General features: G+C 43.6%; 3 pseudogenes; 1 reads left to right on the top strand and 2 right to left on the bottom strand.

The window, feature by feature from the left end:
- Positions 1 to 6,049: 6,049 nt before the first annotated feature.
- LOC133776510 (syncytin-1-like) lies at positions 6,050 to 7,821 on the bottom strand (annotated as a pseudogene).
- Positions 7,822 to 30,273: 22,452 nt separating this feature from the next.
- LOC133746928 (adenomatous polyposis coli protein 2-like) lies at positions 30,274 to 38,087 on the bottom strand (annotated as a pseudogene).
- An 83-nt stretch (positions 38,088 to 38,170) lies between these two features.
- LOC133746929 (GDNF family receptor alpha-2-like) lies at positions 38,171 to 42,195 on the top strand (annotated as a pseudogene).
- Positions 42,196 to 72,089: the final 29,894 nt, after the last annotated feature.

The following is a 72,089-nucleotide window of genomic DNA, read 5'->3' on the forward strand; positions in this document are numbered from 1 at the left end:
GGCCCAAGTCCTTGGGCCCCTGCACCCATATGGGAGACCCAGAAGAAACTCCTGGCTCCTGGCTCCTGACTTCAGATCAGACCAGTTCTGGCCATTGCAACCATTTGGGGAGTGAACCAGCAGATGGAAAACTTGTCTCTCTGCCTCTGCCTCTCTGTAATTCTGTCATTCAAATAACTAAATAAATCTTTTTTTAAAAAAAAGTAGAACAGCTGGGACTTAAAGTGGTGCCCATATGGGATCCTGGTGCTGCAGATGTTCACTTAAGCCACTGTGCCACAACACTGGCCTCCAGTAATTTAAAATCTTAAATATTAAAGTCCTTTCTGATGCTTGATTCAATGTATCATTCAAATATCTTGCATTGTTGGGACAGGTGTTATGGTATAGCAGGTAAAGTCATCACTAGGAATATCTGCAAACTATCTTTGAGTGCCTGGCGTCAAGTCCCACCTGTGCTTATGATCCAGCTTTCCACTAATGTGTATTCTGGAGACAGAAAGTGATGGATGAAGTAGTTGGATTGCTGACACCCATGTGGGAAGATCAGATGGAGTATTGGGCCCCGGGATTCAGACTGACCCAGTCCTGGTTGTTGCAGGCATTTGGGAGAGTGATCAAGTGGATGATAGTTCTTGCTCATTCTCTCTCACTCACCCTCTGTCACTCTGCCTTTCAAATAAATAATTTTAAAATAAATATATGTTAATAGAAGACAATGTGCCCTGGGCTTAAATATGTCCCCAGTTTCCTGCCAACAGCTTTCCTCTAAACATTCTTTTTTTTATTATTTTTTAGAGAGTTACACAGAGAGAGGAGATATAGACAGAGGTGGGGGCAAGGTCTTCCATCTGATGATTCACTCCCCAATAGACTGCAAGTGACAGAGCTGTGCTGATCCAAAGCCAGGAACCAGGAGCTTCTTCTGGGTCTCCCACTCAGGTACTGGGACCCCAGGACTTGGACCATCTTCTACTGCTTCTCAGGCAGTAGAGCTGGATTGGAAGTGGAGCAGCCAGGTCTCAAACTGGCATCTATATGGGATGCTGGTGCTTCAGGCCAGGGCGTTAACTGGCTGTGCCACAGCACCAGCCCCACAAGTTTAGAATCAATAACATGGGTCCTTTTACAGCTTTTGTAATTTTATTTCTACTCTTGTGTCTTAGGACTCTACCTGAGATTATGAAATGCCTATAAATTAATTTCAGTTTTTTTTTAATTGCTGTACCTCAATTCTGTATTTTTGGGAAAAAGACCACAGTAGTGTATCATTTTTATCATATCAAATCAATGGTAAATGCTACTGACATGACTTATCATATCATTGTAATGTCAACCATGATCCCCAGGCCATTGTATTGGTTTTCAAGTTCTTCACCATAGGATGTTTGTTTTCTCATTCTTTCACTACTCCATTCTTTGAAAACCAGTCACTAAGCATAATAAACCCTCAAGAGGGGGAGAAATTCACTTCCATGATGTTCAGGAGATTTTCTCCAGAAAAATCTAGTTTTACTAGCACTCAATATTGTCATATTTTGAACCTTGGTTATTTTAAGAGCTGTGTCAGGGCTGGCGCATTGGCTCACTTGGTTAATCCTCCATCTGCAGTGCCAGCATCCCATATGGGCACCAGGTTCTGGCCCCAGTTGCTCCTCTTTCAGTCCAACCCTCTGTTGTGGCCCAGGAAAACATTGGAGGATGGCCCAAGTGCTTGGGCACCTGCGCCCGCATGGGAGACCAGGGAGAAGGACTTGGCTCCTGGCTTCGGATCGGTGCAGCACTGGCAGTAGTGTCCATTTTGTGGGTGAACCAATGGAAGGATGACCTTTCTCTCTGTCACACTCTCTCACTATCTGTCATAAATTTTAAAAAAAGTGTTTAGAGTTTAAATCTATTTCTAATAATTTACTGAAAATTTGAATTTGGGAATCATTATTTGGTAGGGCTTTGGTCTGCAATTACTTTGTCATATTTAAAACAATTTTTTTACAAAAAGAAAATAAATATAAATAAATAATAATACATTTTGTTGACTTGCGTAATGGAACATATTAGTACCTCATCTGAAAATTCAGGTGAGCAGCATATTAACTGTGTGTAATGGCTCCAGTTCTTCAGCTCTCCTTTACTCACATGTACTGCCACAGAGCATTCTTGTGGCTTCCCACTCCTCTCTAGATACCAGCCACATTTCCTAGTTTGTACAGTGAGATGTGTGCAGGTAAGACAGAAGAAGAGATTTGGAAAATCATGTACATCTCCATCCATGCTCTTGATCTTTTATCATGGCCATAACCATATTCCTGAGCAAGCCTTCTAGAGTCTAAAAATCATGACTGCATTCTTGAAGTCTGTTTGTACGGAGGCAGATGTAGAACCAAGGTGTCCTAGTCAGGAAAGTTGAGGCCACCCTAGGTTAGCTGCCATCCAGACGAATTCCAGATATGTAAGTGAGCCCCAGCGAGACTAGTTGAGTCTAGCCCAAGTGAACTACACCTCACAAACACATACCCTAATTATGTATTTCTTGCTGTAGATCACTGAATGTTTAGTATTGTTAGAATATATACTGATATTATATCTTCATATTAATATCAAGAAAATGCAACTTCAAATTTCATTAGACTTCCCATGTGTTTGTGACATTTCAAATATAGTGAGCAGCTGGGACTTGAACCGGTGCCCATATGGGATGCTGGCACTATAGGTGGCAGCTTTACCTGCTATGCCATAGTGTTGGCCCTTTCCTATGCATTGAAAGCATGTACATCTTAGCTTTCTCACATTTATTTAGAAAATGACCTATAAGTGTTATTTAATTTTACTTATCCCAGCAAAGAACCAGTGTTAGCAAGTGGGCATTAAGACTTCTTCAAGGGCCGGCGCCGCGGCTCACTAGGCTAATCCTCCACCTTGTGGCGCTGGCACACCAGGTTCTAGTCCCGGTCGGGGCACCGATCCTGGCCCGGTTGCCCCTCTTCCAGGCCAGCTCTCTGCTGTGGCCAGGGAGTGCAGTGGAAGATGGCCCAAGTGCTTGGGCCCTGCACCCCATGGGAGACCAGGATAAGCACCTGGCTCCTGCCATTGGAACGGCACGGTGCACCGGCCGCAGAGCACCTACCGCGGTGGCCATTGGAGGGTGAACCAAGGGCAAAAAGGAAGACCTTTCTCTCTGTCTCCCTCTACTGTCCACTCTGCCTGTCAAAAATAAAAAAAAAAATAAAATAAAATAAAAAAAGACTTGTTCAAGTGGCCGGCACTGTGGCATAGAAGGTTAAGTCACCACATGCAGTGCCAGCATTCCACATGGGCAGCAATTTGTATCCGGCTGCTCCACTTTGCAGCCAGCTCTCTGCTAGTGCTCCTGGGAAAGCAGTGGAAGATGGTCCAATTCTTTTTGGGCCTCCTCTACCCACATGGGAAACCCAGATGAAGCTGCTGGCTACTAGCTTTGGCCCGGCCCAGCCCCGGCTGTTGCAGCCATTTGGGGAGTGAACAAGTGGATGGAGGTGTTTCTCTCTCTCGCTCGCTCGCTCGCTCTTTGTCTCCCTCCCTTCTTCCTCTTTTCCCTTTCTCCCCTCTAACTCTGCCTTTCAAATAAATGAATAAATCTCTTTTTTATTGAAGAGTTTTTCAGAATTTCCTGAACATTTCATTTTCTCAGGGAAAAAAATCACTAATCTCCCTTAACTCAAGATCAGGTTTCCTGAAAAGTTGCCAATTTTTACATTTCTTCATTTTACATGATATAGGATAAAGACTTTTGCTTATAAACATATTTAAAGTGACTTTTGTATTCTCCTTTCCCCCCTATAAATATTCATTTCATAAGGCCGCTATAGACCTTAGCCTGCTGAACTTCCTATAGCTCCCCACCTCTCTTCTGTGTTGGACCTTGGACGTGTGCCCTCCCTTTAAATTCTGTACTTTGATAAAATTCCATTTATAATCAATAGTTATGACTCCCAGTGCAATCATTTTGAGTCTTCAGATATTTTCTCTGCATATTTCCATTGAGAAAGTTTGTCATAGGATTCATAGATTGTCTCTCTCCTTAAAGTCAGTGAAAGAGCATTGAGCTATCATAATTTTAATTCTATTTCAAGATTCATTTCAAAATTTTAGAAAATCAGTTTATATCTTTCACCTTCCTTTCTGATTGATTTTCTAAAAATAAGTCATGGTCCTTTTGTAAATTATGTCATGATGTTTCCATGTTTGGAAAAAAGAAACCTTTTTCACAAGCGTTTTTCTTGGGAACCATTATGCTGAAAATGTATTTTTCTCTATGTAATTTTTAAAAGCTTTATTTGTTTGAAAGGCAGATTTACAGAGAGAGAAGTCTTCCAATCCACTGGTTCACTCCCCAGATGGCCACAATGGCCAGAGCTGCACTGATCTGAAGCCAAGATCTTCTTCCAGGTCTCCCATGAGGATGCAAGGCTCCAACCACCTGGGCCATTTTCTACTGCTTTTCCAGGCCATAGTAGAGAGCTGGATTGGAAGTGGAGCAGCTGGGACTTGAACTGGCACCCATATGGGATGCCAGCACTGCAATTGGCAGCTTTACCTGCTATGCCATAGTGCTGGCCCCTTCCTATGTATTGAAAGCATGTATTGTATTCTCATTTATACCAAACTTATACTGATATAACTCTTTAATTCTAAACAATTTCTTGTATCCTGTCATTTAATTTTGAAGTTTTTCAGCATGGAAAGGAATACAGAAAGCAAATTTTGATAAAAGTTATTTATTTATTTATTTATTTATATAATTTGTTTAGCACCAATGCTTATTTTAGGGAGATGGACTCCAGGGTGTGTCCAGTGGAGTCCCAGGGTCTCCTGTTTCTCACATGGCCTTCAGGTTAATGGAACTTTTTTTCAAGATTTATTTATTCAAAAGTAACAGTTACACACAGAGAGAGGAGAGGCAGGAGGGGGGTGGTCTTCCATGTGCTGGTTCATTGCCAGAGCTACACCAATCCAAAGTCAGGAGCTTCCTCCAGGTCTTCCCACATGGGTGCAGGGGCCCAAGGACTTGGACCACCTTCTGCTTTCCCAGCCCACAGCAGAGAGCTGGATTGGAATGGAGCAGCTGGGAATCAAACTGGTGCCCTTATGGGATGCCAGCACTGCAGGCAGTAGCTTTACCTCAATCCTCACGAGTTTTTTGTGTTTGGCCATATGCTCCAAGTGGCAGGGGTCACCAGTCTTGATGTGTCCTGTGAGAGCCCCACCATAAGGTAGGCAATGAATGTGTGCTGCATCTTCTCAGAGTGTGGCTCCGAGTCACCCCCCAGCCATTAAACTGAGCCGATTTATAGGCCTGGGTGGGTCAGTTACTGGACCAGTCTAGCTGTCCGTTGTCCCATCCCACGGGACGTCAACTAGGGCCAAGTACCTAGAATGGGGAATGAAAGGGACAGGAGACACAAAGATGACAACAAGACAACATGGCTGTTCAAGCTGTGTCTTTATTTTTTTTAACCACTCACTTATATATCATGAAGGCAGGATGTCGGGCGGGGGAAGGAGGGTAGTTTACCTTGCAGCTGCAATGCTTGTGCGAGCAGAGGGAGGTCACAAGGTTATCTTGCAGCTGCAATGCTTGTGCAGGTAGGGGAATGGTCATAAACTCTTAAGACACAGGGTGGTGTTATCAGTACTTCCCGGCCTGGGCTGCTTAGCTCTACTTCAGTGGTTTACCACTAAGAGGCCACATCTTGCATGGTCCCCAACATCTCCCCCTTTCTTATCAATTAAAGAGAAATGGCTACCGATTAGGCCAAGTGTGATGAACGAGCAGTGCCTGTCTTAGGAATTGACCCAGAGCTCCATCACCTCTTACCTGTCATTGGATATCCTTGCCAGTCCCCAAGGACTCCTGTCTTAGGTGGGTGAGGTTCCGGGAAGGTGCCCATCATTGGCTTACTGCTCATTTAATTGATAAGCCTGGGACCCTTCCTAGGCTCCCGACTGGGGCAGTGGCAGACTGAAGGGGAGAATCAGTTGTTGGAGGGACCGTGACTTCACCAGCCACACCTCACCTGCCAGAGAGAGACACAACGTTTTCCAGTGGATCTTTCATGGCCAGACTTTGGTAATGTATTTGAATCGGTCTGGCTGCTCAATTATCTACTTGCTGTCTGATAAAAGTCATCAGCTTATTGAAAAGACAAGGACCTACAGATAGTATAACAAGCAAACCAGCAATGGGGCCTAAAAGTGGTAGCAAATAGGGAAGCAGTCCATTCCATCCCATCCAAAAGGGATTTTCAGCCATGGCACATCGATGACGCTCCAGATCTTGAAGTGTCTTGATTTTATCGCAAACAATGCTGGACTTGTTAGCATAAAAACAGCATTTTTCCTGTAAAGCCAAGCAAATACCTCCCTGTTCAGTGGTAAGCAAGTCTAAGCCTCTACGATTTTGTAAAACCACTTCTGCTAGGGAATCAATTTGATCTTAAAGGTCCTGAATGATGGTGGATAGGGTTTGTACATCATTAATAAGTTGTTGGGACAATTCTCTATATTTTTGGACCACGATTCCCAGTCCTGTGGATCCTGTAACCACAGCTGTGGAAATTCCCAATGTGGCCAATAAAGGAATAAATTGAACAGCTGGCCTTTGCCTTCCTGCAATATTCAAAGGAGGGAATAGGGATAGGGGTATTTCCATCAATAATTTCTACATTGGGAAGAAGCATAGCATGCATGCAATTACCGGTCCAATTTGTTGGTAAAATGGTATAAGCTAAATTATCCCTACATACAAAAATGGTGGAATTGGGGGCATAAAGAGGGTAATCTACTGTTATACTATTTGTGCAGAAAGGAGCAAGGCCTACATCGATATTGAAGGAATTATTGTTAGATTTATAAAGGCAAGTGATATTTTCCATTGGGACAGGAAGAACAGGAAAAGGCTGTATAGGGGGGCAACCAAAGGAGATATTAAACCCAAGGGTATCATTAAGTGGCAGAAAAATGGCAAGAGGGAGGGGGGGTCCCTGGTGTAAACAGAGCCAGCAGCCTTTTCCCAGGTCTGTGGCAGAGAGATTAAGCAGTTTATGGGTGTTGGTAAGGATATTCATGGTATTGACATCCAAGTCTTCATTTTCTCTGGAATGAACTTTAGCCAGGGGGTGGTATTGAAGGGAAGGGTAAAGGCTCTCAAATAGGGTTTTGAGTGTTTTTTGTGTTTTTAATTGTGTAAGGGTATCCTGAGGGCCTCCACCATCAGACACTCCCACAGGGGCTATAGGATACCAGCAGGCCACGTGTCCCTTAGGGGGACAGGGAGGAGAGCTGAGGCATGAAGAAGACAAGTCTCCAAATGTTCCCCCATAATCCCCTCTTATAGTGGCAAACAATAAATGTTCATTCCCCTCAATACAGGTTTGATACTGAGTATAACAGGAGGAGTGCACGGGGTAATTGATAGTACTATTGCATTCTGATGGGCATTGATCCCCAGGGTGGGAAGAGTCTAGTTTAGGTTTGAGAATACAATGCCATTTGGAATCTGTGGCAGCCTGATATGCAGTTTTATCTCCGCAGTCATGTGTAAAATGCAGCTTACAATTGAGGATCCATAGGAGGTTGATGTTTGTGGGAGGTTTTCTATTATGCCCCTGGAGCAGATACAAGGGTCATGCTGTTGAAGGAGTTTTTGAATGGCCTGAGGGTTGTCCAACCCTGCAAAGACTAGTGGAGCCCAATGGATGGTGTAGATTGCCATTATCAGGAGAGCAAGGAAGAGGGCCATTTTATTAGGGCCCTTCAGAGTGGTTAATCAGTGAGCCCTCAGGAAATGTGGCGGGGGAGGAGAGAATAGAGAGAAGATAAGATACACAAATAGCAACAATGGCAACAATGCGGACAATAACAAGGAGTCCTGTAATGAGTCCCAGTAGAGTCCAGCCGGGTCTTTTCATTCCTGTAAACACAAGGGGAAAATATCCTCAGGGCCGGATGTAGGCCCTGGTGTAGGATTAATATTAGAAGAGTTTGACGAATTAACTTGTTTAATTAATCTTTCAGGCAGCCATCTTGGCATTGATTGTATTTGATCCAGAACGCAGGCTGACCCCTGTCCCCAAATAAGCACAGGATCATGGTCGTGCCATCCACTAGTGAGGGGGTCTCGCCACATCACCATAGGTGGGGCCGTTTCAGGGGAAGGATCTGTGGCTGAATGACTATTATTATCCAAGGTTAAGAAATTTAGTACAAAGAGCACATGATTCAATCGGTCGCGGGGAGAGACAAAGGATAAGGAAGCAGCTTCAAGCCAAGTGAGCCAGGTTTTCAGTGTTTGATGGGCTCTTTCGATAATTCCCTGACCCTGTGGATTGTAAGGGACTCCTGTAATGTGATTAATATGGAGCGCCTCCTACATTGTTTAAACTTAGTGCTGACATAAGCAGGACCATTATCTGTCTTAATTTTAACAGGTTTTCCCAGTACACAAAGAGCCCTGATAAGGTGCGAGATAGCATCCTTAGCAGCTTCTCCTATATGGGGGGAGGCAAAGACAAAGCCACTGTAGGTGTCTATGGAGACATGAAGATAATTGAGCTTGCCACATTTTGGGAAGTGTGTGACATCCATTTGCCACAGCTGATTAGGGAGAAGACCACGTGGATTGACTCCCAAATGCGGTACAGGTTGGCTTGTAATGCATGAGGGGCATTCTTTGACTATTTCAGGAGCCTGTTCTCATGAAATTTTACAAAACAAAGAGATTGAGCATTTAAGTGATGCAACCTATGCAAGTTTTGAGCTTCCTGCACTGATCCCACAATTATGGGGAAAGTGAGCCTTGTAGCAGCATCTGCCTGGACATTACCTTCTGAGTTTTGAGCTTCCTGCACTGTTCCCACAACTGTGGGGAAGACAAGCCTTGTAGCAGCATCTACCTGGGCATTGAAGGACCCTAAAATTGGTGTCCCACAGAGAGAGAGACCCCCAGAAGCACGGATTCCACTCCAATCGATGCAAAAGCAGAGGAAAGTTTATTTCATTTGCAAATGGGTCGCCTCAGTAACACTACAAAGCAGTGCAGAGAGAACGACCCCGACCATCAATTGCACAGAGTATTTAAGGCTTAAAACCACAACATTAACATATTTCCACAGCATGACAAAAAATCACAAGGTAAAGGGTTTTTCCAGGGTAAAGGAACAAAGTACTTGAGCAGGCACAAATACGGGGTCATCAGGACATAGGTTGGGTCAACTTCTGCTTTTATGGTTCCCAAAAACTTAACATAGCTTCTAAACTAATTATCACATGCTACAGGTTCAACTAAAGTTCAATTATCTCATGAAAGCATTTTGCAAGCCCAGCCATTTTGCACAGAAGCAGAACAGTATGCAGTTAGCTCACAAGCAACTCCATTTTAAACCTGTCCAATTTCTTTTACCCTTGTTAACATTATTTTAGGGTCTCACAGCCTTACCTTCTGAAAGTGATCCTGGTAGGCTTGTGTGTGCCCTAATATGTCCCAAATAGAAGGGCTGTTGTCTTTCTCGTATTAGCTTTTGAATTTGTATAAACAAGGGCATAGCGTTGGAAGTTGTTTTAAGAAAAACAGAAGTTTCAAGCAACGGAATGGAGTGAGCTACATATGCACTATCAGTATAAATACTTACAGCTTGACTGGAAAACTGTGTAAAGACTTGAAGTATGGCATACAGCTCAACCAACTGGGCCAACTGATAATATGTTTTAAAAACATGGGAACGGTTGTCTGCCACAAAGGCAGCCATCCCACTGGATGACCCATCTGTAAATACTGTAACAGCCTTTGGAATGGGATTGTTTTTTGTATTTTTTGGAAAGATAAAGGAATAGGATTGGACAAACTGTAACATGGGGTCATCAGGGAGGTGATTGTCAATGGTTCCCATAAATCCTGACATGGCTATTCCCCAGTCATCAGAAGTTTGAAGAAGGAACTGTGTCTGTTCTCGGGTATATGGCACTACTACAACATTGGGGTCTTTTTTGAAATATTGGCGGGAAAGGAAATGAGCCTTGATGATTATTGAAGCAACCTGAGACAAATATATTGCAATTACTTTGGATGAGGAAATGGGGATATGGACCCAGAAAAGAGGTTGACCTTTTTTATTGGGCATGAGGGATTTTTGCCAAAAAAACCCAGTGGCCGTTACTAAAAATCCGAATATCCGAGCCCATGTCTATCTGTTTTAGAGGGGGCTGTAATAGGTTGAGGTATGCCCTGTCTCATTTTTTCAAATCCTGTGCCAGGCACATAATCCATGTGCAGCATTTGTTGTGTGACCACAGCACTAGGGCTGCACAGGATAACTTCCATTTGGGAGAGAATGTCACATTCCCACAGGTTAACAGGGAGGCCTGGTAATACAAAAGAAGTCACAGTGCCCTGATTGCCTTCCTTATCTTTTCAATGTAATACCCTTGAACTGACTTGGGGGTTGTTGGACTGGCCTATACCTCACAAATCGGTGAGAGATGCAGTCAGCAGCCAATGGGCGGGCCAGTGATCTTGAGATATGACTGTGGCATCTGTCCCTGTATCCAAAATTCCCTTGAAATCCTTTCCTTCAATAGTAAGGGTTAACACAGGCCTATTTTTTGTAATTGGCTGGACCCAATAAGCATCCGAGGAGTCCAAAGGGGTAATGCCTCGTGGCCTGGAAGAAATTGAGGATGTATTTCCAGTAATTAAAGGCAGAAGAACCAGTTGTGCTAGACGGGTGCCCTGTGGAACGACAGCTACTCCATTAATAGTGGCTGTTAGGATTTTTATCTCCCCGGTAAAGTCACCATCAATAATACTGGGAAAAACTTGAATGCCTTTAAGGGTGGCTGATGCTTGGCCAAGAATAAAAGCACAGGTACCCGAAGGCAAGGGGCCCTGCACCCCTGTAGGGATAATTTGTGGGCCCTGGGTGGAATCTAATATTGTATCAGAGGTGGCACAGAGATCCAGTCCTGCGCTACCTGGGGTTGCTCATTGGAAGGAAATGATTGTTGAAGTATTTGCTGAGCCTGAGGCTGGGAGGGGGACAAACCGTATTGCCCAGGGTTTGTCCTTTGAGATACCAGGGCCAGGGGGCTGGCCCCTCTTCCAGTTTCCCGAACTTTGTTCTTTAATGAATTACCTTTTTTATTAGTTTTGGAGCCACATTTATTGGCCTAATGCCTTTTCCTTTTGCACTGGGGGCAAGTCCCAGGAGGAGTTTTATTTTGAATTTTAGCTTTTGGATGATTTTTGTACATGTCCCTACTGCCCATACTTATAGTACCCTTGTTTTGTTGAGCATAACCCTCCTTGTTGATTTTTGTAATGACATACCATGCAGAACAGCAGGTCCTGAATGTCCTGTTTTTAAGTGAATTTATTTTGTTAATCTCTCATGAAAGGGACTGTCACAGAACACCTCAGCCACAGTAGCTAATTAATCCATGCCCGTGTTGTACTTATGTTTGGTAGAATTTACAGTACTGTCGGCATCACTAGGCAATCTTTAATCCATACTGAGAATTAAACATTATCAGTAATCATCACAGGCATGTTTAACATTCAGCTTGACTGTGTGTTCCCCCAGGATGAAACAGCAGTAGCAGAGGCTTGTTCTGGCTCCCTCTTAAAGCCCCCAAGGACAAGGGTGGCTCATTGCCAAGATTTTAGGCAAGCAGTGAGTACCATCCCGGATCTTGGCCAGAGAGCCAAGACACAAAGCATGCCTACCTGTTATCAGAAACATTCATTTATCCTCCTCCCCAGGAACTGGCCAGGCTCCCAAGGAGCAGGAGAAGGTTATCTGGCAGACAAGTTGCTTGTTTATCAGAGCCAAACCTAGATACAAGCCTCTTAATTTTAGAAATTTGTCCTTACATTTGGCCCTAAGGTTGCATCGAGGTGTAGGCGTACTTAACACATCATCATAAGAATACAATACAAATTTTTCAAACAAGTATACATTTAGAAATCAAACACAATAATATTTAAGGTGTTTTAAGGATAAATTGAAACATATCTGAGGGGGAATTAGCTTCTTGGGCACCCATGTCAGGGACATAAAAAGCAGTACCGTAATTGTTACATTCTTGCAGGTTTGTGGAATCTTAACCATTTGTGGCATATTTGGATTTACATTTTTTTTGTAAAGCAAACCAAGCATAATCTGCCCGGACATTTCTATCAATAATCAGTGTAGAGTTAGTACATACTACAAAAAGAGAATGGGTAGTCCGGACACTTTGTCACCACAATTCCTCATTTTACATAGTAATATTAACTTTACAAAGGTAACATTTACTTCAACTGAAATCATGAAAATCCTTTAAACAATTTCCAACTCTTTGCCACTTGACCTTGTCAATATGTTCCCCAGGGACATAAATTTTCCACATACTCAAAAAATGCCTTTAGATCCTTTTTAACCCGAACTCCTCGTGTCTTGAGGGCCTCCCTGAGACCTGAAATGAACATTTCCCATGACGATAATGCCTGTCCCATGGCCGTCACTTACCTTGTGCCGTCTTCACTCCGCAGCGTCAACTGATGCTAATGATTTCGGGTGGGCAGTTCCGAGCTGGTCGCACAATCACTTGGATCCAAGTTTTCCTCCTGGAAGACAGCGTTCCTCCAATCTTATAGGCACCGGCGCCGCGGCTCACTAGCCTAATCCTCCGCCTTGCGGCGCTGGCACACTGGGTTCTAGTCCCGGTCGGGGAACCGATCCTGTCCCGGTTGCTCCTCTTCCAGGCCAGCTCTCTGCTGTGGCCAGGGAGTGCAGTGGAGGATGGCCCAAGTCCTTGGGCCCTGCACCCCATGGGAGACCAGGAGAAGCACCTGGCTCCTGCCATCAGATCAGCGCGGTGCGCCGGCCGCAGCACACTACTGTGGCGGCCATTGGAGGGTGAACCAACGGCAAAAGGAAGACCTTTCTCTCTGTCTCTCTCTCTCACTATCCACTCTGCCTGTCAAAAAAAAGAAAAAAGAAAAAAAAATCTTATAGGCACTCGAACCCCAAGGGCCGCACTCGAGCCCCACGTTGGGCACCAGTTGTCCCGTCCCATGGGACATCAACTAGGGCCAAGTACCTAGAATGGGGAATGAAAGGGACAGGAGACACAAAGATGACAACAAGACAACATGGCTGTTCAAGCTGTGTCTTTATTTTTTTTAACCACTCACTTATATATCGTGAAGGCAGGATGTCGGGCGGGGGAAGGAGGGTAGTTTACCTTGCAGCTGCAATGCTTGTGCAAGCAGAGGGAGGTCACAAGGTTATCTTGCAGCTGCAATGCTTGTGCAGGTGGGGGAATGGTCATAAACTCTTAAGACACAGGGTGGTGTTATCAGTACTTTCCGGCCTGGGCTGCTTAGCTCTACTTCAGTGGTTTACCACTAAGAGGCCACATCTTGCATGGTCCCCGACATCCTTCAGCAGCAGTACCGCTGCAGGCCTTCTTCTCCACAGCCTGGGCAGTCCTCATGGGGTTGTGACCATGAGGTCATCCTCCATAATCCAGATGTCGACCTCCAAAAGGAATGAGGGCTCAGTGGCCCAGTCATTCTGGTTAAAGGGGTCATCGATGGAGACCACAGGATAGTTCTTCTATTTAAAAAAATACTTATTTGAAAGGCAGCATGGGGGGGGGGAGAGAGAGAGTGAGTGAGTTAGTTAGAACCATCTGCTGATTTACTCACCAAATGGCCACAATGGCCAGAGGTGGGCCAATCTGAAGCCAGGAGTCCATCAACTGATAACTAATTAATGAAATTGTGAGATGCACACACATATATACACACACTCACAATGGACTGCTACTCAGTCATTAAAAAATGAAACCCTTCTTTTATTGCAAGAAACTAGATGCAACTGGAGACTATAGTGCTTACTGAAATAAGCCAGCCCCATAAAAATAAATAGCATATGTTTCTCTGATTTGTTGTGGATAATATACATAAATGTAGTGCACATGATCAAAATTGATATTTTTACATTTGACTTTTTTAGCCCTGGTCTATACTCTTGAGGAACAGTGGGGTTTTTTTGTTTGGTTGGTTGGTTGATTGGTTGACTTTTTTGTTTGTTTTTTACTGAATTACAGCTTGTTACTGGTTGAATTCTTTATTTAGTGGAGGGTTAAACTTCTGTATAAAGTAAATTAAAAGTATCTCATTGTAAAAATTAAGAGGAAAATAAAGGAAAGAGGAGGGAGGGAGAGAGAGAGGGTAGAACGGGAAGCATCATTATTCTCTTTTTTTTTATGAAAGCTATAATAACTCTTTTTTTTCTTTCTTTTTTTTTAAACTTTTATTTAATGAATATAAATTTCCAAAGTATAGCTTATGGGTTACAATGGCTTCCCCCCTCCCATAACTTCCCTCCCACCCGCAACCCTCCCCTTTCCCACTCCCTTTCCCCTTCCATTCATGTAAAGATTCATTTTCAATTCTCTTTGTATACAGAAGATCAGTTTAGTATATATTAGGTAAAGATTTCAACATTTTGCCCATATAGCAACATAAAGTGAAAAAACTACCATTGGATTACTAATTATAGCATTAAATAGCAATGTACAGCACATTAAAGACAGAGATCCTACATAATTTTTTTTTCAAATTAATTAATTTTCTATGCCATTTCCATTTTAACACCATGTTGTTTTTTTTTTCATTTCCAATTCTCTTTATATACAGAAGATCACTTCAGTATATAATTAGTAAAGACCTCATCAGTTTGTGCCCACACAGAAACGCAAAGTATAAAAATACTGTTTCAGTACTAGTTATAGCATCACTTGGCTTTAGACGACACATTAGGGACAGATCCCACATGGGGTGTAAGTACACAGTGACTCCTGTTGCTGATTTAACAATTTGACACTCCTGTTCATGGCGTCAGTAATCTCCCTAGGCTCTAGTCATGAGTTGCCAGGGCTATGGAAGCCTTTAGAGTTCGCTGACTTTGATCTTATTCCGATAGGGTCATAGTCAAAGTGGAAGTTCTCTCCTCCCTTCGGAGAAGGGTACCTCCTTCTTTGATGGCCCCATTCTTTCCACTGGGATCTCACTCACAGAGATCATTCATTTAGGTCTTTTTTTTTTTCGATGATATCTTGGCTTTCCATGCCTGCTATACTCTCATGGGCTCTTCAGCCAGATCTGAATGCCTTGAGGGCTGATTCTGAGGCCAGAGTGTTGTTTAGGACATCTGCCATCCTATGAGTCTGCTGTGTATCCCACTTCCCATGTTGGATCTTTCTCTCCCTTTTTGATTCTATCAGTTAGTATTAGCAGATACTTGTCTTGTTTGTGTGATCTCTTTGACTCTTAGACCTATCAGAGCTATCAATTGTGAGCTGAAATTGATCACTTGGACTAGTGTGATGGCATTGGTACATGCCATCTTGATGGGATTGTGTTGGAATCCCCTGGCACATTTCTAACTCCACCATTTGCGGCCAGTCAGATTGAGCATGTTCCAAATTGTTCATCTCCTCCCTCTCTTTTTCCACTCTTAGATTTAACAGGGATCACTTTTCAGTTAAAATTTAAACACCTAAGAATAATTGTGTGTTAATTACTGAGTTCAACCAATAGTACTAGAACCACAACAACATCAACAAATACTAAAAAGGATAAAGTATTACATTGTACATCTAAAGTCAGGACAGGAGCTGATCAGTTCATTGTTGCTTATAGTGTCCATTTCACTTAACAGGTTTCCCCTTTGGCGCTCAGTCGTCACCGATCAGGGAAAACAAATGATATTTGTCTCTTTGGGACTGGCTTAATTCACTGAGCATGATGTTTTCCAGATTGCTCCATCTTGTTGCAAATGACTGGGTTTCGTTGTTTCTTACTGCTGTATAGTATTCTATGGAGTACATGTCCCATAATTTCTTTATCCAGTCTACTGTTGATGGGCATTTGGGTTGGTTCCAGGTCTTAGCTATTGTGAATTGAGCTGCAATAAACATTAATGTGCAGATGGCTTTTTTATTTGCCAAATTAATTTCCTTTGGGTAAATTCCAAGGAGTGGGATGGCTGGGTTGTATGGTAGGGTTATGTTCAGGTTTCTGAGGAATCTCCAGACAGACTTCCATAGTGGCTTAACCAGTTTGCATTCCCACCAACAGTGGGTTAGTGTCCCTTTTTCCCCACATCCTCTCCAGCATCTGCTGTTGGTAGATTTCTGAATGTGAGCCATTCTCACCGGGGTGAGGTGAAACCTCATTGTGGTTTTGATTTGCATTTCTCTGATTGCTAGTGATCTTGAACATTTTTTCATGTGTCTGTTGGCCATTTGGATTTCCTCTTTCGAAAAATGTCTATTGAGGTCCTTGGCCCATCTCTTCAGTGGGTTGTTTGTTTTGTTGTTGTGGATTTTCTTGATTTCTTTGTAGATCCTGGTTATCAATCCTTTATCTGTAGTATAGTTTGCGAATATTTTTTCCCTTTCTGTTGGTTGCCTCTTCACTTTCCTGACTGTTTCTTTTGAAGTACAGAAACTTCTCAATTTGATGCAATCCCAAATGTTAATTTTGGTTTTGACTGCCTGTGCTGTTGGAGTATTTTCCAGGAAGTCTTTGCCTGTGCCTATATCTTGCAGGGTTTCTCCAATGCTCTCTAATAATTTGATGGTTTGGGGTCGTAGATTTAAGTCTTTAATCCATGTTGAGTGAATTTTTGTGTAAGGTGAAAGGTATGGGTCTTGCTTCAAGCTTCTGCATGTGGAAATCCAATTTTCCCAGCACCATTTATTGAATAGACTGTCCTTACTCCAGGGATTAGATTTGGATCTTTGGTCAAATATAAGTTGGCTGTAGATGTTTGGATTGATTTCTGGTGTTTCTATTCTGTTCCATTGGTCTATCCATCTGTTTCTGTACCAGTACCATGCTGTTTTGATAACAACTGCCCTGTAGTATGTCCTAAATTAAGGTATAGTGATGCCTCCGGCTTTGTTTTTGTTGTACAAGATTGCTTTGGCTATTCGAGGTCTTCTGTGTCTCCATATGAATTTCAGCATCATTTTTTCCAAATCTGAGAAGAAGGTCTTCGGGATCTTGATGGGTATTGCATTGAATGTATAAATTGCTTTTGGGAGAATAGACATTTTGATGATATTGATTCTTCCAAGCCATGAGCATGGAAGATTTCTCCATTTTTTGGTATCCTCTTCTATTTCTTTCTGTAAGGTTTTGTAGTTTTCATCGTAGAGATCTTTAACGTCTTTGGTTAAGTTTATTCCAAGGTATTTGATTGTTTTTGTAGCTATTGTGAATGGGATTGATTTTAGAAGTTCTTCCTCAGCCGTGGCATTGCCTGTGTATACAAAGGCTGTTGATTTTTGTGGATTGATTTTATATCCTGCTACTTTGCCAAACTCTTCGATGAGTTCCAGCAGTCTGTTAGTAGAGTTCTTTGGGTCCCCTAAATAAAGAATCATATCATCTGCAAAGAGGGATAGTTTGAGTTCATCCTTCCCGATTTGTATCCCTTTAATTTCTTTTTCTTGCCTAATAGCTCTGGCCAAAACTTCCAGAACTATATTGAATAGCAGTGGTGAGAGAGGGCATCCCTGTCTGGTACCAGATTTCAGTGGAAATGCTTCCAACTTTTCCCCATTCAATAGGATGTTGGCCGTGGGTTTTTCCTATATTGCTTTGATTGTATTAAGGAATGTTCCTTCCATACCCAGTTTGCTTAGAGTTTTCATCATGAAAGGGTGTTGTATTTTATCAAATGCTTTCTCTGCGTCTATTGAGAGAATCATATGGTTTTTCTTCTGCAGTCTGTTAATGTAGTGTATTACGTTGATTGTTTTGCGAATGTTGAACCATCCCTGCATACCGGGGATGAATCCCACTTGGTCTGGGTGGATGATCTTTCTGATGTGTTGTTGCATTCTATTGGCCAGAATTTTATTGAGGATTTTTGCATCTATGTTCATCAGGGATATTGGTCTGTAATTCTCTTTCAATGTTGCGTCTCTTTCTGGCTTAGGAATTAAGGTGATGGTGGCTTCATAGAAAGAATTTGGGAGGATTCCCTCTTTTTCGATTGCTCTGAATAGTTTGAGAAGAATTGGAGTTAGTTCTTCTCTAAATGTCTGGTAGAACTCAGCAGTGAATCCATCTGGCCCTGGGCTTTTCTTTGTTGGGAGGGCCTTTATTACTGTTTCAATTTCTGTGTCAGTTATTCGTCTGTTTAGGTTTTCTATGTCTTCCTGGCTCAATTTAGGGAGGTTGTATGTGTCCAAGAATCTGTCCATTTCTGATAGATTTCCCTGTTTGCTGGCATACAAGTCCTTGTAGTAATTTCTGATGATTCTTTTTATTTCTGTGGCGTCTGTTGTTACGTTTCCCTTTTCATCTCTGATCCTATTGATTTGGGTCTTTTCTCTTCTTTTTTTAGTTAGTTGGGCCAATGGGGTGTCAATTTTGTTTATTTTTTCAAAAAACCAGCTCCTCATTTGGCTGATTTTTTGTAATGTTTTTTTGGATTCAATCCTGTTGATTTCTTCTCTGATTTTAATTATTTCTCTTCTCCTACTGGGTTTGGGTTTGGTTTGCTGCAGATTTTCTAGATCCTTGAGATGACTTGAAATCTCTTCTATTTGGTGCCTTTCCAATTTCTTGATGTAGGCACCTATTGATATAAACTTTCCTCTTAACACTGCTTTTGTTGTATCCCATAGGTTTTGGTATGTTGTGCTGTTATCCTCATTTACTTCCAGAAAATTTTTGATTTCTCTTTTAATTTCTTCTATGACCCATTGTTCATTCAGGAGCATGTTGTTCAACCTCCATGTGTTTGCACGTGCTCTAGGGATTCCTGAGTTGCCAATTTCCAATTTCATTCCTTTGTGGTCTGAGAAGCTGCATGGTATGATTCTAGTTCTTTTGAATTTGCTGAGACTTGCTTTATGGCCTAGTATGTGGTCAATCCTAGAGAGGGTTCCATGTACTGCTGAGAAGAATGTAAAGTCCTTAGATGTAGGATGAAATGTTCTGTAGATATCTGTTAGATCCATTTTGGCTATAGTGTCATTTAAATCTACTGTCTCCTTGTTGATCTTCTGTCCTGTTGATCTGTCTATCTCTGAGAGTGGAGTATTGAAGTCCCCCAGTACTATTGTATTGGGGTCTAAGTCTCCCTTTAAGTCCCTTAACAAGTCTTTTAAATAGGCTGGTGCCCTGTAATTAGGTGCATATACGTTGATAATCGTTATATCTTCCTGTTGAATGGATCCCTTAATCATTATATAGTGCCCCTCTTTGTCTCTCCTAACAGTTTTTGTGGTAAAGTTTATGTTGTCCGATATTAAGATGGCTACGCCCGCTCTCTTTTCATTTCTGTTGGCGTGGTATATCTTTTTCCAGCCTTTCACTCTCAGCTTGTATGGATCATTGTTGGATAGATGGGTTTCTTGTAAGCAGCAAAAGGATGGGTTTTGTTCCTTAACCCAATCAGCCAAGCGGTGTCTTTTAACTGGACAGTTCAAGCCATTAACATTCAATGTGACTATTGAGAAGGAGTAATTTTGCCCTGCCATTAGCCAAAGATACTTTCTAATATATGGTTTGAGATTCCTGTGATCTTTTGGTGTGAGGTTTCCTACCTTTACCTTCTTTCATATTGGTGACCGTGTTTCTGTGTTTCTGTATGTAACACATCTTTAAGCATCTTTTGCAGGGCTGGACGAGTGGCGACAAATTCTTTCAATGTCTGTTTGCTGTGAAAGGTCTTTATTTCACCTTCATTCATAAATGAGAGCTTTGCAGGATATAATATTCTGGGCTGGCAGTTTTTCTCTCTTAGCACCTGGGCTATGTCTCGCCATTCTCTCCTAGCTTGCAGGGTTTCTGAAGAGAAGTCAGCTGTGAGTCTAATTGGAGATCCTCTGAGAGTAATCTGGCGTTTCTCTCTTGCACATTTTAGGATCTTTTCTTTGTGTTTCACTGTGGTGAGTTTGATTACGACGTGTCGTGGTGAGGATCTCTTTTGGTCATGTTTATTAGGGGTTCTATGAGCTTCCTGTATTAGGATGTCTCTGTCTTTCTCCTACCTGGGAAATTTTCTGCTAGTATCTCACTAAAAAGGCCTTCTAATCCTTTCTCTCTCTCCATGACTTCAGGTACTCCTAGAACCCGAATGTTGGGTTTTTTAAGAGTATCCTGTAGATTCCTGACAGTATTTTTTAGATTTCTGATTTCTTCTTCTTTTCTTTGATTTGATTGTTTCCTTTCCTGTTCTCTGTCTTCTAATTCCGATATTCTCTCTTCTGCTTCATCCATTCTGTTTTTAAGACTCTCTAATGTGTTTGTCATTTGATCTATTGAATTCTTCATTTCATTATGATTTCTCATCACTATCACCATTTCTTGTTCCACTAGTTGTTTCAATTCATTTTGATTCCTCCTTAATATTTCATTTTCACGAGAGAGATTTTCTATCTTGTCCATGAAGGATTTCTGTAGTTCAAGAATTTGTTTTTGAGAACTTCTTAATGTTCTTATCAATTTTTTGATATCTGCATCTTGCATTTCTTCAATCTCCTCATCTTCATAATCTTGAATTGGGGTGTCTTTTTCATTTGGGGGCATCATAGTGTCTTCCTTGTTCTTGTTACCTCGGTTTTTGCGTTTGTTTGGCATGTTGGAGATATTTGGTTTCTTCACTGTGGTGTTTTTTCTTGTTACACTATGGCTCTATATTAAGTGGACTGTCTGTTTTCAGTGGTGCCTTAGAGGCTTGAGATGAATGTGGACTAAGAGCTGTGTTTGGTTCCTCAGGGCTGAGGGTGTGTCAAAGATGAGACTCCCAGGTTAGGTGTGGTAAATCTCTCTCTTTTTTGATTCAAAAGGGAAGTAATTCCACACAGCTGAATGTAATTGGAGGTAGTTAGCAGGCAAATGATATACCCACAGGAGCCAGAGATCGGAAGCTCTTTCCCAAGGACCACACAGGGAATCTCTGCTGCCCTCAGTGTGGGTTCCAATTCTCCTGCAATCTCCCACTGGGTTGCCAAGTTAGATGCTAATCTCCTGTTATTTCACCCCTCCCCCCAGAGTCAGGTTTTTCTGCTAGGCTCAGAGCTGGCGCAGACCTGAGGTCGCCCTGCTTATGACGTATGTCCAAAATGGCGCCTGCTCTGTCTTGCTCGCCTTTGAGAGGTGAGCGGAGAGAGAGAAACTTGTGTCCGTATCGGTTGCTTTTTTTTATTTTTTTCCTCTCTCTCTTCTAGTTAGCCTGGTAAACTTTTCCCCACGAAGTTTCAAGCCTCATTCCCTCCAGCCTCCTCTTTCCGCTTGCCCGCTGGTGTCTCGGGCTATTGTGGTTCAGCTCACCTCGCGTTCCAGCGCTGGTGCGTTGAGTCTGCTGCTGGTGTCCCGAACTTGGGCTCCCACACTCTCCACACAGGTACACTGTGAATCTCTAGTTCCGGAAGAGTTTCCTCTGCTGTTTCATCCCCTACTCTTCCTTGACCCTGCAGTATCTCCACTTATATTAACCTGTCTCTCTCTCCGGACTGATTGTGTGCTCCCTGCCTATTCCGCCATTCTCTTAAAACCATATATGTGAAATACATTAAATTTGTTCCATTCATTTAGATTTTTTAAGATTTTTTAAATTTATTTCAAAGAAATACAGAGAGGCAGAGGCAGAGAGAGAGAGAGAGAGTGAGGAAGGTGTCTTGCACCCACTGGTTCACTCCCCAATGAGCCACAACAGTTGGCGCTTCTTCCAGGTCTCCTAGAAGGGTGCAGGGACCCAAGGACTTGGCTGATATTCTAATGCTTTCCCAGGCCACAGCAGGGGACTGGATCAGAAGTGGAACAGCCAGGTCTTAAACCAGCACCCACATGTGATGCCGGCACTGCAGGTGGCAGCGTTACCTGTTATGCCATAGTGCTGGGCCCTCCATCAATTTATATATAATTAACCTCAAGCTTAGTAATTCAATGTACACAAAGCAGTCTAATCTTAAAAATCATACATATGAATAATGAGTTATATGAGGAGTGTACTATAATTATTTATCATAGAAAATTATTAAAACTTAAGCTGTCAAAAGGAGAGGTTAATATTTTCAGCCAATTAAAATTACAAACTTTAAAGAGTAGTTAACAACATGAAGGGAAACTTACACACTGTTGAGTAAGAAAAATAGATGACAAAGTAGCATGTCTATTTTGGTCATGGTTTTGTTTGTAAAAGTGTACGTGTATATGCATGTATCTGTGTGTAAATGTTAAGTGGCTGAATATAGAAGGAGATTTGATCTCTTCCCATGGCCTATATGAAGTTTTCCAAATGTTCTGTGATGCACATATAATGCATACATGTAAACAGAGACACATTTTTAGAATGAAGTTAAGGAAAATATTCACCATATTTGTACACTTTAAAGGCAGTTATAGAGACAGTGAGGGAGAGAGAGCTCTTCCATCTGATGATCCACTCTCCAAATGGCCACAATGGCCAGGACTGGGCCATGCTGAAGCCAGGAGCCATGAACTCTATCCACTCTAATATATTAGAATATTTTTACATGAGAAGATAGGATTGTTTTCCAATCTACTAGATAAGAATGATAATCAAAATGATAGTATCTACAATGTCTCATTTTGTTTTAAATATTTGTCAAATTGCATATTTAAATATTTGTCACATAGGTAGTTTTTTTTTTTTTTTGACAGGCAGAGTTAGGCAGTGAGAGAGAGAGAGAGACAGAGGGAAAGGTCTTCCTTCCGTTGCTTCACCCCCCAAATGGCTTCTACAGCCAGTGCGCTGCGCTGATCTGAAGCCAGAAGCCAGGTGCTTCCTCCTGGTCTCCCATGTGCGTGCAGGCCCAAGCACTTGGGCCATGCTCCACTGCACTCCCAGGTCACAGTAGAGAGCTGGACTGCAAGAGGAGCAACTAGGACAGAATCCGGTGCCCCAACCAGGACTAGAACCGGGGGTGCCAGCGCCGTTAGGCAGAGGATTAGCCTAGTGAGCTGTGGCACCAGCCAAATCGGTAGTTTTTTAAACAGATGCAATATGATTTGTATACACAATTCTAAAAGCATAATGATATATCCTTCTTCTCTCTCTCCCACTCTTCTTCCTTGTATTTTTTCTTTAGTTTTTGAGATAACATTTTAAATACACTTTACAGTAAAAAAAAAGTCTTAATATTTCACCAAGAAAAAGTTTAACAAGTAAAATGCAAAAAGACCCTAGTTTAGTGGGAATATAGTGAATGGCTATAAAAATATTTAAAAATGAAGACATTAAATGAGAAACTAATATGTGTCCTAATTCCTTTACAAAAAGTCTCATGGGAAATCTTTCATTATTTACCAAATATCAGTGCAAAAACATCTATTTATACGATCTCTTAAAAAAAGGATTGTGTATAATAAAGCAGAATTTTTCTCAAGTTTTCTTGACAGTCTCACATAAAAACTGTTTAATAAATTTAAAATTTCAACCTTCTTGTAAATTTTAGAAATCATTAGGCATTCTAGACTGTTTCTAGTTAATAATTCCACATACTAAAACTAATGGGGTATTTCCTAGAAAGCTATGCAGAAAGGCCAGGTCCTGGAACTGAGACCCTGTTTCCTGCATGGGAAGAAAGGAGAACTGAGGACCCCATAGATGACAACTCCTCATGTGCATGAATCCCATACACACAGCACTGCTTTTCCCTAGTGAGCACCCTGACCCCACTGCACAATCGGGGAGATGCAGGGCTACTGCCACTCAGCTTGCCACAGATGGCTCTGGGGCTGAGACTTCTCTGCTAACAGGGAAGGGGCAGGGTGCCTGGGTCCTGGGCACCATTCCAGGCCCCACCTACTAGACCACAAGGAACCCAGGGAAGTGCTGTGCTGACAGCGAGATGAGGCCCAAGGTTCCAGAGATGCCCTCTGGGAGCCAGCGTCCTGCTAGCAGGTACCACCAGCTTCCCCTTCCCCCACTCTGGACACCTGGCCCCACACACTCACCACTCCCAGGCATCCAAGGTGGGCTGTGTTGTGGTGGACAAGGTCAGAGAACAGCAGATGCTGCACTAGCTCTGGAGTCTCCCAGCGCCAGAGACCCCTCCTTGGACCTCTCTCCTCCAGGAATTTGGAACTCTGTGGTGTCACAATCCAGTGTGATTATGTGGCAGTGACGTCACCGTGCCTGATTGGACAGCTCACATAGCCATCAGCATGCAGGACCCAGAAGTCACAGCAAATCAGCATCTTTACAGCAGGGACGCGAAACTCCAGGCCACTCCAGATAGGGAGAGAGGGGAGGCCTGGGTCAGGGGCCAAGGGCCTCCTCTAGGCTGCACTCTCTCACCAGTGGGATCCTGCCACCTGCTGGGACCCTCCTGCCTCCCTACAGGTCTTCCTGGGAGAATCCCACCTGGAGGCTGCAGTAACCTGCTTAGGTCAGTTAGAGAGAATTGGCTGTTTATTGGCTTTGGTCTTTTTCGTTTCCTTCATATTGCTGACTCATTTCTCTGTGGGGTTTTTAATATTAAGAATGTTTACAGATATTACAAATTCAATTCTTTTTTTCATCTCTCCTAGATATTTGTTTTCTAGTCTGCCTCTTGCCCTTTAATATTATTTTCTGTTTGTTTCTTGCTGGTACTTAGTAATCAGTGGATTTTATGCATTGATATTTCCAGTAATATTGTTAAATTTATGTATCAGTTGTATTTATTATTAGATTTTATGAATTATCTAGGTACTTATGTGTCATCCTATATAATTCTTTGTGTGTATATATATATATATATATATATATACATAATTTCATTCCTTACAAATTGAACTTTACACATTTTTTGCCTTTTTATTTCCCTGATTACCCTTACAATAGAAAGTTGAAAAGAAACAGTGGTGGCATCTGGGTGTAGGCTTACCTCCAGGGAAAAGCTTTCAATGATTCTGTATTAGTTGTGTTGGTTTTTGTAGGTTTCTTTTAATCTTGATCAGATTGAAGAAGTTACTTTCTGTTTGTTTTCACTGATAGTAAGGTTTTTTTCATTAGATGCTGAGTTTTATTAAATGTTTTCCACATGTAATCTAAACAATCACGTGATTGTCTTTTTACATTTTTCACCTATTTGGATGGCTATTTTGGGAACCTTGACAACTCTTGTATTTTTTATTATCTCTTGCTTGTAATTGACCTGTTATGTTTCCCTATATCATTTCATTTATTATAATAATACTTTGCGGTCCTGGTGAGTCATGTGCTGGCTGTTTGTCATTCGCTGGGACCCGGATGCCGGGGTGCAGTCACAGCCTGGCTCCCTGCGACCCCTTGCGGTCAGGGCAGGGCGGGCTCCCCAGGTGCGCATGGCCTTGCCAGGCAGTGACGGCGACTGGGACGCGCCTTGTGGCGGCCTTGTCTGCCACCTGCAGGCATGGGCTCCAAGGCCTAAAAGCGCCTGGTGCTGCCCACGACCCCCGACGCTGCCCATGGTGGAGCAGATCCTGGAGGACTGCACGCGGCGCCGGCCCCAGACCTTGTCTTCACCGTGCTGGCCCTGGAAGGTGGGGAGCTCAGGCTGGGGCAGGGCAGCGGGCTGCCCCAAAGCCCCAGGAATGGCAGCTGGTGCAGGACCTTGCGTCCTGTGCTGTGTGGGCCTGGGGCAGAGGAAGGCGTTGGCGCCATTAACGGAGGTGGAGCGTGCCTCGTTACAGGGGCCGTGGTGGGGGTAGCAGGGGTCCCCAGCCCGGCCCGGGGCAGAGCTAAGTGGGGTGTGCAAGGACAGGGTTCCATATGCAGGATCGGGGTGGACTCTGTGGTCTCCGCGAGGTACTCAACTGTGCTGAGCCCTGGGCCCAGAAGGACCCAGAGCACCACCTTGGGCCGAGGCCTGAGGATTCTATGGGAATCTACTGTTCTTTCTCTTTCTTTCTTTTTTGAAAAAGACATTAGGGACAGAGGGAGATCTGTCCACTGGTTTGCTCCCCAAATGGCTACAGTGGCCAGAGCTCGGCTGACCAGGAGCCAAGAGCTCCATCCGGGTCTCCCACATGGGTGCAGGGGCCCAAGCACTTAGGGATCCTCCACTGCTCTCCCAGGGCACAGCAAAGAGCTGGATCAGAAGTGCAGCAGCCGGGACTCAAACTGGCGCCCCTATGGGATTCCAGAGTCTCAGGCAGCAGTTTTACTGCTATGCCACAGCACCAGCCCCGGGAGCCTACTTTTTAGAATTAAATTATACTGGGGCCCTGCACCCACGTGGGTCCTGGAGGGAGCACCTGGCTTTGGCCTTGCCCAGCCCCAGCTGATGTGGCCATTTGGGGAGTGAACCACAGATAGAGGATCTCTCCCTCTCTCTATTCCTCTCTCTCTTTCCCTCCTTCCCTCCTTCCCTCCCTCCCTGTTCTCTCTCTCTCTCTCTCTCTCTCTCTCCCTCCCCTCCTGTCAGATGAATTAAACAACCCCAGCTGTACTACCACATTCTGTGCTGGGCTCTGTGTGACCCAGGGCTGCTCTGCGTTGCTGCAGGCCACTGCCATCAGCCAGAGGTTCTGTGGGACAGGGCGCCCGGCGGAGCCTGGGCTGAGCTGCTTTTCAGTTGCTGGCTGCCTTTTGTCTGTCACAAGTCACCTATAGTGAGCAGGCATCTGGCCAGGATTTGAGGCCAGGTTCCCGGCCATGGCCAGGGAGGGGGAGATCGTGGACCATGTCTGTGTTTGTGTGGGGTCGTGGGTCACATATGTGTGTGGTTCGTGACTGTGTGTGTGGGGGGTCCTGGACCGGGTGTTGGGGGGTGGTGGACCATGGCGGGGGGTGGTAGACCACGTGTGTGTGGGGGTAGGTCATGGACCGCATGTGTCAGCACACTGCCATCCCATTGCTGCCTCTGAGGGTCACGGCCACACTCCCTCACAACCCCCAATGTAGTCTCACTCAGGGTGTGAAGGACCCAAAGCTGGCGGGGTCCTTGGGTAGCACCCTGGGGACCCAGAAATTCAGACTCTCAGGTGAGGTCTGGGAGGAACTTGAAGAGGGCTCTTGCCAGAAGGCACGTCTGCCACCTCACCAGTCACTTTTACCAAAACACTCGAGCTTCCAGAGTAAGAGACGGGAGCGGCCGTCTGGCCAGGCTCTCCCGGAGACAAATACACACACACACACACACAACAGAAAATAGGCGCCTGGCTCACCGATCCTCCGATGGGTCCTGGAGCGCAGAAGTTCTGGGGCCGATCTCGGTGGAACCTCCAAATGAAGGACCCAAAGCTGGCAGGGTCCTTAGGTAGCACCCTGGGGACCCAGAAATTCAGACTCCGGACACCGGCGATGCAAACACAAGAGGCGGTTTATTTACATTTTGCGCAAAACGGACCCCTCCCTCCTGTGAGAGTGAGGTGCTGGACGAGGGTTACAGGCAGTATTTAAAGGCAAAAACCACAAAATTATCTTAAGCAAGTGAATACAAAGGGGAAGGGGATTTTTGTTTATCTTAGCACACAGCAATTTCACTTATCTTAGTACACATCAGTTTTACTTATCTTAACCATTACACAAGGGGGGTTTCCAAACTGGTATTCCCTGTTATCTGCTAAGTTGCAGTTTCCCAGAAACTGACCTTTCTTGAAACTTTCTAACTGACCTTTCTTGAAACTTCCTTGTTTTTCAGCAGGTTAGACTCACAATTTTCACAAGTCCTTCAGGTGCATCTGCCTAGGAAGTGCCACAGCCCATTTGGCAAAAACCAAATTGCATTCCACCACCTCAGGCTGACCTGGGCCTCTTTTCCCAAGCCTGGGTGCCAGCTGGGCTGTGTGGGTGCCCAGGACTGGCTCCCCCCCCCAGCAGGCCCTGTCCATCTCTCGGGGTCACCCTTGTCCCTGGCCCTCCTCCGAGACGGGGCTCTGAGAGGGGCCGGGGCTGTGGCATGGTGGGGGAAGCTGCTGCCTGCGATCTGGGCCACATGATGTCTGACCCGGCTCCCTGCTGGTGGCCAGGGAAGGCAGCGGCTGGCGGTCCCAGTGTGGGCCCTGTTTCCATCATTGCCAAGGAGAGCATTTCTAGAACAATGTGCGAGATGGGTACAGTGGAGACCTGGGAACCCAGAGCTTTGTGTGGGTGGCAGGGACCCCATTATTGAGACTGGTATGTACCAGCTGGCATGTGAGGTGCCAGGTCACACGTGGGCCCCTGAGAGTAACTATGGAGCACCCAGGCCACAGGGGTGAGGTCTGTAGGTGCCCGTGTCCCCAGGCTGGGCTCCCTCCTGCTGGGTGGCTCTGGTCTTGGGGGCTCCCTTCCGACTGATGCTCCCTCATGCTGTCCCAGACCCCCAGGAGACCCCAGGAAGAATGAGGACCCCAAGGCCCAGCGGGAGTGGCTGTACCAGCAGAGCTGGGCCTACAAGGCCACCAACACGCTCGGTGCTGCCCTGCACCTCGCCGCTGCCTCCTCTGATTGACCTGGGCCCTTCCCCATCCCAGGCCCTGGCTGGACCCTGTGTGGGTGCCTGGGACCACCTCCCCCCAGCAGACCCTGTGTGGGTGCCTGGGACCACCTCCCCCCAGCAGACTCTGCCCATCTCACAGGGCTACTCTGTGCTCCCTTGCCTGGTACACCACTCCCTGGCTAAGATTGGGAGCCGGCTGCCCTGGCAGGGCCCTGCGGGCCTCATGCTGCCACTCCTGGGCAGGAGCTGCCCCTTCATCACTGCGGGAGAGGCTGATGCAGCAGACAGCATAGCAGCCACTGGCCAGGCCCTGGACGCCCTCCCTGGGACAGAGGCCCCGCCGGCCCCTGGCTCCCTGCATCCCGGGGGGCAGGGCCGAGCCCCAGGGCCACAGGAGTTTCTCTTCTGCTGCCTGAGCCTCAGTACCCCAGCCACAGCTGCTCAGCTGGGGCAGAGACCCTCCCAGCCCACTGGGCACTGTTTGGTCTGATAGAGCCTGGGTCACAGCCAAGGACGGAGCTGGACAGAGACGCCCCAGTGGGACAGTCTTCCCGGGCCAGTGGGGACCCCTGGCCTCCCTGCTCATGGCTGGCATGTGAGGCCCACCCCCGCCCCTGCTCATGCAGCAGACGTGACTGGACAGTTGTGCAACATGGGTCAGGGGGTGTGGTCCTTCCACCAGCTGGCGGCTTTACATGGGGTGCTGGCAGGTGGCGCGCAAAGTACACATGGGACGGATGCTGCAGGGTGTGGGGAACAGGCGGGTGGGTGGAGGGAAGGCTGCCAAGTGGTCGCCGATCCTCAGTGGCCCTGGGAATGGCCGGGGGTGGCACTGGTGTCCAAGGGTCAGGGGCCGGGAAAGACCCAGTCCCCAGGACAGGGCCTGCAGCCCCGCCTCAGCTCCATTGTCCAAAGGTCACTCAGCTGTCTCTGAGCAGCCCCGGGCCTGGGGACACCCAGCAGTCTGGTTGTGCGGAGGCCTCGGACACTGCCTCACCCCTACTGCTGGTCATCCCCTGGTCCCCTGCTTGGCAGCCATGGCCTAGAATGAAGAGTGTGGCACCTGCGGTGCACCCCAGAGCTTGGGGGCCACCCCTGCTCCTCCTGGGCTGTGTCCTGCGGGGCACAGTGAGGCCTGAAGGGGGCGCCTGCTTAGGCTGCTGCCTGTGGCTGTCTGGCTGAGGCCCAAGGGTGTGGAGGACAGGACACAGCATGTGGAGCCCCCTCCCTGGGGATGGGGTGTGGGGTAGCCCTGCTGGGTGGCCACCCACAGGTTCCCTGCCCCCAGCTGGACTCTGCGGAAAGAGGTTGCTGGTTCTTTCTGCAGTGTGCTCCTCTGTGGAGGTGGGCAGGGCCGCGCAGCCCCCTCTCCTGCTGCATTCAGGCTCCTGGGGTGTGATGAGGCTCCAGTCCCCAGGCTGTGATGGCCCTGGAGTCCCATGGTCCTGGTGCTATCCACATGGTCCGTGCAGAGGAAGCTGGGAGGGAGGCACAGAGCCAGGTGCCCTACCCCACACCTGCCTTGCCCACCATGCCTTGGCCGGGCAGTGGCGTCCCAGGGGAGCAGGGTTAGCCCGACCACAGCATCCCCAGAGGAACCCATCCCTCTCACACCTGCTGGCTTCCAGCCTCCCCCACAGGGTGGGTGGGGGTCCAGTGTAGCTTGGCAGCCCCCTCACCTCCCTGGCCACCTTTCCCTCAGGCCCCCTGGGGCGCTGTCTGGGCTGCAGCCCACACTCCTGCTCCGCCAGCTGAGGCTGGGAGTGGAAACCAACTGACAAGCTCTCATTAAGGAGTTAGTAGGAGCAGTAATTACATGCTCCTGTGCTCAGTGGTGACAGCCTCAGCCCACCTCCAGAGCCTGCTCCCTCCTCTCGCCCGGTGAACCCTGGGGTTCCAGCAGTGGCTCCCCCGAGGTCGCCTCAAGGGGGCACTTGCACCCCATTCCCTTCTGAGACGAAGGCCTTGGCGAGGTGAGGTTTCGGTGAACTGGCCTGCTAGGCCCATCTGCACAGCATCCACCAGGCTGACCAGGGCATGGGGGCTGGCCCGGGCAGAGGCCAGGGCCTTCTCCACAGCGAGGTGAGGCTTGGGGGTGGGCTGGCCTGCTAGGCTCATCTGCACAGCATCCGCCAGGCTGACCAGGGCATGGAGGCCGGCCGGGGCAGGGGCCAGGGCCTTCTCCACAGCGAGTCCGTGGTGGCCATGGCCGCCGCCATGGGGGCTGGGCACGTAGTTGAAGGGTGGGACACGCACTGCATGGCTCGGGGAGCCGTGCAGGCTGGCAGGGAAACCCCCCACGGCGATACCCAAGCCCTCGTGGGCGAAAGGCGCGGGGCAGGGCCCTTGGCTGGGACCGGCCCATCCACTTCGCTGCCCAGGAGGGTGGCCAGGGCGCCGGTTGGGGCGGGGGGTTGCTCGCTGCACTCCAGGCTCACGCTGGCGTTGGTCTTGGGCTGGGCCACCTCTTCTGTCTGCACCATGGCGTCGCTGGTCTTCTGCGGCGGGGTCCGGCGGGGCTCTCCTCGGGCGAGGCACCCCAGAGCAACAAAGCCGAGGCGGGCAGGGTGCTGCGCAGGATGTGTGCGACGTCCTGGTCCCAGATGCGCCGCCACGTCGTGCCTGGCCGCGACCACCCTGGGCAGTGGCCGCGCCCCACCGTCGCTCCCGCGGCGCTGGGTTCCTGCGCTGGGGGGGCTCCTGGGGGCCGCGCCTTAGGGCCCTGAGGACCAAGCTGATGTGGGGCAGGGAGGAATAGCCCTTGACCGCCACCGGCCGCGCGTGGGGCACGCGCAGGGGCAGGCGCGATGGGCTCTCCGAGCTGGTGCGCCGGGGTGCGCGCGGGCCGGGGCCGGGACCGGACCCTGGCCGGGTCGGCCGCCCTCAGCTCGTCGCAACGCGAAGAGCAGAGGAAGATGGCGGGGAGCCCGGGCTGGCCGCGGCGGGGCGACGCGCCCTGGGAGGTGGAGGCGGGGGCGGCGGAGCTGGCAGTGGAGGACAGCTCCCTGCATCGGCGACGCAGCAAGCCGGGCGACTCCTTGATGATGGTCAGTTGGCGTCGGAAGCCCGAGCGGAAGCCCGCTGGAGCGGGCGGAGGCCACAGGCACTAGGCCCAGTCGGCCCCCACGCGCCCCCGTCGCCCTCTCGTGGCCTCTGGGGCTAGGCTCTGGGGCGGGTCTGGCCAGTGGCGGCGCCCCGCGCCTGGCCGGCCTCTGCTTGAACGGGATCTGGACGGGGGACTTCTGGGTCTTGTGCTGCTTGGCCAGCAGGGCCCGCGCCAGCGTCTTGGGCACGCCGGGGGGCTGCCGGGCCAGGCAGAGACCCTGCAGCTGGGGTGGAGGGGGGCGACTTGCTGGGCAGAAGCTGAAAGGCGGGCGAGGTCTGGGAGGAACTTGAAGAAGGCCTCTGGGCCAGAGGAGCAGGGGGGTGGCGCTCCTGGGGGAGGGGTGGCTCAGCGCCGCCAGCTCGGAGATCTTGCCTGGCTGGTGCAGGCTTCGAGAGCGCTGCTGCACGGGCGCTGGCTCCTTGTCTGCGGCTGCTGGCTATGCCGGGCTGGGGATCTCCCCTGCCTTCCTCGGTGTGGCCCGGGGGCCAGGGGCAGCTTTGGGCTGGGGCCGGGTGTCCGGGATGTGCACGTAAATCACTGTCCGCCCCCGGACAACGGCCGGCACCCCCGCCGCTACCTTGTGAGCCGCGCGCGGCTTCTCGGGGCCGCCAGGGGCGCGGGGGCTCGCGCCGATCTTGGCTGAGGCCAGGCTCCGGTTCTCTGGCGGCGGCCGGGCACTGCCCTCCCCGGCCCCGGCCCCGGGCTGGCGCCTGCTCCTGCGCTTGGATAACTGCAGGGAGGGGTCCATGGACAGAGCAGACCCCAGGGACAGGAGCGAGTGGGACTCGGAGGAGGCCTCGCGGGGCGCCGCCGCGGCCGCCTGGTGCAGCCCCGTGACGATGGAGTTGGCGCCCTCCTGGATGGCGCGCCACTCGACGATGTCCAGGTCGGAGGCCTGGTCTGAGCCGGCCGCCTCCTCGCCGCAGTCCCGGGGCGCCTCTGGCGACCGCTCGTCCTGCTCGGCAGCCCGGGCCTTGCGGCGCGGGGGGCCAGGGGCCGGGGCCCGGCCTCTGGGCATGGCTGAGCCGATGCAGCGGCTCAGGAGCTCCTCCTCGGAGCGCGGGCTGGGGGAGCTGTCGCGCCGGCCTCCTCGGCGCGGGGCCTGGGCAACCGTGGGCTCCGGGCCTCCCAGGTGGCTGGCCGGCTGCTCACAGGGCTCGGGCTCGCTGAGCGAGTCGGACTCGAGGGTGTCTCTCCGAGCAAAGTGGGGTCTCATCGGCGATCAGCAGGGGCTGGGCCGGGGGGGGGGGGGTGGCTGGGCATGAACGGCTACCTTGGCTGCGGTCTGGGCCTCCTTCCCGCCCCGCTTAGGGTCCGCGGGATGGCAGATGGTCGCCACGGGGGCCGCCCGGCCGAGGAGGGCGCCTCGTCATAGTGGTAGAAGCAGTCTCGGCCTCCTCGGTGGGCGTAGTAAGGCACAGGGACTGCCTCCCCCTTTACCCCCGTCCCTGGTCCGAGTGGGCACTTGGGGGCCGGCCAAGAGGCAGCTCCAGCCCGGCTCCTGCCTATGACCTGGACCTGCTCCGGGCTCAGGCCGGCGCCCCTGGCCTTGACCTGGCTGGTGGGCCCGCGAGGTAGCTATGGTGAATGAAACTGATCTTACAAATTCTTTCTCAGCTATGCCATTGTTTGTATATAAAAGCTTTTGAAATTTGTGTGTTGATTTTATATTCTGTAACTTTGCAAATTTCTCTTATGAATTCCAATAATCTCTTAGTGGATTCTTTTGGTTCCCCTATGTATCAGATCATATAATCTACAAACAAGATCATTTGATGTCCTCCTTTCCCAGTTTTACATCTTTTCTTTCTTTTTGTCTAATGGCTCTGGCTAAAACTTCCAGAATTGTATTGAATAGCAGTGATGAAAGAGAACATCCTTGTCTGGTTCTGATTCTCATTGAAAATGCTTCCAACTTTTTACCCAAATGTATCATGGTGACTGTTGATTTGTCATATATTATCTTGATTGTGTTGAAAAATGCTCCCTCTATGCAGTTTGCTTAAAATTTTATCATGAAAGGATTTTGTGTTTCATCAAATGCTTTCTCTGCATCTATTGAGATAATCATACATATGGTCTTCATTCTTCAATTTGCTAATATGATGTATCACATTTATTGATTTGTGCATGTTAAACAATCCCTGCATATGATGGATAAATCTCACTTGGTCTGGGTGAATGATCTTTCTGATGTGGTGATGGATTCTATTGGATAGTAATTTGTTGAGGATTTCTGCATCTATGCTCATCAGAGATATTGGTCTACAGTTCATTTTCTCTGTATCTTTTTCTGATTTTATAATTAAGATCATGCTGAGTTTGGGAGGAATCCAGTTCTTTCAGGTGGTTTAAATAATTAACATGAATTGGGATTAGTTTATTTATATGAGAGGCCAAGTTACAGAGAGAGGGAGAGACAGAGAGACAGTATTCCATCCACTGGTTCATTCCCCAAATCCAATCCAGCTGATGCTAATGCACGCAGGAAAGCATCAGAGGATGACACAAGTAGTTGAGACCCTTCACTTATATAGAAGACTATGATGAAACCCTTAGCTCCTGGCTTCTGACTGGCCCAGTCTCGTCCCAGATACTGCAGCCATTTGGGGGTGAACCAGAGAGTGTAAAATTCTCTCTCGCTCCCTCTCTCTCTCTCTGCAGCTCCATCTCTAAAATAAATAGGGGGAAGTGCTTGATACAGCGGGCTATGCCACCATCTGAAGTGCTTGCATTCCACATGGGTGCCTGTTTAATCCCATCCAGCTCCCTGGCAATGTACCTGGGAAAGTAGGGGAGAATGGTCTGAGTCCTTGGGCCTCTACCTCCATGTGGGAGAACTGAAAGAAACTCCTGGCTCCTGGCTTCAGCCTGGCCCAGACTCAGCTGTTGCAGCCATTTGGGGAGTGAACTATCACATAGAAGACCTTTCTCCCTCTGCCTCTCTCTCTCTCTCTCTAACTCTAACTCTAACTCTAACTCTGACTTACAAATAAATATTTTTGAAAGGTCACAAATGATTTTCACAATTTTTGATGTTGCTTTTCCTTTTTTGTTACCAATATATTTTATTTGAAAAGCATGTGAGAGAGAGTGAGAGAGAGAGAGATTGAAAGATCTTCCAGCTTCTGATTTATTGCCCCAAATGACCACAATGGCTTTGGTTGGCCCAGGCTGAAGCCAGGAAGCTGGAACCCAATCTGAGTCTCCCATTGGGGTGGCAGGAGCCCAAGTACTTGGGCCCTCTTCTATGCTGGAAGCATTAGAATTAATATTAGCAGGGAGCTGGATTAGGAGTGAGGCTTTAGGCACCCAAACCAGCTCCAATAGAGGAGGTTGTAGCTTAACCAACAGTGCCACAATGCCTATGCTTGATGTTGTGTATTCTTAACTGGAATCACTTTGTATCATTTTCTGTATGGACCTCCATAATTTTTCTATGTTTTTGTTTTATTGAATAGGAAACTATATTGTATTAATTCAGAAATTATTATTTTAAAGTCTTAAAAAGCAGTTTTTATATTGTACATTATAATCATTATTATATTCCTTAAAATGAACTTCAGAAACAAATCTAACCTTTACAAACAATACTTTGTGGTTATTTACATTTGAAGCATCCTGTTAGTAAAACTTCCCATTATCCTGTGATTAACAGTTTTCACAGAATACAAATTCATTATCCTATCATGTTTAGAGCTTTTGCCTTATAAGCCACTTTTCCTAATTGATAGTTTATATTTTTAAGGAGAATTCATGCATCCTACTGCTTTTGCCATTTATCTTAAAATGAAAACTATGGAGAACAGTTACTGAAAAGGTTGTGAACGGATGAGAGGTGGCTTGTGTTTGGGGATTTAAGACATGGAAATGGCCTCATGAATAACTAACAGCCATACTGTATCAATTGACTTAAAATATGTTCCAAAATCTGAATATATGAAATACATGAAGCTTGCATACCTTAAATATAATTTTAAAAAAACAGATTTTGGGTCCAGCCCCATGGCTCACTTGGTTCATCCTCCACCTGCGGTGCTGGCATCCCATATGGGCACTGGATTCTAGTCCCAGTTGTTCCTCTTCCAGTCCAGCTCTCTGTTGTGGCCCTGGAGGGTAGTGGATGATGGCCTGAGTGCTTGGGCCCCTGCACACTTATGGGAGACCAGGAGGAAGCTCCTGGCTCCTGGCTTCAGATAGGCATAGCTCCAGCCGTAATGGCTATTTGGGGGATGAACCAATGGAAGGAAGACCTTTTCTTTCTGTCTCTCTCCCTTACTATCTAACTCTATCAAATAAATAAATAAAATTAAACAAGACCACATATTTTTTCCAGAAGAACTAAAATTATTTAGCCTAGGTTCCTGCTTCAGCAATAGGGATCTTTTAAATTGAAAGTAGTTTAATAAAAATTACACCTAAATTACCAGAATGTGTCCTTGTACCTAAATACCATTATTTCTAGGGTGCCTTTCAGGGCACTGACATTTTAAGAAATATGACACCCATCTCTCTAATAATATGCTATGAATTTTTGGATCTGGATAATCTGAAAGATAAATATTTTTCTATTGTAGAATTTCATAGATAGAAAATCATTGAATGATCCAGATGTAAAATTAAAATAATCTGGAGCTGGTGTTGTGTTCTACTGGCTTAAGCCACTGCATGCCATGCAGGCATTGTGTATCTAAGTGCCCATTTGAATCCTAGATTCTCTGTTTCCAGTATAACTCCCCAGCAGTGTGTCTGGGATGGTAGCAGGTGGTCCATGTGGTTGGGCTTCTGCCAGCCATGTGGGAACCCTGGGTGGAGTTGCACATTTCTGGTTTTGACCTGGAGCAGTGCTGGCCATTGTGGCCATTTGGGTAGTCAACTAGCAGGTGGGAGATAAATCTTTCTCTGTCTTCTTTTCTGTCTCTTCTCTGTCTCTTTCTCTCTCTCAATAAATAAAAAATTAAATTAATCCTAATCCTTAAGAACTTTGTGTCCTTGATACCATGTTAAACACATGGCTTTTAGCTTACAGAAAAAATTAATAAAATTCATAAGTGCCTTTGTCAAGTGGAAGTTTTAAGAAGATTCTTAGTAGGCACATCTGTGTAAGAGGAGTTTTATGGTTTCACATTTCTCTTTCTGTAGTTTCAGATCATTTGAAACTCTTTGTTACTATTCATTTTCCTCATCAGTGCCTAGCTGTCTAGATAACCATAGTATTTTCATTTGCTTTATATGTTCAGTAATTTTGTAAGAACATGTCTAAGTTTAGAATGTTATGGGGTGATTTTCTTAAACACATTTACACTGTATAAACATACATGTTCAAGTATATTTTGCACTTAGAGTGTTTTAACTCTAGATTTTCAGTATGTGTGTTTTTGTTTTTTTGTTTTTTTGTTTTTTTGTTTTTTTTTTTTTTTTTTTTGCAGGCAGAGTTAGAGAGAGAGAGACAGAGTGAAAGGTCTTCTTTCCATTGGTTCACCTCCCAAAATGACCACTACTGCTGGCATGCTGCACTGATCCCAAGCCAGGAGCCAGGTGCTTCCTCCTGGACTCCCATGTGGGTGCAGGGCCCAAGCATTTGGGCCATCCTCCACTGCCTTCCCGGGCCACAGTAGAGAGCTGGACTGGAAGAGGAGCAACCAGGACAGAATCCGGCACCCTGACCGGGACTAGAACCCGGGGTGCCAGTGCCGCAGGTGGAGGATTATTCTAGTGAGCCGTGGTGCTGGCCATCAGCATGTATTCTGGTCCATTGCTTCAGCTTGCTTCTGTGTTGTCACTGTTGCTGAATTATCTTCTCTATGTACAACCTTTGTATCCTCTCAAATCTGTTTTCTTTTTTTTTTAAAGTATTTATTTATTGGTAATTTTCTCTGTTAATAATGTCTTTTTGTTTTATTCTGATCAACCTAACTAGATAGGGTAGATGTTAATTATCTTCATTAGTTTCCACACAGAGTTTTGTTACATTGATTTTTTTCCTATATTTTTCAAATTCTATTGACTTTTTTCGCATCTCACAGTGAAACTGGCTATGCACTGGCTCATGTGCGAATGTGGGGACAGACAGGCACGATTGCATGGGTTGTGTGGCTGCGCGGCACTGGTGAAGAATCTTCATGGCAATGCCCTGCTCACTGACAGACTGTGCGCTGCACAGTGCAGTGCTGTGGGACGTCCTTGGCTGTGTCTGAGGTGAATTCTCAGCAGCCAGGGGATGACCTGAGAAATGCGTAGGGCAGAGGCCTCAAAGCGAGCACTGTACAGGTAGCAATGAGATGCTGTGTGGCCATCAAAAGCAGTTCATTCTCTCACCATAGGACAATTGATGCAGGGGCTCAAGGGCACCACAGACTTCCTGTCTCTGTTTTATACTCTGCAGTGCACAAGCCCCATAAGACACGATCACTAGGGGGGCGTCCTTTCCACAGGCACTGGAGCCACCCAGGGCCAGGCTGCAGTCCCCGCGGGGCTGACCTTGTTCTCCCCGCTGGGGGTGCCTCTTCCGGGACTGCATCCTTGAATTTATTGTTGATGCTGCAGTTTGCTTGGACTGCTCTGGAGAGCTATTATGGCCCTAGTAGTTTATAAACCACAGAAATGGACTCACAGCAGATGCAGAAGTGGGGGTCACAGATGATGGGCCTGGCAAGTTGGGGTGCATCAGAGATCTAGTGTCTGGTGTCTGGACATTCCCAGAATCTTCAAGGGGATAAATGAAAAGATGCACACTGGATCTATTTTGTGAGGTTGCTGAACACACCTGGCCATCTAACAGCCTCACCCGGTGATAACCGCATCCCTCTTGATCACCTGTCAGCATTTAGTGCTCTGATCAGACCACAGCAGACGTTCATCTTCATGTTTTACCTGTTGTTTGGGGTTTAATTTGCTCCTTTTCTAGTTCCCTTAGGTGGAAATCAAGGTAATTGATTTGAGGCAATTCTTATATGAGGGGGCTTCAAAAATTTCAGAGAAAATTCAGTTCTCTCTTCAATGTGCTTTTTGTTAAGATTTATTTACTTATGTGAAAGAGTTACGTGGAGAGAGAAGGCAGAGGCAGAGAGAGAGAGAGAGAGAGAGAGAGAAGTCTTCTAACTACTGGTTCATGTCCCAGTTGGCTGCAACAGCCGGAGCTGTGCTGATCAGAATCGAGAAGCCAGGAGCTTCTTCAGAGTCTCCCACATGGGTGCGGGGCCCAAGCACCTGGACACAGCAGAAAGATGGATGGGAAGTGGAGCAGCAGGGACTTGAACCGACACCCATAGGGGATGCTGGCACTGCATGCTGCAGCTTTACCCGCTACGCCACAGCGCCAGCCCCAGCCCCAAGGTGTGTTTTTATAATGAACTACTGAAAATCCTTTACAGGCATTTACTGCTATTTTTTCTTTAATGTCTCTAAAGATACATTACACAGATTCTCTAATGTTGTATTTTCATTCAGCATTTATGCCTTCTAATGTCTTCATTAACTCTTGCACTCAGTTTTACAGAAATGTGTCCCACTGAGTTGCTACGAACTTCAGTGTTTTCCTGACACTTCAGTGTGATAGCTCTTTTGGATTTGGTTTGTGGTCATAGAATATAATTTGCATACTATCTTTTTTATATTATCCTGTAATTAATATTTGTTTTATGGCCTACATCTATTTTGGTAAATCTTCTATGGATACTTGAGAGTGGTGGTTTCACCTGTATGTTCTTGGAGATTTTCTTCTGACTCATTCTGTTATTTGCTGAATAAAATGTACTGGGATAACAGATGATTCTTGCAATTTTTTTCTTTTTAAATACTCTATCTTATTTTACAAGATGCATTTTGGGTGCAAAAATTTTAGGATTATTGCATTGTCTTGATTAATTGAACTGCTTGTAAATATGAAATGACATTTTTATTCCTCATGGTAGTTTTGGTTATTAATTACACCTTGCAAAAGCTCATATTCCTCAGTTTTGATTTGTCAAATGTTAGTGTGGCAAATATTTTCCATTTTAAATGAATTTGTGTTTTTACATTTAATGTATATATCTGATAGGGAGTATATAATTCATCTTATTTTCTCTGTACTGTCTAATCATTTGACTTTTAATTGAGATTTTAGACCACTTCCTTTTAAAATGATTGTTATGTAATTCAACTTATCTGTCATAATATTGCTTTCTTTTAATTCCATATTTTGTTACACCATTCTGCTTTATTTTAGATTACTATTTTATTATTTTTTATCTATTTGAAAGACAGTTAGAGTCAGGTAGATACAGAGAGAGGGCTTCCACCTACTGGTTCACTCCCCAAATGCTCACACCAGCCAGAACTTGCTATGCCAAAACACTAGCTCCTAGAGATACTCTTTAAAATGTAATAATGGAAGGCACTGTTATATAGAACTGAGGAATAAACAAACATATGTAGCCAGTAATGAGAACATTGTTCCATTAGGCTATGCAGGTTCTGAGAAATGTGTGTAATTCAGTGGCTAGGAGAGAGTGTCAGTGGTCTCACAATTAAAATTGAGCAAGATGTCCTGAGGGGCACAGTGGGAGGAGTGGCTGGCAAAATATAGATGATGTGCACATCTGTTGGAAATAAATTAAAAGATAAACCTAAAAACACAAAAGGGCTGCAGTTGTTTATATATTGTTTATTGTAAGTAAAAACTCAATTTATAGGTGGAAGAATTGAGAAACTGACAACAGTTATGATGACCACTTGGAGAAAAACTTCACTACATTTGCATTAAAATTCAAGGGAAAACAGAAATGAATGAAACATAAAGTGAAATTTTGCAGAATATCCAATAAATCTTGAAGGAAGCATACTTGTAAGCAGCACTACATCACTGAGTTCATAACAATAGGATAATTTGTGGGTTATCAGAACTAAAGAAAGATTTAAAAATATACCACCTGGAATGTGAAAATGATTATACTGGACAAGATTTTAAAAACTGGGCCCTTAAAATTGTTAACAAAATTAAAATTTTCATGTCGTTGATGATATATTGTTGTAATTGGCTGTCCCTAGGATATTGATGATTCACACAAGTGATAACAGTAAATTAAAACAAAATAGAACAAAATGAAGGCAGCTGCCCTCCGCGGGGTCGGGTGGGGACAGGGAGGAGGAGGAGGAGGAGGAGGAGGAGGTTGTGGAGGCTCTGTGGGTGGATTTGTGTCCCAGCAGGGTGCTGGGGAGCCAGTGAGTTTCCCGCCCAGGACTAGGGAGAAAGCCAAAAAAAAAAATAAAACAAAAAAAACTGTGGGATTTATTTAACGTGATCTTGGCAAATGCCTTCTGCCTCTGCTTAGCCGAGACCCTCCACTCTTCAGCCAGCCCTTCCTCCCTGCAGGGCCCGAGCTCCATGGCTGGCACCCCATGACTGTCTGGGCCAATGAGCTGTGCAAGGAGGAATCTGACTGCAGCTCTGGCTACCGCACGCTGCGGCGGTGCCTGGCGGACCGCGACCGCAACCCCGGGCTGGCCCATAAGGAGTGCCAGGCGGCCCGGAGGTGCTGCAGGAGAGCCCGCTGTGTGATGGCCTCTGCAAGTGGACCATGAAGGAGCTGCAGTGCCTGCAGATCTACAGGAGCCTCCACCCGGGGCTGACCGAGGGGGAGGAGTTTTAGGAGGCCTCTCCCTGCGAGCCGGTCACCTCCCGCCTCTCTGATGTTTTCAGGCTTGCCTCCATCTTCTCAGGGACAGGGGCAGACCCGGTGGTCAGTGCCAAGAGCAACCAGTGCCTGCACGTGGCCAAGGCCTGCGACCTGAATGGCAACTGCAAGAAGCTGCACTCCTTATCTCCATCCTCAACCTGGGAACTCGCATACGGAGTGCTGCAGCTGTCGCCAGTGCCACAAGGCCCTGCACCAGGTCTTCGACAGAGTGCCCAGTGGGTACCCCTACCGCATGCTCCTCTGCTCCTGCGGAGACCAGGCGTGCGCGAGCGCCGCCCGCCACCAGACCATCCTGCCTAGCTGCTCCTACGAGGACAAGGAGCACCACCTGCCTGGATCTGCGTGCCCTGAGCTGCACCGACCACCTGTGCCGGTCCAGGCTGGCCGACTTCCATGGCAACTGTCGTGCCTCCTACCGCACACTCACCTGCTGCCCAGGGGACAGTGACCAAGCGTGTCTGGGCTCCTACACGGGCATGGTCGGCTAAGACATGACACCCCACTGCGTGGACTCCAGCCCCACCAGCGTGGTGCAGCTGTCGCAGCAGGGGAACATAGAGGAGGAGTGTGAGAGGTTCCTGAGGGACTTCACCGAGAACCCGCACCTCTGGAACACCATGCAGGCCTTTGGCAACCGCACAGATGTGAGCGTGTCCCCAAAGGGCCCCTTGTTCCTGGCCACGTAGGCCCCTCGGGTGGAGAAGACACCTTGTCTGCCAGATGACCTGGGTGACAACACTGGCCTGGGCACAAGTGCCATGACCACCTGTCCAGGAGCAGGGGCTGAAGGACAACAGCTCCAGAGTTGAGCCTGTGCTTCACGGAGCTGACGACAGACATCATCTCAGGAAGCAGCAAGGTGATCAAACCAACTCAGGCCTCAGCCAAGCCAGGCCGTCAGCTGCCTTGGCTGCACTCCCCCTCCTCATGCTCACCTGGGCCTTGTAGACCCCACCCCGGGGAACTGACACGACAAGAACTCCCACCTGACACAGCAGACACACACAGAGACACACACGAGACAACCACACACACCTTGCAAACAAAACAAGACAAAAGTGAGTCTTCTCCCACCTTGTCTCTGAGCCTGTCTCCTCCCAGGTTTCTTCTCTGGAGAAGTTTTTCTAAGCCGGACAGACAAGCAGGGGGCCAGCCTCCATCCTCGGCTGGAGTTTTCTTCTCTGGACCCCTTTGAAGCAAGAGACCAAGACCCCTACTGCCAAGGGGACGTGTGACTGTGCCTGCTGCAGGCTGAGGCAGGGTGTCGGGGCCAGTGGCCCTGGCCCGACATGAGATGCAGCAGGCTGAGGCTGTCCCTTATCTAATCCTGTTTCCTGTGCTTATTGTCCTGAAGGATGAAGGCACAAGGTTTTTCATCCCACATTCCTGCAGGCAGGATGTGACTTCTGATGAAGGTTTATGATGTTCTTTGCTCTATCTGCAGAGCTTGTACCCTGATCATTGCTACTTTGTAAACTTGCTCTGTTCCTGTGCTATGCATGATTGCACACAATGAATGTTATCTGTATGGGGTCTGGGGTATATATCCTTGTCTTTCTGTGTGCTCGGGGCTGGAGACTGAAGGGTTTCTTTAAGGAGACTGCCTCCAGTCCCTCATTGCCGGGCCCCCTACTTTGGCTTGGAACGCTACGAGGCAATAAATGTGGTGATGAATTGACTGAGTGCTGCGTGTCTCCGTGTGGTTTGTTGGGTGGCCTCCGACAGCAGGGCAGCCCATGCTGGACACCTGCCGGGGGCTGATGAGGGCAGCAGGCACCGGGAACCTGTAGGCCCCATCTGCCCCTTCTCTTAGCTGCAGGAGTGTTGACTGCTTCTGTGCCCTCAGCGGGCTGGTGGGCCAGAGTCTGGCATGGGTGGGAGACACCTGCAGAAGGGGTGAGGTACCCTGAGCTCCCTGGGAGGCATGGATGGCAGAGAGCCCAGCCCAGGCCACCTGGGGCACCAGCTCCAGGGTGGAGGTGGGGGCTTCTGCCTCCTTGGTGGCAAGAGTTTTAGGGTCAGAGAGAAATGAGGCTTTGTTGGTGCTGGGTGGGTGGGTGTGGTCTCGCTGGAGAGGGGCAGCAGGATCTGGCAGTGGGCACACATCTGCAGCAGTTGTCTGCATGCCCCTCTCATGCCCATGCCCTCCTCCATCTCTGAGACCTAAGTCAGCTCTACATACAGTCTTTCCAAATGTGTGTATATGCACATCACATCCGTGTGTCCTGTGGTTCCCTGTTCTTTCATTTTTTTAAGAAATGGACCTATCGAAATAATACCCCTTCCACTCATCCCTCCCAAGATGATGAAAAGGTGTTATTCTAAAGTTTATTTTTTATTAACATTATCTACAATGGGAACAGATGGCTCCTGGCCCCTCCACTCCCTCTGTGTGCCTGGCTGCTGTAAGCCCAGCTGGGGCTGGGGCTGGGGCCCCTGGTCCACATTCATGGTTATTTTTTTTTTTTGACAGGCAGAGTGATAGTGAGAGAGACAGAGAGAAAGGTCTTTCTTTTTGCCACTGGTTCACCCTCCAATGGCCGCTGCAGCCGGCGCATCTTGCTGATCCAAAGGCAGGAGCCAGGTGCTTCTCCTGGTCTCCCATGCAGGTGCAGGACCCAAGGACTTGGGCCATCCTCCACTGCCTTCCCGGGCCATAGCAGAAAGCTGGCCTGGAAGAAGGGCAACCGGGATAGCATCCGGCGCCCCAACCGGGACTAGAACCCGGTGTGCCGGTGCCACAAGGTGGAGGATTAGCCTGTTAAGCCATGGAGCCGGCCCGCATTCATGGTTAATTAAGCAAAATCCACCAATAAAAAAAGAATACATCTGTTACAATTATATGCTAATTACTGTAAGTAGTACAGGAGCAATGGTAGAGTAAGAGCCAATAAAAGCAATTTGTTACATAATGTTCCATTACAATTAAATAATAATTAGATAATTACAAAAAGGCTAAAAAAGTTAAATCAAGTAAACATCATGGCAGTTAATATCTGCGGGATAATTATCCAGGATAATATCTGCAGTATTCTCTTGTGTTGACTGATGCTACCAAAAATCTCAGTACTAGTGATAAATTTGGTGTTCCCTAAAACCATAAAATAGTTTTAAAATCTGTGATTCTCATAGCATGAACAAATACTTTGGTGCTAACCCATTCAGAGATACTGTGTACATGAAGGATTCCAAGACAACTTAGACATTTTTCAGAGTGCTAATAATCTTACAATGAGAAAGCCAATGAAGCTATCTATGGGATCTTGATGCAAGATCTAGATACACTAAGAAAATGAAATTATAGAAATTATATGTAGGTAATATCTTTGAATTCAAAGACAAAAATGGATGGGTATAATTTTTATAATAAAATGATGTTGTGATAACCGTGAGTGAATAAAGTATTTTGGCAGAAACAATGAATGCCTAGAAATATGATCAAAATCATATAAAAATTTGCAGGAACTAAAATCCAGAACAGGTCTTGCCCTTTCCAGAGTGATCTCAAAGGAACAACATGAGCACTATTAAATTTCAACATCAATAGGAAAGTAATCCCATAAAAAATCCAAAAAGGGTGAAAAGCATCCTTGAAACAAAGAGTACTCTGGCCTAGATGTCTCTGAGAAGTTTTGAAGATAGAAATTGCTTGTTCCAGAATTGTGAGTGAATTGACAGCACAACGAAAAAGCTAGCAAACATGGTTACATGCTCAGGGTGCTAGCACTGGTATGCACTATGATTTGATGATATAATTGTGAAATATTCAGAAACTCAAATACAGGGCCAGTGCCATGGCTGACTAGGCTAATCCTTCGCCTGCAGCACCGGCACCCCACATTCTAGTCCTGGTTGGGGCACTGGATTCTGTCCTGGTTGTTCCTCTTCCAGTCCAACTCTCTGCTGTGGCCCAGGAGTGCAGTGGAGGATGGCCCAGATCCTTGGGCCCTGCACCCACATGGGAGACCAGGAAGAAGCACCTGGCTCCTGGCTTTGGATCGGCAGAGTGGACTGGCCTTAGCAGCCACTTGGGGGTTGAACCAAAGGAAAAAGAAGACCTTTCTCTCTGTCTCTCCCTCTCTCTCTCTCACTGTCTAACTCTGCCTGTAAAAAAAATAAAAAATAAATAAATAATAAACTCAAATACAAAGTAAACTTAAAAACCTTGTGCTTATTAGAGTATAAATTACATTAGAGTATAAATTACTGAGGGTAGAAATGTTATTTTGTAGGAGTAATAATAAAGTGATAAACACATAAAAGTGAATTTGTTAAAAAAATAGTTCATTCAATTACCTTTAAAGTGGAAAATAAGGGAAAAAGTGAATGGAAATAAAGCAAAGATCTTGGAAATTATCAGGAGCATCATAGAGAACAATATTCGTATTTACAGGTACACTTTGAGCATTCAACATGGCAGTTTCAGTTACAATCCTCTAGAATTTCAGCCAAACTAAAATAATATATCCTCTGGGAACTAAGAAATATTGAATGGGTCAAGATGACTCTAAGAATCTGGGGACATGAAATAGTTGCAAAGACACTTTAGATTATTTCCATCAAGTCCATGTCACAAATAGAAAGCCCCCCAAGAAGGCCTGGGATTAATAATAGCAGTTCTGATTCACAATCAGATACTAATGATAAAAATAGGTCACACAAGTGCATTAAAAACAATGATAAATAAAATAATGCATATTTAATAACATATAGGTTAAATAATAGTATGATCAGCAGATATGAAGATACTTGTGGATTGAGAGTCTCATAAATTATTTTACTCCCAGAAAATTATTAAAATCATGGATTTTTGAAAATTTAAGTTTTCATGAAATTGATTAAGCCACAATAAAATTTTGCCATGATTTTCTACAGTTATACTACACATCATTGATATATACATATTATAGAAATAAAAGTGATCTTTCTACTTTTTGCTTGTTAAAACTTATGATAGTGGTGCATTATACTTGTAATTATACAGTAAATTGAAAGTATTTTATTGCAAAAGTTAAAGAAAAAAGGAAAAGAAAGAGAGAGGATTAAGGGAGGGAGGGTGAAGTATGGTGGTCTTCTTAGAACCGTATCTATGAAATACATTAAATCTATTTTTAAGGATTTATTTATTTATTTGAAAGTCAGAGTTACACAGAGAGAGGAGAGGCAGAGAGAGAGAGAGAGATATAGAGAGAGAGAGAGAGGTCTCCCACCTGACGGTTCACTCCCCAGTTGGCCACAACTGCCAGACCTGTGCCAATCTGAAGCCAGGAGCCAGGAGCTTCCTCTGGGTTTCCCATGTGGGTGCAGGGGCCCAAGGACTTGCGCCAGCGGATAATCTTTGGTTAATATGCAATTTTCTTGTTTGTTTCTTTTTTTGCAATTGTTTGTTGCCCTATGTCTTTCTTTCGGTTTTTATTCAAACCAAAGGAAAAAAATAACCAACAGTATTGACGTAGTATCCATTATGATATACAAGCACACTGCAAACTGGGCTATTATGAATAAAAATTTAGGGGCAACACTGCCAAGGATGATGTTTGTGTTGAGAAGAGGAATGTTAAGCCTTTGATAGGACAGAAGGATTTTTGTTTTCTGCAAAACGAGTTTGCTTGTGATTTTCCGGTTACAAACATTCAGAATTGCTCGGGAATTTCGCCATTGATCATGGCTCAAATGAGATAAATCGTGGTCTCATGTGGCTTATTCGATATCACATCTTGCAGCAGCCGCTTGCTTTGGGCTCTCTAGCATATATTTCATGAATTGCACTATTTTTAATGAAGTTAAGATGTTGCATTGTGTTTCACGCTGGGTAACGGAATTCAGGTAACTGGATGAATGATCTTTTTAAATCAGGGCACAGGATTTGGTTTTCTGGAATTCCAGGTGGGTTTCATAGCTTTGGGCGCATCAGCCAGTAATTCCGTTGTCCATCTGCAATTCCCTCATTTGTTTCTCATTTTGAATGTATTTGTTGACATGTCTCTTTCATTCGTTTTTATTATGAACAACAACAACAAAAAAACTACAATGTTGACATCGTACACATTTTGATATTTAAGCATACAACAAACTGGAGTTTTATAGATCAAAATCTACAGGCAACACTGACCAAGATGACGTTTGTGTTTGTGAAGATGAAAGTTAAGCCTTTCATAGAACAGAAGCATTTTAGTACTCTGCAAAACGAGTCTTCTCATTTACCTGCATACAATCACTCGGAATTCCTCTGCAATTTCGCTAGCTATGGGTGGAAGGAAGAGAAAAAGCCAGTTCTCGTGTGCTAACTCAATATTGGTTCTCACAGCAGCCTCTTCCCTTTGGGCTTTCTTGCATATATTTCGTGTATTTTACTGTTTTTACTGAATTTCATGATGTCACATTGTGTTTCATGCTGGATAAAGGAATTCAGGTACCTGAATGAATGGTCTTTTTAAATCAGGGCACAGCAGTGGGATTTCTGGGATTCAAGGTTGGCTTAATGGTTTTGGGCGCATTGGCCGATATTCCCATTGCTTCTCTGCAATTCCAACGGTTTCTTCTTGTTCAATTTGTTTATTGCTGTATCTCTTTCATTCGTTTTTTATTCTGACTAAAACCACTAACGCTTTTGTTGTAGTGTCCATTTTGATATACAAGCACTCTAGAAACTGGAGTATTATGGTTCAACATCTACTGACAACACTGACAAAGACGATGTTTGTGTTTGTGAAGATGAATGGTAAGCCTTTCCTAGAACAGAAGGACTTTAGTTTTCTGCAAAACGAATTTGCCTGCGATTTTCTGGTTACACTCAAATGGAATTCCTTCACAATTTGGCCAGGGATGGGTGGATGAAATGAGAAAAATCTGGTTCTCCTGTGGCTACCTCAGTCTCAGATCTTGCAACAGCCTCTTTCCTTTGGGTTTTCCTGAGGAGTTTTTGTGCATTTCACTATATTTCATGAATTTTATGATGTTACATTTTGTTTCATGCTGGATAAAGTACTTCAGGTAACTGGATGAATAGTCTTTTTAAATCAGGGCACAGGATTGGGCTTTCTGGAATTCCAGGTGGGTTTCATAGCTTTGGGCGCTTCAGCCGGTAATTCCATTGTCCATCTTCAATTCCCTCATTTTTTTTCTCATTTTGAATGTGTTTGTTGCCATTTCTCTTTCATTTGTTTTTTATTCGCCCAAAACAACTAAGTTTTGATGTAGTATCCATTTTGGTAAACACTCTAAAACCTGGAGTATTATGGTTGGAAGTCTCCTGGCAACTCTGACAAAGACGATGCTTGTGTTGTGAAGATGATCGGTTATGCTTTCTTATAATGGAGGCATTTTACTTCTTGCTAAAACGAGTTTGCCTGCAATTTTCTCATTGCTCTCAGTAGAATGTCTCTGGAATTTGGCCATTGATGGGTGGAGGAAATGGGAACAATCCTTTTCTCCTGTGGCTAACTCAATATCGGATGTTGCAACAGCCTCTTTGCTTTCTGTTTTCTTGAATGTTTTTGTGCATTTCACTATATTTCATGAATTTTATGATGTTACAATGTGTTTTATGCTGGAAAATGGAATACATGTAACTGAATGAATTATCTTTTTATATTAGGGCACAGGAATGGGTTTTCTGGAATTTTGTTTTGGTTTTATAGATTTGGGTGCATCCGTGGATAATTCCATTGTCCATCTGCAATTTCCTTGTTTTTTTCTGATTTTGAATTTGTTTGTTGCTGTATCTCCTTCTATTGGTTTTTATTCAAAACAGAAAAAAACAATCAAATAAACAGAAAATCAACAGATATGAGGTAGTATCAGTTATGGTATCCAAGCACTCTGCACATTAGGGTATTATGGTTCAAAATCTACAGGCTACACTTACCAAGATGATGTTTGTATTTTTAGTTAGTTGTGCCAATGGGGTGTCAATGTTGGTTATTTTTTCAAAAAACAAGCTCCTCATTTGGCTTATTTTTTGTAATGTATTTATTATTCAATCCTGTTGATTTCATCTCTGATTTTAATTATTTCTCTTCTAGATTTGGGTGTGGTTTGCTGTAGATTTTCTAGATCCTTGAGATGAAGTGAAAGCTCTTTTATTTGGTGCCTTTCAAATTTCTTGATGTAGGCACCTATTGATATAAACTTTACTCTTAACACTGCTTTTGCTGTATCCCATAAGTTGTGTTTTGTTGTGTTGTTATCCTCGTTTACTTCCAGAAACTCACTGTGGTGAGTTTGATTACAACGTGTTGTGGTGAGGATCTCTTTTGGTTAAGTTTACTAGGGGTTCTATGAGCTTCCTGTACTAGGATGTCTCTGTCCTTCTCCAAACTCGGGAAGTTCTCTGCTAGTATCTCAATAAAAATGCCTTCTAATCCTTTCACTCTCTCCATGCCTTCAGGAACTCCTAGAACCCGAATGTTGGGTTTTTATATAGTATCTTGTAGATTCCCAACAATATTTTCTAGATTTATAATTTCCTCTTCTTTAAAAGATGCAGCATTGAAAGAGAATTACAAGATGGCGTAATAGGAAGGGAGCACATTGATAGTTCAGCAAGACACACAGGTTAATAACAGTGGAGATACTGCAGGGTCAAGGAAGAGTAGGGGATGAAACAGCATAGGAAACTCTTCCAGAACTAGTGATTCACAGTGGACCTGCGTGGAGAGCGTGGAAGCCCAAGTTCGGGACACCAGCAGCAGACTCAATGCACCAGCGCTGGAACGCGAGGTGAGCCGAACCTCAATAGCCTGAGACACCAGCAGGCAAGCGGAAAGAGGAGACTAGAGGGAACAAGGCTTGAAACTCCGTGGGGAAAATCTCACCAGGCTAACTAGAAGAGAGAGAGGAAAAAAAAAAAGTGACCGATACGGACACGAGTTTCTCTCTCTCCACTCACCCCTCAAAGGCGAGCAAGACAAAGAGCAGGCGCCGTTTTGGACATACGTCATAAGCAGGGCGACCTCAGGTCTGCACCGGCCCTGAGCCTAGCAGAAAAACCTGACTCTGGGGGGAGGGGTGAAATAACAGGAGATTAGCATCTAACTTGGCAACCCAGTGGGAGACTGCAGGAGAATTGGAGCCCACACTGAGGGCAGCACAGATTCCCTGTGTGGTCCTTGGGAAAGAGCTTCCGATCTCTGGCTCCTGTGGGTATATCATTCGCCTGCTAACTACCTCCAATTACGTTCAGCTGTGCGGAATTACTTCCCTTTGAATCAAAAAAAAAAAAAGAAAGAGAGATTTACCACGCCTAACCTGGGAGTGTCATCTTTGACACACCCTCAACCCTGAGGAACCAAACACAGCTCTCAGGCCACACTTATCTCAAGCCTCTAAGGCTCCACTGAAAGCAGACAGTCCACTTAATATAGAGCCATAGTGTAACAAGAAAAAACACCACAGTGAAGAAACCAAATATCTCCAACATGCCATACAACAAACGCAAAAACCGAGGTAACAAGAACAAGGAAGACACCATGATGCCCCCAAATGAAAAAGACACCCCAATTCAAGATTATGAAGATGATGAGATTGAAGAAATGCAAGAAGCAGACCTCAAAAATTTGATAAGAATATTAAGAAGTTCTCAAAAACAAATTCTTGAACTACAGAAATCCTTAATTGACAAGATAGAAAAATCTCTCTCGTGAAAATGAAATATTAAGGAGGAATCAAAATGAAATGAAACAACTAGTAGAACATGAAACTGTGATAGTGACAAAAAAACACAATGAAATGAAGAATTCAATAGATCAAATGACAAGCACATTAGAGAGCCTTAAAAACAGAATGGGCAAAGCAGAAGAGAGAATATAAGACTTAGAAGACAGAGAACAGGAAAGGAAACAGGCAAACCAAAGAAAAGAAGAAGAAATTAGAAATCTAAAAAATATTGTCGGGAATCTATAGGATACTCTTAAGAAACCCAACATTCGGGTTCTAGGAGTTTCTGAAGGCATGGAGAGGGAGAAAGGATTAGAAGGCATTTTCAGTGAGATACTAGCAGAAAATTCCCCAGGTTTGGAGAAGGACAGAGGCATCTTAGTACAGGAAGCTTATAGAACCCCTAATAAACATGACCAAAAGAGATCCTCACCACGACACATTGTAATCAAACTCACCACAGTGAAACATAAAGAAAAGATTCTAAAAGGTGCAAGAGAGAAACGTCAGATTACTCTCAGAGGATCTCCAATTAGACTCACAGCAGACTTCTCATCAGAAACCCTACAAGCTAGAAGGGAATGGCGAGATATAGCCCAGGTACTAAGAGAGAAAAACTGCCAGCCCAGAATATTATATCCTGCAAAGCTCTCATTTGTGAATGAAGGTGAAATTAAGACTTTTCATAGCAAACAGAAACTGAAAGAATTTGTTGCCACTCATCCTGCCCTGCAAAAGATGCTTAAAGATGTCTTACACACAGAAACACAGAAACATGGTCACCAATATGAAAGAAGTTAAAGGAAGGAAACCTCACAGCAAAAGATCACAGGAAGCTCAATTTCTCTTTGACATAGAATTACACTCTGATGCTCTGTTAAAGCAATGTGTTAAAGTAATCTAAAAACAAAAAGCAATTCAAATCAATTGGCAATCTACAAAAAGAGTTAAAGATTTTAAAAGCTATTATTAAAATTGCTATATTGGTCTATTATGCTATGTTATATGTGTGTACATATTGTATGTCCACATGGGGAAATTTTATTAAGAGTTTTATTTTAAATGGCTTATAGATAAGATTGTCCATAAATTTCAGCTGCTAAAATCAATCAAAGCTACATTTTAATTTGTGTGACCTGAATCTGTGTATCATATGTTTTAAACTTGTTGGTAGAAAGAAACTAAAAACATTTTACATGGTTGTGCTTAAGTTTACTGGTTAAACAAACTACACCATGTTAGATATTTAAGAGGTGTTTTCAAATACATCATTCTTAAAATTTATAGAAGGCATTGGACCTTCTGGTAAATGTTTTCTTAAGTTGTTATCTAATGGTTGAAATGGTTTGCTAAGTATTCATGTAATATTGCTATTGTCAGCAAGCGATCTAGGACTTGCTCCCTCATTTCTCTATTCTAAGCACAACTTGTTCTTTCATTTCTCTATTCTCTTCAAGGTAGGAAACTAATTCTACTATAAAGGAATCTGTAGGATGCACAATTTAATCTTTAGACCTTATAAAAGAGATGGCTAACATTTTTCTGTAATAGCATAGCCAAAATAAGAACTTAAATAATAATCTCATAGCTAGATTCACTTCGCCATCAGCAAAGTATACAGTAAGTAGAAAAAACCTCCCTTTCAGACCAAAGGGAAAGAAAGTTTTAAAGTGAGAATATAATTTTCCTCATGGGCATTGTCTACCTTAGAAAAACTACTACAGAACATGCCTGTGACTATAGACTTGTAGTTCAGGCCACCGAAGATTAGAGATGGGATATGGGCACTCCCTTGACTTGCATCCTCTGGTCTGCTTGAACACAAACCAGGAGGAAAAGAAAGCTTGGCATCAGAAGCAATGGGTGGCAGGCCTATTAATGGCTGATCTGTACAGTGACCTGCCCTCAAGGAGACCCAACAGGCCAGTCCACTGCAGTGGCTTTCAATGTGGTAAGCCTGGGCTTCAGCAGAAGTCAGCTTGTGAAGAGCCCTGGCAGCTCTGCCAAGAGCTGGATCACTGGAAATGGACCTGCCCTGGAGTCAAAGGATACCCAGGTCAGAGCCACAGATCTTATTGGCTCTAAGCTGAAAAGCCCTTCACTCAGCCCAACTTCCAAAGGGACCACAGCAGCTGAGGGGATGGTCAAGTAGGGTCAGCAACATTGCAGGCAGAACTGTAAATTTCCTGTTAGAGATGCCACCAGCCTTTACCTGGCCAGCTCTCCTCCCAGGCCAGCCAAGTCATGAAAGTCAACAGAGTGCCTTCCCCTAGGAGGTTCACACCTCCCTTAGGATATACCCCATGTGAAGAGATAGATAGGTCTGGGCCTCTGAATTTACAAGGCCTAAAGCCCACCAGATTATTATCAAGCCCCTTCTATCAGGTTCTATTTGCCTCTCAATCAGAAAACTTAATTGTAGCTTAGACAGCACCTTTCTTAGCACATCTAATAATGACTCTGTCCTTTGTTCTAGACCCTGTCTAGCACACTTGGGCCTCATTCCTTTGTAATCATAACCTCTACTCTACCACCAATGGCTCTACTCCCAACCTGTGTGTACTGATGGTCCTCTTCCCCACTTAATGCTGTATAATTGTTCAAACCTGGTAAATGCCACTCTTAGGATCATTGGTTACTATCCTCACTCTGTCTTTTATGAACTTGTCTAAATATGATCAGAGTCGGCAAACTTGGAAGGCTTCCATAGCCTTGGCAACTCATGATGACAGCCTAGGATGGTTACTGGCGCCATAAACTAGAGTGTCAATTTGTTGGGTCAACAACAAGAGCCACTGTGCACTTGCTCCTCATGTGGGATCTCTGTCCTTAATGTGCTGTACATTTTGATTTAATGCTATAACTAGTACTCAAACAGTATGTTTCACTTTGTGTTTCTATGTGGGTGCAAACTGTTGAAATCTTTATACTAAATTGATCTTCTGTATATAAAGAGAATTGAAAATGAATCTTGATGTGAATGGAAGGGGAGAGGGAGCGGGAGAGGGGAGGGTTGTGGGTGGCAGGGAAGTTATGGGAGGGGGAAGCCATTGTAATCCATAAGCTGTACACTGGAAATTTATATTCATTAAATAAAAGTTAAAAATAAAAAAAAGAAAGAGAATTACAGACCAATATCACTGGTGAACATAGATGCAAAAATACTCAATAAAATTCTGGCCAATAGAATGCAACAATACATCAGATAGATCATCCACACAGACCAAGTAGGATTAATCCCTGGTATGCAGGGGTGGTTCAAGGTTCGCAAAACAATCAACGTGATACACCACATTAACAGACTGCAGAAGAAAAACCATATGATTCTCTCAATAGACTCAGAGAAAGCATTTGATAAAATACAACACCCTTTCATGGTGAAAACTCTAAGCCAACTGCATATGGAAGGAACATTCCACAATACAATCAAAGCAATTTATGAAAAACCCATGGCCAGCATCCTATTGAATGGGGAAAATTTGGAAGCATTTCCACTGTGATCTGGTACCAGACAGGGATGCCCACTATCACCACTGCTATTCAATATAGTTCTGGAAGTTTTAGCCAGAGCTATTAGGCAAGAAAAAGAAATTAAAGGGATACAAATTGCGAAGGAAGAACTCAAACTATCCCTCTTTCTTTATTTAGGGGATCCAAAGAACTTTTCTATGAGTACCAATAGTCTCTTAGTAAAGTTTGGCAAAGCAGCAAGATATAAAATGAATGCACAAAAATCAATAGCCTTTGTATACACAGGCAGTGCCATGGCTGAGCAAGAACTTCTAAGATCAATCCCATTCACAATAGCCACAATAACAATCAAATACCTTGGAATAAACTTAATCAAGGATATTAAAGATCTCTACGATGAAAATTAAAAAACCTTAAAGAAAGAAATATAAGAGGATACCAAAAAAATGGGAAAATCTTCCATGCTCATGGATTGGAAGAATCAACATCATCAAAATGTCCATTCTCGCAAAAGCAATTTACAGATTCAATGCAATACCAATCAAAATACCAAAGACATTCCTCTCAGATCTGGAAAAAAATGATGAAGAATTTCATATGGAGACAGAGGAGACCTCAAATAGCTAAAGCAACCTTGGACAACAAAAACAAAGCCGGAGGCATCACAATGCCAGATTTCAGGACATACTACAAGGCAGTTGTTATCAAAACAGCATGGTATTGGTACAGAAACAGAAGGATTGACCAATGGAACGGAATAGAAACACCAGAAATCAATCCAAACATCTACAGCCAACTCATATTTGATCAAGGATCCAAAACCAATCCCTGGAGTAAGGACAGTCTATTCAATAAATGGTGCTGGGAAAATTGGATTTCCAGGTGCAGAAGCATGAAGCAAGATCCCTACATTTCACCTTACACAAAAATTCACTCAACATGGATTAAAGACTTAAATCTATGACCCAACACCATCAAATTATTAGGGAGCATTGGATAAACCCTACAAGATATTGCTACAGGCAAAGACTTCCTAGAAAAGAATCTGGAGGTGCAGGCAGACAAAGCCAAAATTAACTATTGGGATTGCATCAAATTGAGAAGTTTCTGTACTGCAAAAGAAACAGGAGAGTGAAGAGGCAACCGACAGAATGGGAAAAAATATTTGCAACCTATGCAACAGATAAAGGGTTGATAACCAGAATCTATAAAAAAATCAAGAAACTCCAAAACATCAAAACAAACAACCCACTTAAGAGATGGGCCAAGGACCTCAATAGACATTTTCTAAAAAGAGGAAATCCAAATGGCCAACAGACACATGAAAAAATGTTCAAGATCACTAGCAATCAGAGAAATGCAAATCAAAACCACAATGAAGTTTCATCTCACCCTGGTTAGAATGGCTCACATTCAGAAATCTACCAACAATAGATGCTGGAGAGGATGTGGGGGAAAAGGGACACTAACCCACTGTTGGTGGGAATGCAAACAGGTTAAGCCACTATGGAAGTCAATATGGAGATTCCTCAGAAACCTGAATAAAAACCTACCATACAACCAAGCCATAACACTCATTGGAATTTACCCAAAGGAAATTAAATTGGCAAACAAAAAAGCCATCTGCACATTAATATTTATTGAGCTCAATAAATAGCAAAGACCTGGAACCAACCCAAATGCCCATCAACAGTAGACTGGATAAAGAAACTATGGGGCATATACTCTATAGAATACTATACAGCAGTCAAAAACAATGAAATCCGGTCATAAAAAAATTTAATATAGGGAAAAAAAAAAGAAATCTGGTCATTTGCAACAAGATGGAGGATTCTGGAAAACATTATGCTGAGTGAATTAAGCCAGTCCCAAAGGGACAAATATATGTTCTTCCTGATCAGTGACAACTAACTGAGCACCAAAGGGGAAACCTGTGGAAGTGAAATGGACACTGTGAGAAACAGTGACTTCATCAGCTCTTGTCCTGACTCTTGATGTACAATGTAATACTTTATCCATTTTAGTATTTTTTTGTTTTATTATATTACTATTGGTTGAACTCTGTAATTAACACACAATTATTCTTAGGTGTTTAAATTTTAACTGAAACATGATCCCTGTTAAATATAAGAGTGGGAAAATAGAGGGAGGAGATGTACAATTGGGGACATGCTCATCGAACTTGCCCCAAATGATGGAGTTAGAAATGTGCCAGGGGATTCCAATACAATCCGTTTTTCCTGTGGCTAACTGAATATCAGATCTTGCAACAGGCTCTTTGCTTTGGTTTTTCTTGAGGATTTTTCACACTTTTCACTCTATTTAATGAAGTTTGTGATGTTACATTTGTTCATGCAGCATAATGGAATTCTGGTAACTGGATTAATGGTCTTTTTAAATCAAGGAACAGGAGTGGGCTTACTGGAATTCCAGGTTGGGTTAATAGTTTTGGGCCCATCAACCAATAATTCCATTGTCCATCTGCAATTCCCTCCATTTCTTCTGGTTTTTAATTGGTTTGTTGCCGTTTCTCTTTCATTCATTATTTATTCTGACAAAAGAAACGACATTTTTGATGTCGTATAAATTTTGATATACAAGCACACTACATTATGGAAATTTATGGATCAAAATCTACAGGCAACACTGACCAAGAAGATGTTTGTGTTTGTGAAGATGAACGGTAAGCCTTTCCTAGAACAGAAGGACTTTAGTTTTCTGCAAAACGAATTTGCCTGCGATTTTCTGGTTACACTCAAATGGAATTCCTCCGCAATTTTGCCAGGTGTTGGTGGATGAAATGAGAACAATCTGGTTCTTTTGTGGCTAACTCAATATCAGATCTTGCAATAGGCTCTTTGCTTGGTTTTTCTTGAGGATTTTTCATGCATTTCACTCTATTTAATGAAGTTTATGATGTTACTTTTGTTTCATGCTGGATAACGGAATTCAGGTAACTGGATGAATGGTCTTTGTGAATCAGAGCACAGGATTGGGTTTTCTGGAATTCAATGTTGGTTTTATAGTTTTGGGAACATTAGCTGATAATTCCATTCTCCATCTGCATTTCCCTTGTTTTTTCTGATTTTGAATTTGTTTGTTGCCATTTATCTTTCGTTGTTTTTTATTTTGACAAACAAAAAACAGCAGTTTTCATGTAGTATCTATTATAATATAAAAATATGGTACAAATTGGAGTATTATGGTTCAAAAGCTCAGGCAACAGTGAACAAGATGATGTTTGTGTTTGTGAAAATGAAGTTTAAGCCTTTGATAGGACAGAAGAATTTTAGTTTTCTGCATAACGAGTTTGCCTGCGATTTTCTGGTTACACTCAATTGGAATTCCTCTGCAATTTGGCCATTTATCAAAGGATGAAGAGAGAAAGATCTGGTTCTCATGTGGCTAACTCAATATCAAATCTCACAACAGGCTCTTTGCTTTGGTATTTCTTGAGGATTTTTCATGCTTTTCACTTTATTTAATGAAGTTTGTGATGTTACATTTGTTCACGCAGCAAAATGGAATTCTGGTAACTGGATGAATGGTCTTTTTAAATCAGGGCACAGGAGTGGGCTTACTGGAATTCCAGGTTGGGTTAATAGTTTGGGGCACATCAACTAATAATTCCATTGTCCATCTGCAATTCCCTCCATTTCTTCTGGTTTTTAATTGGTTTGTTGCCGTTTCTCTTTCATTCATTATTTATTCTGACAAAAGAAACAACATTTTTGACGTCGTATAAATTTTGATATACAAGCACACTACATTATGGAAATTTATGGATCAAAATCTACAGACAACACTGGCCATGATGATGTTTGTTTGTGAAGATGAATGTTAAGCCTTTCATAGAACAGAAGGATTGTAGTTTTCTGCAAAAGGAGTTTGCCTGTGATTTTCTGGTTACACTCAATTGGAATTCCTCCGCAATTTTGCCAGGTGTTGGTGGATGAAATGAGAACAATCTGGTTCTTTTGTGGCTAACTCAATATCAGATCTTGCAACAGGCTCTTTGCTTTGGTTTCTCTTGAGGATTTTTCATGCATTTCACTCTATTTAATGAAGTTCATGATGTTGCATTGTGTTTCATGATGGATAAAGGAATTCTGGTAACTGGATGAATGGTCTGTTTAAATCTGGGCATGAAATCAGGGAAATGCAAATCAAAACCACAATGAGGTTTCACCTCACCCTGGTTAGAAAGGCTCACATTCAGAAATCTACCAACAATAGATGCTGGAGAGGATGTGGGGGAAAAAGGGACACTAACCCACTGTTGGTGGGAATGCAAACTGGTTAAGCCACTATGGAAGTCAGTCTGGAGATTCCTCAGAAACCTGACTATAACCCTACCATTCAACCCAGCCATCCCACTCCTTGGAATTTACCCAAAGGAAATTAAATTGGCAAACAAAAAAGCCATCTGCACATTAATGTTTATTGCAGCTCAATTCACAATAGCAAAGACCTGGAACCAACCCAAATGCCCATCAACAGTAGACTGGATAAAGAAACTATGGGGCATATACTCTATAGAATACTATACAGCAGTCAAAAACAATGAAACCCGGTCATTTGCAACAAGATGGAGGAATCTGGAAAACATCATGCTGAGTGAATTAAGCCAGTCCCAAAGAGGCAAATATCATTTGTTTTCCCTGATTGGTGACAACTAACTGAGCACCAAAGGGGAAACCTGTTAAGTGAAATGGACACTTGAGAAACAGTGACTTGATCAGATCTTGTGCTGACTGTTGATGTACAATGTAATACTTTAACCATCTTAGTATTTTTTTGTTCTAGTACTAATGCTTGAACTCTGTAATTAACACACAATTATTCCTAGGTGTTTAAATCTTAACTGAAAAGTGATCCCTGTTAAATATAAGAATGAGAAAAAGAGAGGGAGGAGATGTACAATTAGGGACATGCTCAATCAGACTTGCCCCAAATGATGGAGTTAGAAATGTGCCAGGGGATTCCAATACAATCCCATCAAGGTGGCATGTACCAATGCCATCTCACTACTCCAAGTGATCATCTTCAGTTCACAATTCATCACACTGATAGATTTAAGAATCAAAGGGATCACACAAAGAAGATTAGTGTCTGCTAATACTAACTGATAGAATCAAAAAGGGAGAGAAAGATCCAACATGGGAAGGGGGAGACACAGCAGACTCATAGAATGGCAGTTGTCCTAAACAACACTCAGGCCTCAGAATCAGCCCTTAAGGCATTCGGATCTGGCTAAAGAGCCTATGAGAGTATTTTAGGCATGGAAAGTCAAGACATTCTGGAAAAAAAAGAAAAAAGAAGAAGAAAAATACCTAAATGAGGGATCTCAGCAAGTGTGATCCCAGTGGAAAGAACAGGGCCATCAAGGTAGGAGGTACCTTTCTCTGAAGGGAGGAGAGAACTTCCACTTTGACTATGACCCTGTCGGAATAAGATCAAAGTCGGCAAACCCTAAAGGCTTCCATAGCCTCAGCAACCCATGACTAGAGCCTAAGGAGATTACTGACGCCATAAATAAGAGTGTTAAATTGTTAAATCAACATCAAGGATCACTGTGTACTTATGTCTCATGTGGGATCTGTCCTTAATGGGTTGTCCAATGTGAAGTAATGATATAGCTAGTACTGAAACAGTATCTTTACACTTTGTGTTTACCTGTGGGTGCAAACTGATAAAATCTTTACTTAGTAAATACTGAATCAATCTTCTGTATGTAAAGATAATTGAAAAAAAAAACAACCTTGGTGTTAAATTGGAAATTACATAGAAAATTAATCTTTTTTAAAAAATATAATGTAGGATCTCTGTCATTAATGTGCTGTACACTGTTATTTAATGCTATAACTGGTACTCCAACAGTATTTTTTCACTTTGTGTTGCTATGTGAGGGCAAACTGTTGAAATCTTTATATATACTAAACTGATTTTCTGTATGTGGAGAGAATTGAAAATGAGTCTTGATGTGAATGGAAGGGGAGAGGGAGCGGGAAAGGGGGGGTTGTGGGTGGGAGGGAAGTTATGGGGGGGAAGCCATTGTAATCCATAAGCTGTACTTTGGAAATTTATATTTATTAAATAAAAGATAACAAAAATCTGGGCACGAGAAAAACTTCCTGGAATTTATGTTTTTTTGTTTTGTTTTGTTTTGTCCCATCAGCCCATAATTCCATTGTTCATCTGCAATTCCCTCACTTCTTTAGGTTTTTTAATTTGTTTGTTGCCATATCTCTTTCACTCGTTTTATATTCTGACCAAAAAAACAACAGTTTTGACATGGTATCCATTTTGATATACAAACACTCTACAAACTGGAATTTTATGGTACAAAATCCAAAGGCGACACTGACCGAGATGATGTTTGTGTTTGTGAAAATGAAATTTAAGCCTTTTGTAGAAGAGAAGGGTTTTAGTTTTCTGCATAACAAGTTTGCGTGCGATTTTCTGGTTACACTCAATTGGCATTCCTCAGCAATTATGCCATTTATTAGTGGATGAAATGAGAAAAATCTGTTTTTCGTGTGGTTAACTGAATATCAGATCTTGCAACAGGCTCTTTGCTTTGGTTTTTCTTGAGGATTTTTTGTGCTTTTCACTATTTAATGAAGTTTATGATGTTACATTTGTTTCGTGTTGGATAACAGAATTCTGGTAACTGGATGAATTTTCTTCCTGAATCAGGGCACAGGATTGGGTTTTCTGGAATCCAATGTTGGTTTTATAGTTTTGGGTGCATTAGCTGATAATTCCATTGTCCATCTGCATTTCCCTCATTTTTTTCTGACTTTCATTTTGTTTGTTGCCGTATCTCTTTCGTTCTTTTTTATTCTGACAAACAAAAAACAGCAGTTTTGATGTAGTGTCCATTATGGTATACACTCTACAAATTGTCATATTATGGTTCAAAAGCTAAGTTAACAGTGAACAAGATGATGTTTGTGTTTGTGACGATTAACGTTAAGCCTTTCATTGAAGAGAATAATTTCAGTTTTCTGCAATTCGAGTTTGCCTGCGATATTCTGGTTACACTCAATTGGAATTCCTCCTCAATTTGGCCATTTATCCGTGGATGAAGGGAGAAAAATCCGGTTCCTGTGGCTAACTCAATATCAGATCTTGCAACAGGCTCTTTGCTTTGGTTTTTCTTGAGGATTTTTTGCGCATTTCATTTGATTTAATTAAGTTTATGATGTTACATTTTGTTTCATGCTGGATAACAGAATTCTGGTAACTGCATGAATGGTCTTTTTAAATCAGGGCATGAGAAAGGACTGCCTGGAATTTTGGTTTGGTTTTTTGTATTGTGTTTCATCAGCTGATAATTCCATTGTTCATCTGCAATTCCCTCCATTTCTACAGGTTTTTAATTTACTTGTTGTCATATCTCATTCATTTGTTTTATATTCTGACAAAAAAAACACAACAATTTGATGTGGTATCCATTTTGATATACAAGCACTCTATAAACTGGAATTTTATGGTTCAAAATCTATAGGCGACACTGACCAAGATGATGTTTGTGTTTGTGAAAATGAAGTTTAAGCCTTTTGTAGAAGAGAACGGTTTTAATTTTCTGCAAAACGAGTTTTCCTGTGATTTTCTGGTTATACTCAATTGGAATTCCTCAGCAATTATACCTTTTCTCGGTGGATGAAATGAGAAAAATCTGGTTCTCCTGTGTCTATCTTAATATCAGATCTTGCAACAGCCTCTTTGTTTTGGTTTTTCTTGAGGAATTTTCATGCATTTCAATCTATTTAAGGAAGTTTATGATGTTACTTTTGTTTCATGCTGGATAACGGAATTCAGGTAACTGGGTGAATGGTCTTTTTAAATCAGGGCACTGTAGTGGGCTTTCTGGGATTCAAGGTTGCTTTAATTGTTTTGTTCTCATCAGCCGACAGTTCCATTGTTCATCTGCAATTCCTGCCATTGCTCTGGTTTTCACTTTGTTTGTTGCTGTATCTTATTCATTTTATATTCTGAATAATAAACAACAGTTTTGATGTTGTATAAATTTTGATAAACAAATACTCTATAAACTGGAATTTTATGGTTCACAATCTACATGCAACACTGTCAAAGCTGATGTTTGTACTTATGAAAATAAAATTTAATCCTTCCGTAGAAGAGAAAGATTTGAATTTTCTACAAAATAAGTTTGCCCATGATTATCTGGTTAATATCAGTTGGAATTCTTCAGCAATTTGGTCTGTTTTTGTGTGTGTGTGTGTGTGTGTGTGAATCAAATGAGAAATATTTCATTCTCTTGTGGCTAACTTAATAGCAGATATTGCTATTGCCTGTTTGTTTTATTCTGTTTTTTGCATATTTTCATGTTTTCACTATTTTTTAATTAAACTTTTATTTAATGAATATAAATTTCCAAAGTACAGCCCATGGGTTACAATGGCTTCCCCCTCCCAAAACTTCCCTCCCACCCACAACCCTCCCCTTTCCCGCTCCCTCTCCCCTTCCAATCACATCATGATTCATTTTCAATTCTCTTTATATACAGAAGATCAGTTTAGTATATATTAGGTAACGATTTCAACAGTTTGCTGCCATATAACAACACATAGTGAAAAAAAAATACTGTTGGAGTACTAGTTATAGCATTAAATAAGAGTGTACAGCACATTAAAGGCAGAGATCCTACATAATATTTTTTTAAAAAATTAATTAATTTTCTATGCCATTTCCAATTTAACACCAGGTTGTTTTTTTTTTTTTTTCATTTCCAATTATCTTTATATACAGAAGATCGATTCAGTATATAATTAGTAAAGATCACATCAGTTTGTACCCACGCAGAAACACAAAGTGTAAAAATACTGTTTCAGTATTTGTTATAGCATCACTGCACATTAGATAACACATTAAGGACAGATCCCACATGGGGTGTAAGTACACAGTGACTCCTGTTGCTGACTTAACAATTTGACACTCCTGTTCATGGCGTCAGTAATCTCCCTAGGCTCCAGTCATGAGTTGCCAGGGCTATGGAAGCCTTTAGAGTTCGCTGACTTTGATCTTATTCCAATAGGGTCATAGTCAAAGTGGAAGTTCTCTCCTCCTTTCAGAGAAAGGTACCTCCTTCTTTGATGGCCCCGTTCTTTCCACTGGGATCTCACTTGCAGAGATCTTTCATTTAGGTCTTCTTCTTTTTTTTTCTTTTCCATGGTGTCTTGGCTTTCCATGCCTACAATATTCTCATGGGCTCTTCAGCCAGATCCGAATGCCTTAAGGGCTGATTCTGAGGCCTGAGTGTTGTTTAGGACGCCTGCCATTCTATGAGTCTGCTGTGTATCCCATTTCCCATGTTGGATCTTTCTCTCCCTTTTTGATTCTATCAGCTGGTATTAGCAGACACTTGTCTTGTTTGTGTGATCCCTTTGATTCTTAGACCTATCAGAGCCATCGGTTGTGAACTGAAGATGATCACTTGGAGTAGTGAGATGGCATTGGTACATGCCACCTTGATGGGATTGTATTGGAATTCTCTGGTACATTTCTAACTCCATCATTTGCGGCAAGTCAGATTGTGCATGTCCCAAATTGTACATCTCCTCCCTCTCTTATTCCCACTCTTATATTAAACAGGGATTACTTTTCAGTTAAAATTTAAACACCTAAGAATAATTGTGTGTTAATTACAGAGTTCAACCACTAGTACTAGAACAACAACAACAAAAACAACAACAAATACTAAAAAGGATAAAGTATTACATTGTACATCTAGAGTCAGGACAAGAGCTGATCAGGTCATTGTTTCTTATAGTGTCCATTTCACTTCAACAGGTTTCCCCTTTGGTGCTCAGTTAGATGTCGCTGATCAGGGAAAACAAATGAAATTTGTCTCTTTGGGACTGGCTTAATTCACTCAGCATGATGTTTTCCAGATTCCTCCATCTTGCTGCAAATGACCGGGTTTCATTGTTTCTTACTGCTGTAAAGTATTCTATGGAGTACATGTCCCATAATTTCTTTATCCAGTCTACTGTTGATGGGCATTTGGGTTGGTTCCAGGTCTTTGCTATTGTGAATTGAGCTGCAATAAACATTAATGTGCAGATGGCTTTTTTGTTTGCCAATTTAATTTCCTTTGGGTAAATTCCAAGGAGTGGGATGGCTGGGTTGTATGGTAGGGTTATATTCAGGTTTCTGAGGAATCTCCAGACTGACTTCCATAGTGGCTTAACCAGTTTGCATTCCCACCAACAGTGGGTTAGTGTCCCTTTCTCCCCACATCCTCTCCAGCATCTGATGTTGGTAGATTTCTGAATGTGAGCCATTCTCACCGGGGTGAGGTGAAACCTCATTGTGGTTTTGATTTGCATTTCTCTGATTGCTAGTGATCTTGAACATTTTTTCATGTGTCTGTTGGCCATTTGGATTTCCTCTTTCGAAAAATGTCTATTGCGGTCCTTGGCCCATCTCTTCAGTGGGTTGTTTGTTTTGTTGTTGTGGATTTTCTTGATTTCTTTATAGATTCTGGTTATCAACCCTTTATCTGTAGTATAGTTTGCAAATATTTTTTCCCATTCTGTCGGTTGCCTCTTCACTTTCCTGACTGTTTCTTTTGAAGTACAGAAACTTCTCAATTTGATGCAATCCCAAATGTTAATTTTGGTTTTGACTGCCTGTGCTCCTGGGGTCTTTTCCAAGAAGTCTTTGCCTGTGCCTATATCTTGCAGGGTTTCTCCAATGCTCTCTAATAATTTGATGGTTTCGGGTCATAGATTTAAGTCTTTAATCCATGTTGAGTGATTTTTTGTGTAAGGTGAAAGGTAGGGGTCTTGCTTCATGCTTCTGCACCTGGAAATCCAATTTTCCCAGCACCATTTATTGAATAGACTGTCCTTATTCCAGGGATTAGATTTGGATCTTTGGTCAAATATAAGTTGGCTGTAGATGTTTGGATTGATTTCTGGTGTTTCTATTCTGTTCCATTGGTCTATCCATCTGTTTCTGTACCAGTACCATGCTGTTTTGATAACAACTGCCCTGTAGTATGTCCTAAAATCTGGTATTGTGATGCCTCCAGCTTTGTTTTGGTTGTACAAGATTGCTTTGGCTATTCGAGGTCTTCTGTGTCTCCATATGAATTTCATCATCATTTTTTCCAGATCTGAGAAGAAGGTCTTTGGTATCTTTATTGGAATTGCATTGAATGTATAAATTGCTTTTGGGAGAATAGACATTTTGATGATATTGATTCTTCCAATCCATGAGCATGGAAGATTTCTCCATTTTTTGGTATTCGCTTCTATTTCTTTCTATAAGGTTTTGCAGTTTTCATCGTAGAGATCTTTAATATCCTTGATTAAGTTTATTCCAAGGTATTTGATTGTTTTTGTAGCTATGGTGAATGGCATTGATCTTAGAAGTTCTTCCTCATCCGTGCATTGCCTGTGTATACAAAGGCTGCTTGATTTTTGTGCATTGATTTTATATCCTGCTACTTTGCCAAACTCTTCGATGAGTTCCAGAAGCCTCTTAGTAGAGTTCTTTGGGTCCACTAAATAAAGAATTATATCATCTGCAAAGAGGGATAGTTTGAGTTCGTCCTTCCCAATTTGTATCCCTTTAATTTCTTTTTCTTGCCTAATAGCTCTGGCTAAAACTTGCAGAAGTATATTGAAGAGCAGTGGTGAGAGTGGGCATCCCTGTGTGGTACCAGATCTCAGCAGAAATGCTTCCAACGTTTCCCCATTCAATAGGATGTTGGCCGTGGGTTTTTCATATATTGCTTTGATTGTATTGAGGAATGTTCCTTCCATACCCAGTTTGCTTAGAGTTTTCATCATGAAAGGGTGTTGTATTTTATCAAATGCTTTCTCTGCGTCTATTGAGAGAATCATATGGTTTTTCTTCTGCAGTCTGTTAATGTAGTGTATTACATTGATTGTTTTGCGAACGTTGAACCATCCCTGCATACCAGGGATAAATCCAACTTGGTCTGTGTGGATGATCTTTCTGATGTGTTGTTGCATTCTATTGGCCAGAATTTTATTGAGTATTTTTGCATCTATGTTCATCAGGGATATTGGTCTGTAATTCTCTTTCAATGCTGCATCTTTTTCCGGCTTAGGAATTAAGATGATGCTGGCTTCATAGAAAGAATTTGGGAGGATTCCCTCTTTTTTGATTGTTCTGAATAGTTTGAGAAGAATTGGAGTTCGTTCTTCTCTAAATGTCTGGTAGAACTCAGCAGTGAATCCATCTAGTCCTGGGCTTTTCTTTGTTGGGAGGGCCTTTATTACTGTTTCAATTTCTGTGTCAGTTATGGGTCTGTTTAGGTTTTCTATGTCTTCCTGGCTCAATTTAGGGAGGTTGTATGTGTCCAAGAATCTGTCCATTTCTGATAGATTTCCCTGTTTGCTGGCATACAAGTCCTTGTAGTAACTTCTGATGATCCTTTTTATTTCTGTGGTGTCTGTTGTTACGTTTCCCTTCTCATCTCTGATCCTATTGATTTGGGTCTTTTCTCTTCTTTTTTTAGTTAGTTGGGCCAATGGGGTGTCAATTTTGTTTATTTTTTCAAAAAAACAGCTCCTTGTTTGGCTGATTTTTTGTAATTTTGGATTCAATCCTGTTGATATCTTCTTTGATTTTAATTATTTCTCTTCTCCTACTGGGTTTGGGTTTGGTTTGCTGCAGATTTTCTAGATCCTTGAGATGACTTGAAAGACCATCTATTTGGTGCCTCTCCAATTTCTTGATGTAGGCACCTATTGATATAAACTTTCCTCTTAACACTGCTTTTGTTGTATCCCATAGGTTTTGGTATGTTGTGCTGTTATCCTCATTTACTTCCAGAAAATTTTTGATTTCTCTTTTAATTTCTTCTATGACCCATTGTTCATTCAGGAGCATGATGTTCAACCTCCATGTGTTTGCACGTGCTCTAGGGATTCCTGAGTTGGTAATTTCCAATTTCATTCCTTTGTGGTCTGAGAAGCTGCATGGTATGATTCTAATTCTTTTGAATCTGCTGAGACTTGCTTTATGGCCTAGTATGTGGTCAATCCTAGAGAAGGTTCCATGTACTGCTGAGAATGTAAAGTCCTTAGATGTAGGATGAAATGCTCTATAGATATCTGTTAGATCCATTTGGGCTATAGTGTCAATTAAATCTACAGTCTCCTTGTTGATCTTCTGTCCTGTTGATCTGTCTATCTCTGAGAGTGGAGTATTGAAGTCCCCCAGTACTATTGTATTGGGGTCTAAGTCTCCCTTTAAGTCCCTTAACAAGTCTTTTAAATAAGCTGGTGCCCTGTAATTAGGTGCATATACATTGATAATCGTTATATCTTCTTGTTGAATGGATCCCTTAATCATTATATAGTGCCCCTCTTTGTCTCTCCTAACACTTTTTGTGGTAAAGTTTATGTTGTCCGATATTAAGATGGCTACGCCCGCTCTTTTTTCATTTCTGTTGGCATGGTATATCTTTTTCCAGCCTTTCACTTTCAGCCTGTATGGATCATTGTTGGAAAGATGAGTTTCTTGTAAGCAGCAAAAAGATGGGTTTTGTTCCTTAACCCAATCAGCCAATCGGTGTCTTTTAACTGGACAGTTCAAGCCATTAACATTCAATGTGACTATTGAGAAGGAGTAACTTTGCCCTGTCATTTGCCAAAGATTTTTTTCTAATATATGGTTTGAGATTCCTGTGATCTTTTGGTGTGAGGTTTCCTTCCTTTATCTTCTTTCATATTGGTTACCGTGTTTCTGTGTTTCTGTATGTAAGACATCTTTAAGCATCTTTTGCAGGGCAGGATGAGTGGCAACAAATTCTTTCAGTTTCTGTTTGCTATGAAAAGTCTTAATTTCACCTTCACTCACAAATGAGAGCTTTGCAGGATATAATATTCTGGGCTGGCAGTTTTTCTCTCTTAGCACCTGGGCTATGTCTCGCCATTCTCTCCTAGCTTGTAGGGTTTCTGAAGAGAAGTCAGCTGTGAGTCTAATTGGAGATCCTCTGAGAGTAATCTGGCGTTTCTCTCTTGCACATTTTAGGATCTTTTCTTTGTGTTTCACTGTGGTGAGTTTGATTACGACGTGTCGTGGTGAGGATCTCTTTTGGTCATGTTTATTAGGGGTTCTATGAGCTTCCTGTACTAGGATGTCTCTGTCTTTCTCCAAACCTGGGAAATTTTCTGCTAGTATCTCACTAAAAAGGCCTTCTAATCCTTTCTCCCTTTCCATGCCTTCAGAAACTCCTAGAACCCGAATGTTGGGTTTTTTAATGGTATCCTGTAGATTCCTGACAGTATTTTTTAGATTTCTGATTTCTTCTTCTTTTCTTTGATTTGACTGTTTCCTTTCCTGTTCTCTGTCTTCTAATTCCGATATTCTCTCTTCTGCTTCACCCATTCTGTTTTTAAGGCTCTCTAATGTGTTTGCCATTTGATCTATTGAGTTCTTCATTTCATTGTGGTTTTTTGTCGCTATCACAGTTTCATGTTCTACTAGTTGTTTCATTTCATTTTGATTCCTCCTTAATATTTCATTTTCACAAGAGAGATTTTCTATCTTGTCCATTAAGGATTTCTGTAGTTCAAGAATTTGTTTTTGAGAACTTCTTAATGTTCTTATCAATTTTTTGAGATCTGCTTCTTGCATTTCCTCTATCTCTTCATCTTCATAATCTTGCATTGGCGTGTCTTGTTCATTTGGAGGCATCATAGTGTCTTCCTTGCTCTTGTTACCTCAGCTTCTACGTTTGTTGTTTGGCATGTTGGAGATAATTTATGTTTTTTTTTTTTTTTTTGCTGTGGTGTTTTTTTCTCGTTATACTATGCCTCTAAGTGGGCTGTCTGCTTTGGTGGATCCTTAGGGGCTGTGATGGGTGTGGCCAGAGAGCTCTGCTTGATTCTTCAGGTTTAAGGCTGTGCAAAAAGGGACTCACCCAGATTGTTCACTCCCTTGCTCCTTACTGGATTGTGCTCTCTCTCTCTATCTCTCTTTTTTTTAATCAGTTGGGTAGTAATCCCGAATGGCTGAGTGAAATTGAGGGTAGTTGAAATCTGGCCTCTGTGAGTATTCCTTTGATCTACCCCTGGGACCACACAAAGAGTTTATGCAGCCCTCAATGTGTTCTCAAGATTCACTGAATTCCGAAGTTACTGAGTTTGTGGCTGCGCTTTAGATATGTAAAATGGCTCCTGCTCTTTGTTTTGCTGGTTGAGTGACAAGAGAGGCCTCTGCTTCCCCCCCCCCCAATGTCTCGGGTTTCTGCTGTCTTTGTCTTACCTCCCTCCCGTTCCCACGCTGGTGAGATTCTGCGGCTCCTTTCCCGCGGTTGATTTTCTACGCGGTGGGCTCCCTGTAGGTCCTCTGTGTCACATCCACTAGATCCGGAAGCGTTTCCTCTGCAGTTTTTTTCTTGAGTCTTTTCCTGAGGCTACAGTAATTCCACTTTTATGAAACTTTATTTTCCGAAACTACGGCGCACGTCCTCACTATCCGCCATCTTGGCTCCGCCCCATTTTTCACTATTTTTAATGAATTTCATGATGTTTGTTGCTGTATCTCTTTCATTCATTTTTTCTGACCAAAAACCAAACAAACAATAAAACAATTTTGACATAGTACCCATTATGATATAAAAAACACCATGTATTGCAGTTTTACGGTTCAAAACCTACAGGAAATACTGACCAAGATGTGTTCTGTGTTTGTGAAATTGAACTTTAAACCATTCATAGAAAAGAAAAATTCAGTTTTCTGCAAAACTAGTTTGCCTGCGATTTTCTGGTTAAAATCAATCAGAATTCTACCGTAATAATTGCCGGTTATGTGTGGATGAAACAAGAAAAATCCAGTTTTCTTGTGGGTAACTCAATATCAGGTCTCACTATAGCCCCTTTGCTTTGGGTTTTCTTGCATATTTTTCATGTATTTCTCTATTTTAATGAATTTTATGATGTACATTTTGTTTTCATGCTGGCTAATGGAATTCAGGTAACTGGATGAATGGTCTTTTCAAATCAGGACACACGATTTGATTTTCTGGAATTCAATGTTGGGGTTTTATTGTTTTGGGCTCATTAGCTGATTATGCCATTGTTATTCAGCACGTCACTCTAGTTTTTCCGGTTTTATATTTGTTTGTTGCTGTATTTCTTTCATACATTTTTTATTCTCACCCAAAACAACAGTTGTGATGTAGTATCCATTTGATATACAGAAACACTACAAATTGTGGTCCTATGATTCAAAATCTACAGGCAACACCGACCAAGATGATTTTTGTGTTTGTGAAAATGATATTTAAGGCTTTTGTAGACCTGAGTGATTTTAGTTTTTCTTTTTTTCTTTTTTGACAGGCAGAGTTAGACAGTGAGAGAGAGACAGAGAAAGCTCTTCCTTCCATTGGTTCACTCCCCTAATGGCTGCTACTACCAGTGCTGCACCAATTGAAGCCAGGAGCCAGGTGCTTCCTCTTGGTGTCCCATGCAGGTGCAGGGCCCAAGCACTTGGGCCATCCTCCACTGCCTTCCCGGGCCATAGCAGAGAGCTGGACTGGAAGAGGAGCAACCAGGACAGAATCCGGTGCCCCAACTGGGACTAGAACCTGGGGTGCTGGCACCGCAGGCAGAGGATTAGCCAAGTTAGCTGCAAGCACCGGTGGAATTTTAGTTTTTCCAAAACAAGTTTGCCTCTGATTTTTCTTTGTTAAAATTAATCAGAATTCTACATCAATTTGCCTGGTCATATGTGGATCAAACCAGAAAAGTCTGGCTCTCTTGTGGCTGTGGCTGGGCTGATCAGGAGCCCTGAGCCAGGAGCTTCTTCTAGGTTTCACATATGGGTGTAGGGGTACAAGTGCTTGTGCCATCTTCTGCTGTTTTTCTAGGCCACTTGTAGGGAGCCAGATCAGAGTTAGAATGGCTGGGACTCAAACTGGTGCCTATATGAGATGACGGCACTGCAGGCAGAAGTTTAACCTACTATGACATAGTGATGGGAGCATAATGTATTTAACTACCCAGTGTTGATGTACTCTTGAATTGTGTCTAGTACAGGGTAATGGCAAACAGACAGCCACTTGGAATATTGCTGCTGTGCAAGCCTTTGAAGTAGTGGTTGTTTGGTTGTCTTAAGTGCCTTTAAAGTGGGCCATTGTGCCAGATGTCAAATATAGAATAAGAGCTCTTCTGTGTCAATTTCCTCCCAGCTTGCTCATAAGACATTCAGATGATCTCAGAGTATGTGTAAGCCTACTTAAGGCATAAGGTTTGTTCTGGTAGGCCATGGAATGAAAGGAAATAAAATATTTATTTATTTATTCATTTTTTCAACCATTTTTCAGATTATTTTAAAGATTTATTTTATTTGAAAGACAGAGTTACAGAGAGAGGTAGAGGCAGAGAGATAGAGAGTTCTTCCATCCACTGGTTCACTCCCCAGATGGCTGCAACAGCTGGAGCTGTGCCAATCTGAAGCCAGGAGTCAGGAGCTTCTTCTGGGTCTCCCACGTGGGTGCAGGGGCCCAAGGACTTGGGCAATCTTCCACTGCTTTCCCAGGACATAGCAGAAAGTTGGAATCAGAAGAGGAGCAGCTGGGACTAGAACTTGTGCCCATATGGGATGCTGGTGCTTCAGGCCAGGGCTTTAACCTGCTGTGACACAGCACCGGCTCCAACATTTATTTTAGATGTGTAATTAGTATCACTTCTCATAGC

Source organism: Lepus europaeus, chromosome 18 (assembly GCF_033115175.1).
Source record: "Lepus europaeus isolate LE1 chromosome 18, mLepTim1.pri, whole genome shotgun sequence".
Lineage (NCBI taxonomy): Eukaryota > Metazoa > Chordata > Mammalia > Lagomorpha > Leporidae > Lepus > Lepus europaeus.